The sequence below is a fragment of the Oryx dammah genome, unplaced genomic scaffold, assembly GCF_014754425.2.
Source record: "Oryx dammah isolate SB20612 unplaced genomic scaffold, SCBI_Odam_1.1 HiC_scaffold_24, whole genome shotgun sequence".
NCBI lineage: Eukaryota > Metazoa > Chordata > Mammalia > Artiodactyla > Bovidae > Oryx > Oryx dammah.
In genome coordinates this window covers 27190207-27262295 of record NW_024070208.1, presented here as the reverse complement: position 1 = coordinate 27262295, position 72089 = coordinate 27190207, and positions in this window count along the sequence as shown.

Sequence of the window (72089 nt, the reverse complement as noted above, 5' to 3'; positions counted from 1 at the left end):
TCATCAATATCCTTAAAATTACATCTCAAGTTGTCTTGAAGTTCTGGTTATTAGAGAGAAGAGACACAGAACAAGGCCCTGAAATTTTATCTTGACAAATTGGGCTGCATAGCAGCTTGTTCATAGAACCTGAAATTTCATCTGAATACTAATGCTGGTATTGTGTTGACTCTACCAAGTCAAGCTTGAACACTCAGGCTTGCAGTTCACCCACCATACAAATTTTCTTCATTACCACCATGTCCTCACATTCTTAAAGTCTGCCTTGCAAGAAATTACACGCATTTGAACACTGTCAACAAATGAGATCTGACAAGTAAACATTTTGCAGCAATGGGATTTGAAATCTGGACTTTGATTGCCTTCAGTTCCTGATGATATCATATCCAGATTCCTCATGTGATGTATTAAAAGTGTCCTTCCTCCTTGAAAAGCTATGGGGAATCAATATGGAGTGAGAATTTTTAACAAGCTGCAGCACCTCAAAGCTGAAGCACTTAGTTGATGAAGATTAGCACACCACCTGTCTTAAGGTGAACCTTGAAAACTGTGAGAAACAATCTGCTGTAAGAAGTCTGTTTCACCTGCCATTTTCCTACAGAGACTGTTAGTGACACCCAAAGAGTAGTCTAGATAAGCACTTTCACCAGCTGGCACTCAGGAAAATCCCAGAATTGTTTTTAACGTGCAGAGGACAAAGTCCCCTCCTAACGCCACAGTGACCATTTTCAGGGAGTTACAATAAAATCACAGTGCATCATTTGTTACAGACTTGAGCTCTCATAACTTCCATTTATAGAACTGGAGGCCTGAGAATGATGTTCTCAAGTGGTGCCGCACCATAGAGAGGTTCAAATTCGAAGTCAAAAGACATTTCTAAGCCCAAACTCTTTCTGTTACTTGCTAGGGACTCTGGTTATCACTGGTGGTGGTGGTAGGAGATCAGACTTCCCTGGGTCTTAGTTTTTTTCCCAGTAAAATAGGAAAAAAGGCTCTGTCCAACTTACTTCACAAAGGTATAGCAACAGTAGAAAATACATGTGTGCTCATTCTGTGAGTAGAAATGGTTGTCTTAGTTTGAATTCTCCTAGAACCAAATCCTGAGATAAGAATTTGGAGTGCAGTAAACTCCTTGGAAGGAAAGCTATGACAAAACTAGAAACCATATTAAAAAGCAGAGACATCATTTTGCTGAGCAAGTTTCGTACAGTCAAAGCTGTGGTTTCTCCTGTAGTCATGTACAGATGTGAGAGTTGCACCATAAAGAAGGCTGAGTGCTGAAGAATTGATGCTTTCAAGTGGTGGTGCTGGAAAAGTCTCTTGAGAGTCCCTTGGACAGCAAGGAAATCAAACCAGTCAAACCTAAAGGAAATCAGTCCCAAATATTCATTGAAAAGACTGATGCTGAAGCTGAAGCTCCAATACTTTGGCCACTTGATGCTAATAGCCGACTCATTGGAAAAGACTCTGAAGCTAGAAAAAATTGAGGGCAAAAGGAGAAGGGGGCGGCAGAGGAAGAAATGGTTAGATAGCATCACTGATTCAATGGACATGAGTCTGAGCAATCTCTGGGAGATAGTCGAGGATAGAGGAGCCTGGCGTGCTGTAGTTTGTGAGATCACAAAGAGTCAGACATGGCTTAGTGACTGAAAAACAATAATGACAATAATTTATTTGGAAGATAATTCCAAGAAATAACAGTAGAGGAAAGGGAAAAGAGACAGTAGTGGACTTGGCTTCCAATAAATTATCATTGTGCACAACTGACTTAATCTCACTCGGGAACTCTAGGAAGCCGTGTAAGACTCATCTCAGAGTTGTCTCACCTGGGAACTGGTGCTACTGTGTGCTTACATACCAGCTCTGTTCAGCCATTAAGGAAGGCTGTCCTAGGGGAGGGGAAATTAATTCTTGACACTTCAGCCTGTCAAATGCATGAGTTGAGTGGTTTCAGAGGAACCCAAGGAAAGCCCTTAGGCAAAGAGCTGTTGGTCCTAGTATTTGGAAGGAGCCTAAAGTGCACTTAAATGGAGAGGGCCAGGGAATATGACTGCATATTGATGTTATGCATGAAAAAGCCCTCATGTACAGCTGAATTCATCTTTATGATCTTAGACCTTTTCCCTCCTATTCCTCAGAATTTGAGCCACCATCATGATGTTTGTGAAACATTTCACCTTTGAATTTATGTAAAATTTTTCAAAAAATACCTATGACCAGCTTATAGTACTGTGATGCTTATTTTGCAATTTAATGGGAATGGTACAATTGTATACATCATTCTGAATTACTAATTTTTGTTCAACAATTACCTTTGAAATCTATTCATGTTGAAACATTTAGCATTTTCAGTTGTCTGTAGCAAGAATCAGCAACTGTTGTCTGTAAAGGGCCAGATAGTAAATATTTTAGGCCTAGAAAGTCATATAGTCTGTCTTACCAGAATTTTAAGTTTTAATGTGATTAACCATCAATTTGTTTCATGGATTATGTTTTTGAGGGTTTTATAATTTGCAACCCTCAAGGTGGTGTGAAGATTTTTTCAGTCTTTCGTTCTGGTAGGAGAGTCCCTCCCAGGGCCCCATGTTTATGGACAGAGTCCAGCTGCAGCTTCACATTTAGCTCAGAGCCCATAACCTTTACTTTCAGTCCTATGTGGGCACTGAAGTCTACTGTCTGAAATGCATACTCAGCCCTCAAATTTAAGACAAACATTTATCTTCAACTGTAGTTCTCCTCAATTTAACTGTTATATACAATCATTAGTTTTATGTTTTAGACTCCACACTAAGTGCTAACATACAGTATTTGCCTTTGACTTATTTCACTAAGCTTACTACTCTATAGATCTGTCTGTGTTGTTGCAAATGGCAGAATTTCATTCTTTTTTATGGCTGAGTAACATTGCATTGCATATACATACCACATCTTCTTCGTCCACTCATCTGTTAATGGATATATAGGTTACTTCCATGTCTTAGCTATTGTAAATAATGCTGCATGTATATCTTTGAATTAGTGGGTTTTTTTCCTTTGGATATACACCGAAAAGTGGAATTCCTCGATCATATGGTAATTCTATTTCTTTAGAATTAATTAGCCTAATCCTGTAAACTTCCTGTGACATCTGTGTTTCTGTTCTAGCTTCTACATTTCCCATTAAAGTCACCAGAGCTGTCATATAAGCTCTTACTATTCTTGCCTGAATTTTTTAAGTGGCTTCTTTGTTTTCAGTCTATTTTCCCTTCAGTCCATCTTTCTCTGATATGAGTGGAATTTTTTAAAAATTAAATCATTTCATGCTTAACCTCCTTCAGGAGGAGATTATAGAGTAGTCCTGCTTCTATCTTAGGACCTAAAATCATCACCTAATTTCTACTTGCTGCATCTGTCAAGATGCTACCACCTACGGGCATGTTTCCTCTGTTCTTCCCTTCTTCCTCACCTAGCCTTCTTAACCACCCACACTTTTTTCATTTATCTTTGCTCTATAATACCATAGCATTTCTGCATACCTCTATCATAGCTTTTACCAAAGTAACGTGTGATCAACCATGTGCTTATTTCAATCTTCATTAGACTGTAAGTACCTCGAGGTCAGAAAGATATCTTTTTTGACTTTATATTCCCATTAATTAGCTCAGTGCATGATATTCGGTCAGCACCTAAATTGGATGACACAAACAGGCACCTTATTCCTTTAAAAACATATCATGTGTGGTATATGTTATCACCTCCACTTACCTACTTCAAAAAGGCTTGATTTTCTTTCTTCTGTAGGAAATTGTTTGCAACTAAAGAGTTTTTATTCAGTCAGCAAGCCAATAATAGTGAAAGGAAAAAGAAATGAATTCACACTGCAGCCAGTAGAGAGATTGATATTATGGGTGGTCATTAATTCAATTTCTTAGCTAATTCCCAGAATTTTAATCAAATCGTGTAAGTAGAGACAAAGGAAAAGGGTGATTTCACTCTCAATATTAAAACTGTTGCTGCTGCTGCTAAGTCACTTCAGTCGTGTCTGACTCTGTGTGACCCTATAGATGGCAGCCCACCAGGCTCCCCATCCCTGGGATTCTCCAGGCAAGAACACTGGAGTGGGTTGCCATTTCCTTCTCCAATGCAGTATTAAAACTAAGCAAGGGCAAAGATTTCAGATTCAGAAGAGGCCAACAAGCAGCCGTCGTCTGGGAATAACAAAAGGTGGAAAGAGGTCAAAATCTAGGAGAAAAAGAAGATGATTTTTATTTTAGGCAGAAGCCTTTAATTTTAATGATCTTTATTTATTAAAAAGATCACCTGTGGTCTTTTTAGGTAGAGTATGTGCCACTATGATTGACAGGGAGAGAAGGAAACTATAAGAGGGAATGATTTGGCTGAAGAAAATTTCGAGAGTTAAAGGCGAACTTTGAACTGGTTATTTAAAGTGTTAGGGTTGAGTAAGGTTTTTATTCATAATTCTTAATAATTTATTGAAAAACAAATTATTTAGATGATGAAAAGAGCAGCTAGCATACTATCAAAAATCTGTCTGGTAGCACTTGAAACACTTTGTATGGTATCAGAAGTATTATATTCATTATAACTACTGATGTTATTGTCATTAAAAATGAAAGGCCAGGTACTAGGCAAATAAGCACTAGGGATGCAATGTACAGCCTGACGACTGCAGTTAACACTACTGTGTGACATGCAGGAAAGTTGTTAAGAGAATATATCCTAAGAATCCTCACCACAAGGAGAATTGTTTTTTTAATTGTATGTAAACTTAACAATAGAGATAATGGATGTTAACTAAACCTATTGTGGTCATTCCACAGTATATGTAAGTCAAACCATCATGTACATCTTCAAATTATGCAGTGATGTATGTTAACAATTATTTCACAATGAATGTGGAAAAATAACGTAAAAGCCTACCATGAACACTATAGTGTATCAAGCAGAACAAAAAAATCCATGAGAAGATACACATCAAATAAGTTATCAAGACCTAGAAAAGTTAATGGTACTAGATTGCAGCTGCAATATATATATGACATAGCAAATACTTTGTTTCTTTCTTCAGAGAATATTTTATGTCAGACATCTCATTTTCCGCCTCTAGCAAAGAGGCCAATCACATCAACAAAGAGAAAAGACCATGAATTATACAGTTTAGAGAAAAGCTTTCATGTTTGCCACATAGGACATTATTGTCTATGGATTCAGAAAATAAAGGTTAACCCTTTTAATTCTTTTAATGTATACTGAAAGATAATTTAAATGACCATGAAATAGACTGAGATGGCCCTCATCCTTCATTTGTTTAGTCAACAAATGTATATTGAGTGTGTTCCACATAAAATAGACCCTCAAGCCCAAGGTCTCTGCCCTTTTGGAGCACATTCTCTAGTTAGATTGGAGGGGGTTCATGAAATAAGGAAGCTGAAATAAGGGAAGCACATCCAGTTCACATCCAAGCAGCCCTTCTCCCCTCAGTGCAGATGTCCCCACACGCTGCTGTCAGCCCCTGAGGCTCTGGGTGTGGAGACTCACCCCAGAGCCTGCTCTATCTGGACAGGTGGGAGGCCAGGATGTGTTCTTCCAAGGTTTTCCAAGTATGTGGGGCCCCAGTTACTCCACAGAGTAGCTCACTTGAGAGGGCGCCCCTTCCTTCCTCCTTTCCTTTGCAGTCTCACCCATTCCCCACTGTTTGCCTGTGTTTCTTTGTAGTACCTCCCAAACAAACTGTTCACACTGAATTCTTTGTCTTAGAATTTCCTAAGGTAAGCCAAACAAATCAGAAGGTCATAAGTTAAGAAAAAAAAAAATCAAGCAGGGAAGGGAGACATGAAGAATTGCCCCTGTACATCCTGGTTTTATTGATGTTCTAAACTGCCTGGGCACTGTGTTCCCAAATATTCCCCACTTTAATTTTAGTTTCCCCCAAAGCAATTCTAAGACAAGGATTTGATGTGAGTTATTTACTTGAGAAGTAGTCAAAGGAAGCACAGGAAAGGAAAGGAAAAACAGAAGGGAAAGAGAAATTGAGAAGGAAGGAAAATCACTAAAAGTTATGTTACTTAGAGTGTTACCTCTCTGGGCACTTTACGCTCTATGCCTGAGGAATGGGGTAGAACATGTTTCAGATAATATTGAGAAAGTCACTCTGGCAGCAATGGGCCTGGAATTTGAATGAAGAAATGCAAATATGGATACTATTTATGTGACTATTGCACAAATACAGGTATGATAAGATCTTGAACCACAGTAGCGATCAGTAAGCATCACTGAGTTTGAGGATAAAAGACTCCAATAGATGAAACTCAGTGCCTATAAGTACTTAGAGCTGAAGGAGAGAGACCCTGCAGATTCCTCCCAGATTTCTGATAAAGTATGTGGGAGAGCAATTGCTGATATAGAGAAGTCAGTTTGCTGGGTTGTGGGTGGTGATGATGAGTTCATGTTGGGCTTACTGAGTTGGACATGTAGAAACACAACCCATCCAAGTGTGAAGGCCTTTCACCTCTTATCTATGACAGAAAAAAAAAATCGGGGGGGAGGGGCAGTTGATAAATTTGAAGAAAATTATCAATAGTTTTTAGTGCTTTAGAGGGAAGTCCTGTTACCATAAAACAAACAAAACATATTCCAGGTTAAACCCTATGAAACTGATAATATTTGAATGTTTTTGATCTACATAAAATATCAGTTTCATAAGGTCTATCAAATATTCATAGTTCACCAGCTTTGGGAATGAACCTTACAAGGCAGCTTCCTTAGATTTCACTAAGGAAATAAAGATTATTGTGTTGAAAATAACCTTCCAAGGGAAATAAAAATTGGTGACAGAAAATTTATCAAGCCAAAATATCTTTTTTTATTACTTCCTTTTCCTGTCTCATAGGACAGGCCTGCGTAAGGCAGTAGAGAACTCTGACCTGGGAGGTAAGTGGTAGTGATGGGGGGCTCTTATTGGAACTCTACTCTCAAGAACTCTGCTGGAGAAACTGGATTTTCTGTAGAAACCAGTATTCTATAGCATTTCTCCCATGGAGCAGCATCTCTTGGAACTTTAAAGATGTAAAGCTTTGTGAAAATATCATTTATCTTTCATGTAAGTTAAGCTGAAGAATTCTTCTTTGTTAGCGAAAGAGAAGAGTAAAACCTTTCTGGGTTTTTCAAATAGAAGGGGAAAAAAGAGGTGGAGAAATGATATTTTCCTTGGTGACTGATGCCAGGAACATTTTGTTTTGATAAGTTCAATTCTGCCATCATTATATTACAGTCAAAATAGAGTTTTTGACTGAATTATGCATTTCTCTTCTAAGCTGCTCTTGCTGTCTGGAACTGAGATACTTCCAGTTCAAGATTATTTCTGCCTTTCAGATTTACGCTGACATTAGTATAAACCAAATGAAGAAAAATGAAAATATATTCATGCAGCTGTTTCTGCATATCACCTTTAATCTTCCATGTACTTTAAAATATGTGCTTCTCAGAAGAAGAGAGAGATCTATTTTTGCTTTATGTGAGTATAAAAGTAATTTGTTACCATGGTGATATATATTTTTTCCATCCTGTATTTTCCAAACACAGTCTTTGCTTCAAGCTTTGGGTAAACAGTCGTTCTCTCTGTCCTCCACTTATAGTACCATGCTCCACTGACCACTTCAGGTCAAGCACAAGCTAGTCTACAAGATCAAGTACCACATTTGACAGAGATTTTCATTTTTCGGTGCTTGTGTCAATATGAGCCTGTTGACAGAGTCAGGAAGAGGGCATTTTATATTCTGAGACCCTTGCTTTGGCAGGTGCTCAAGTTTAGTGTTCCAATTTCTATGCCTTTTTTTCCTCCCAAAAAAGAATCACTGACTATTTTAACCCTATATAATCCCAAATCCAACCCAGTCAGCATTCAGGTATCATTACATTCACCAGGCTGGCAATCTTTAGTGGCTGTTTTTCTATTAATTCTGTAAACTGTTAGGAACTGGCAACCTTTTAGTTGTTTTGTAAGCAAAAAAAAAAAAAAAATCAGAGGCCTAATTATTTTCAACCTAAGGAACTTGCAGTAGAAGAAATAAAGTAAATAGAACCTGGTGAGTCAATTTATAGGCTCAAAGGAATTAAATAAATCAACAATGAAAGAAAATTGCCTTAAAGACAAGACAGATAAGGGAAGGCGGAGAAAGAGATGCGCAATCAGAGAACCATTTTTAGCCTAAGTTCTGAGTATATATTGCCTGTATGGTGGTGAGGGGAGGTGGGAGAGGCAGATTTGAGGGGGGAAATGGAGACGTATGTGAGGAGGAAAGGCAGCGGCAGACAAGGACACTGTGAGATAGGCCAAGTTTAGTTCTGATATTTGTTACAATAACAAACCAAACATCAGTGTGTCAAAGTGTGAAATCCCCAAGCAAAATCAAGCATCACCTGTAAATTTGTCCACATAGCCTGCTTTGGATGGGACAAAAGGCAAAACGCAAGAATAGATCATTTATGTATAAGTTAAATGTTTATTGAATGTCTGCCTGGGTGAGGCATCAGGTAAGCCTTGAAGGAAGTAAACAGGAGCGTTGTAAAGACTGAATAGACTGAAGTAGGCAGTTTACTGTAAACACATAGAAAGTAGTTAATAATTCAAAACCCATATGAGCTGTATACATGTGCTCAGTCGCTCAGTCGTGTCTGACTCTTTGCAGTTTCGTGGACGGTACCCCCACCAGGCTTCTCTGTCCATGGGATTTTCTAGGCAAGAATACTAGAGTGGGTTGCCGCTTCCTACTGCAGGGGTTCTAGATAGCTCCGGTTTATTGCACTTTGGAGGCAGTGGAATTTCCTTCCACTGTGGGGAATTACAGACCAAGATTGGAACCAGCTTTTGAAGAACAGGCTGACAGTAGAGAGATGCGAAGAAGAGGGAAAGGAACCCCCCTTCTCCTCTGGGTACTGATGATAGAGCACACATATGAAGGAGATTTGATGGAATAGGATGGGTTGGAATCAGAATCAAGGCTGAAACAGGCTTCATACCCTCTTCTCTGAATTTCAACACTAATACCCACAGAGATCCCACTGGGCTTGAAGTGCAGACTCAGAACCTTCACACCCAACCAGCTGGATAAATGAGGACCTCAAGATTGCCGTAAACACCCACTTGGAGATAGAAAATAAAGTAGAGTAGTTAGTGCAAGTGAAGAGATAGTGCATGTTTGACAGAGTGCAGAACGTGCAAAAGGAAATGTGAAATCTGTTCTGGCTTTTGTCACCACCAGCAGAACCACCAAAAAAAAAAAAAAGTGTTTCAACAGATGCTGACTTCTAACAAAATTCACCACTGCCCTCTCCTTTATGAGGAGTATGGGCATCAGAGATGCTGCATTTTACCTTCAGTATTCTCCTAGATAGACAGCAAAGATTTGGAGTTTTATCCTTAACAGATGGAAGTAGAAACAAAAGAAAAAGGGAGCATATATTCCCTCTCTCCCCTCAGGCCTGCCAAAAGCCAAACACTGGCAGGTTCTTTCTGTATACCACATAACTTCACAATAACCCAGTAATGTAGGTATAATTGACTCCATTATACAGATTCTGTATTCCTGACTATTCATTCATTGGAAGAACTGACTCTTGACTTTGTTGGAAGGACTGATGCTGAAGCTGAAACTCCAATACTTTGGCCACCTGATGCGAAGTACTGACTCATTGGAAAACACCCCTGATGCTGGGAAAGATTGAGGGCAGGAGGAGAAGGGGATGACAGAGGATGAGATGGTTGAATGGCATCACTGACATCAATGAACACGAGTTTGAGCAAGCTCCAGAATTTGGTGATGGACAGGGAAGCCTGGTGTGCTGTAACAGTCCATGGGGTCACAAAGAGTCGGACATGACTGAATGACTGAACTGAACTGAACTGAACTGATTATAAATAAATACAGATAAATAAATTGAGACTTCAGGATTAAGATACAGGCATTAGCCAAGGTTAAATAACAAATAAGTGGGCAGACCCAAGATCTGAATCCCTAGCCATAACTCCAAAGCCCACATTCTAGACATACATACAAATTACAGTCATCCAACTGAAGTTAGGCAACACATCAGAAACTATGGCTAATCTACAAAGGATCATGGCAAGGCTAAGAAATTAAATTTATTTTCAGGCAACCCAGAGCTTCTGGAATATTTCGTTTGATCAAGGAAGTTGCACAACATGGCATACTTTAATTTGGGGTAAAATTCAGCCTAGAATATATATAATAATATGAAAATAAGCCACTTGGCATTTAAAAGTTCTTTTGAATAAACAAAGGACATGTATTACTGCGGGTTGGCAGGAGGTGGTTGATTGAGATTGGGCTTGGCTGGATGGTTCTGCTTCAGACTGAGGCTCCTGACACCTGTTTCTTACTGTACATCTGTAGGCTGAGATGGGATGGCTCTGTTCAATGTGTTTCTCTTTCTTTTTGTACCAGTGGTTTAGACAAGAAATGTTATTCTCATTGTGATGGGCGTGGTTCAAGGCAGTAAGCAGAAACCCACTGGCCTCTTAAGGACCAGATCTGACTCACACACCATCACTGACACTTCACTCTATTGGATAAAGCCTGTCACTCAGCTTAACTCAAAGCCAGAGGGCAGGGAAATATATTCCACCCTTTTCCTGGGAGAAACTTAAAGGTCACATGTCCAAGGGTGTATATGTAAGGAGGATTGAAGAACTGAGCTGAAAATGAAATCATCCCCATCTGATAATCATGGATTCCCACTGTGTAAGTACTGGGTAGGTTTTCAGTTTATAGCTTCTATTAGAGAGATTGTTACTTCCAGTTAAACTGAATGTTAATAATAGAACAAGAATAGTAAAATCCAATTTTCTGCACCTGGGTCTTGATTTTATATCCTCAACTGTAAAACAAAAAGGTTTGGCTACCTCTGTGGTCCCTTCTAACTCTGTGATTCTAGGTTTTTATTATTCTCCCTCATCCTGTTGCTTTAAGTTATAACAAATACAAGCGTAGTCAAATGAAATTTCTACTCTAATGTATATTCTATAACAAATTAACAGAGAAATACTTAGGAAATTTTTCAATACTGTAAGTTTCAAAAACTCCAAAGATATGCTCAAATTTTATTTTGATTTGAATATTTGAGCTGTACTCATCACAGAATAATCACAGCTAAAACCTTTGAGTCACCTGTGTCTAATACATATTTAATATCTTCTTTATATGGAGGAAAAAACACGGATGCAATATCATTATTACAAAGCCCAACAGTCCAAAAGTTTTCTCTTAACAAATGTGGAGAGACGTCTTGAGCATTACTTGAAACAGCAGAATGCTGAGAAAACACATCTGGGCAACCTCAGTATGAGGCTTTTTACATCTCTGGACTCCTTCCTCCTCCCAAGCCCTCTCTCGTTTACAGCAAGGATTATCTTTCCTTGGGATGTTTCTGACATGTGGGGACACAGAAGCGATGGATAGAAGCCAGGGGCAGGGCTTGTGAAGGAAGTGATTGGCAACTGTTGCTTCATGAGGCTTCAGTGACAGGGAGGGCTGAAACAACTGTCTACCACCTGCCCTTCTTGTTCCAGCTCCTAAGTCCCTTCAAGGCCGCTCCCCTATTTTCTTCCATTTTCTCTTAATTTTTACTTACTTGGTCAGTAATATGGCATTTCACTTGAGCTTTCATGAATGGATATTTTGCTCATATATCACCTTCTTGTATATTACCCAAGTCCTTTAGCTTTCTGGGGTAACTATATCCTTTAAGGTTGAATTAAAACTGATTCATACCTGTAACATACATGGGGGAACCCAGCATAATTGCACCAACTCCAGGGGTTCGTGGGGCTCTGATTTCCTCCCAGCCACTCTGGCTTTGAATCTCCACTGCCACTGAATCTTCGAGCTCCTTGAGCCCCCACCTCTAGGATGTGCCTTCCTTTCCACACCGTGTCGACCTGCTGACCTTCCCTCTGTCCTTCTCTCCTCCCCGAATTTCCACAGACACAAGGATGGGGATTAAGAAAACTTTGCAAATTCTGGGAAGATGGAGGAAAAACTCTGTCATTATAAGTCCCTCAGCCAGGCTTGGCGACCAGGTCTTTATCATGGGGAATATTTCCACTTCATCTCCTGGTTCACTCGTGAAGCTCCTCTCTCCAGTGCACTTTGTCTGCCTCTCAGGAGAGAACAATAGGTTCCTGGCTACTACTCCGAACGACTGTCTGTAGTCCTTACCCTAAACCAAATTCCAAGGGACTTTATGTACACACAGACCATAAAGTACTTTACTAAACCAAAGTTTTTCTTCTAGAACGATTCACATCTATTTCAGCAGCACAAAGTCTTGATAAGGCAGTATTTCCCTAATCTTGGTTGGCTTGAATGCTTTGGTGGGACTGTCTTCTTTGAGTATGGGCACTGTCGATGCTACAAATAGCCAGTTGCCGGGGTCCAGCCCCGGTGGATCCAGGGTGATTAGAAGGTGGGGACGGAGTCAGCATCCTTGGAAAAATATATATTTAATTACAGATATATAGAGAGATCAGAAATGGATAGTGTAGTAGGAAAATTAATGGAGAAAAAGAGGCTGAATAACTTGGTTTACATGGAATAGCATCCATGCTCCAGATGGGAATTCAGCCAGAAAAACGGGGAGCAAGAAAGAAGCGACATGGGGAATCAGTCTTTCCGGAAACTGATCCGATTTCTTTATTTTTGGGTTTGCTTATATACCTTTTGTTACACATAGGGATGAATACAGAGTCACGCAGGGGTCAGCAGCCCTGACCTTTATCAAAATCAGGTGCTTCACATAAAAAGGTCTTAGGGATTTTACATCTTCTGGCCATGAGACCTGCTGACATTTTATGATCCTTTCTTTCTGATAACCTAAAAACTTATTTCTTCCAAGGGTGTTTTTTCTTAAACCAGGCACCACCCTCCAAATAAAGTTACATTCCTATAGGGTGAGGGTGTAGTGAGTTACAATCAAGAAAGGAATTTATTTAACCCAAGGTTAACATGATTAATCTTAAAGGTTAATACTTATTTCTCCTATATGCTAGTTATATTCATTATAAGGGCAGGGAACATGGAGATTTAGCAGCAAACATCAACCCAACAAATGAAAATCCTTTCACCAATGCTCCCCTTAAGATCTATTTAGTCTTAAGATAGTGATAAAGTTGCATTTTACATAGCAAGGACACAGTGATTTATAACAAAGTACAGTGATCTATTACAAAAGAGAAAATTCATTAACTCAAAAAGTCTAGTATTGCTAACATCAAAAACTACTATATTTCCTTTTCTATATTCCAAATACATTGATTAATATATTCCCAGGTGCCTAAGGATATGGAGGCCTGGCGGCAATCATTGACTCAACAAGAAGAAAAAGCCCTATGCTAATTGAGACTCTCAAAATACTCCAAAACTCTCTTGTGCTGTTTATGGTTGAGAGGTAGTAAATAATCATGTGCTAGTGGCAGGAGTATGGATAATCCTGTCACACAAGCTAGTCTGTCAGCAGAGAGGTTTGACCTGAAACACCCTTGTCACACCCAGGGTAGGGAATTAGCAGCAATTATTGGCACAACAAATGAAAAACCCTTCACCAATATAATTCCTAACCAACCCACTATACTAATAATTTCTAACTCCCCAAAAGAATTTTCCTTTAGTAAGTCTAAAACATCTCGTGCCTCTCAGATTGGGAGGCTGTAAACAATCACATGTGGCTGGACGAACCTATACAGGTGGGCCAGATAACCTTCAGAGGAGTCCGTAAGCTGAAACACTCTTGTCACGCCCAGGAATTTTTATTGCCTTGGAGCTGTACGTTTACTCCTTCTCCGAGAGAAAGGTTATCGGGGAGAGCATAAAACAGACTCTGGTTTGGGGGTAGATGCTCGGGAACAGAAGGTTTCCTGAGGCTTGATCACGCCTTTGCATATGCCAAGCCTCCTTCCTCATGACCTTTGCCATGGGCGGAGTTCCTCACGCTGGCCCCCAGCAGCCAGTCATCACCCCACACCAACATTCACAGCAGGAGTGGCCGCAGTCATTTTGTTTTCATTATTGTTTTGAAAAAATATTTTTATTTCTTATACAGTTTAATATGACACCTAAGATACAGAAAAAAAGGGTGAAAAGCATTCCAGGTGGGTAGAACAAGTTGCCATAGTCCAGTACAGAGGCAGGGATGCTGGGGTAATGCTATAGAAGCAATCCAGTTTGTGTTTAGGAGCCCATGGCCTATAAATGATGAGGGTGAGAAGTCTGGACGTGTACTCTGGATCTGGCTAAGGGGAGCCTGGATGAAAGGCATTTGGGCTTTTCTTTGTGAGGGATTTCTGTCACTCACAAAACCAGTGATCACTCAAGCCAGTGATAGTTTTTCAGTAGAAGCTTTGATCTTTACCATTTTGCCTTAGGGAAATATTTCATGAATAGGATGAAATCAACGGTGGTGGCCAAGTGGGAAAAGAGAGACAGAAAAATGCATAAAAAGACTATTGCAGACATTTCTTTGTATGCATTGTGTGTATAATAAATAGAGAACTGAAGCTGTTTCTTTTAATACGTCAGTTATGTATGTGCTGGGCATCTATAAAGGACATGGAGCCTGTTTGGTTTATTGTTTATTGTTTCAGTGAATATCCTGTGGGTTGAAAAAGTCAGTGCTATTATTTTGGGTGGTAATTCTCAAAGAAAACCTGATAAAAAATTTAGCAGTTAGAGCTTTTCTACTCATATATGGCAATCAAAATACTTTGGTATTTTCTATACAGTATCAAAGTTGACTTCAACAGAAGTAAGTTGCACGTTTGCAAGTGTTTGTATCGCAGTTACAGTGTGGGTATCTGAGCCCCTCAAGGTGGGCCCAGCCAATACAAAGATCAGAACTGACTTTCCTTTAGAACCATCTCCCGACAAACATTGTAACCTTGAGTTTTGTGAATAGTTTGATTGTCTTCCAGAGGAATGGAATTTGCTTAACTCAGTGTCATCAATTCCATCTAGAAGTCACCCTCCAAATCCATCATGCACGCACATGTGGTCTGGAGTTTGGGGAGAAGGGGAACAGCAGAGGATTATAGAGCGTATTCATTTTTACTTCACACTTTTCTGTAATTGTTTTCATTTCTTCACATGCATAAATTAATTTTATAGTAAACATAATATCAAAATAAATAAGCAAAGCAAGTCATCCCAGGGTACAATGTTATTCCTACTGCTTAATGGTGACTTGACTGGGGCATCTAAAATTAAGTTGAGAAACTAAAGTGTAACAGCTGTTTCAGACTTCTGGTTCAGTTCTGTTGAACTATCTGAAAGTAGAGTGGAGTTTAGTAAGAATTAAGGGGAATTACATCTAATACAGCACGTGGAGCTTCAGTCTATATTCTTAGGTCTATTTCATTTCTCTCAAGAGACGACCTGCTAAGATCAATCAACTTTAGTAGTTTAATACAATTAGGATGAAGTCAGAGTTGGAGCTGCCTTGTAACAAATTCTCCTTTAACATTAGAGTGTTGAATCTACACGTTGGGTTCTGGTCCACACAGAGAACCCTAGAAAAAAGGGAAAAGATAGCGGCATAGTTACTAGACATTAGTGAGGGATTTATTACATACTTGTTTTTATCCAAGCCCTGTGATGGGGCTTTACTTATGTGGACAAATTAATACCCACTGATATTTGTTGTATAGATAAAGGACTGAGTACAGAGAGGTTGGGTTATTTGTCAGAAATCATGGGCTAAGTGATGGCGTCACTTCTTAGAAATCTTTCTGTTTCTGAAGTCTTGCTTTCACCCCACATAATATGTTCCTCATGAATTAAGGTATAATCAATCCTTTGAGATTTATCTGAAGTAACTTAGTGTGTATAGCCCAGAAAAGGCAGAGCCAGGATGGTGGGCACTGCATCCCTTTCCTGCCAAAGCTCAACTTGGCAACATTATTCCTAGAGGTTGGACTTCAGGATGACAAAGCAGTCACCAAGTGAGGTTGATTTATTTACTTTTAATGAATTGGTGCAATTGCTCAGACTGATCAGTAAGTAAACATCCTGCCAGAGAGAGATGCAGACATGGAGAAGCAATGAAAACAAATTCCTACATCCTTTAAAATTGCTTGATGTGATTTTGGTTGGCAGCCCTGGGAGGAAGCCCTTTTCTGGTCAAGTTCTGATTATGATTGCTATGCAGTTGTTTGCCCACCTTTCTTGCGGTGCTCACTGCTGTTTGGGTTCAGAAGTAATCACTCTGCTGCATTTAAAGTGAGAATGACTACCAGAAAAATTCCATATGAATGAATATAAGTGAACACATTCTATCAGCAAAACAGGAGTGTTGAGTTGGTGACTTGCAAATGAAAGACAAGCAAATCAACGTAGTGGGCATAGTAGCCATCCAGACTTAATCCTCAACAAGAATGTGCTTTCTTCCTGAGTCCCTTCTGCTCACAGCTTTCATCCCATGTTGCCTGGATGATGACTGACTCAGCCTTGGTCCCACAATGGCCTGGTCTCTGTGGCCCGGGCAGAGATTTGCAGCAATCATTGTACCTCAAGAGAATGGAGATGGAAGTGTTTTTTTCCCCTAAATTACTTGGAAAATTGCCTCCATTTCCTTTTTCATTTTTGCTAGAGCAGGGCTGGCCCTTAGCTGAGAGGGTCTAATCCACCTAGGCCATTACTAGGTGACTTCTGCAGGGCTATTTCTAAAAGGCCATTTTGTAGTCACTGCTGCCTAGTTTAGCTGCTGGAATATTACAGCTTTGAACTTTCTTAGTTTTCTTCTCACTGAAAGCCCAACCTACTTGTCAGATTTCAAAAGGATTCAGCATATGCCAAATGGTAAATCGGGAGCATGATGAAAAAATTAGCTGCTCCATATTTACAAACTTGAATATGCTCAGTTCAGATGTGTTTTTCATGTTATGTTTTCTGGGAAGAGAGTCCTTGATCCCCTTAAATAAAGGGTCCTCCCTAAGGAGAGCAGGCTAAGCTTTCAGGTAAGATCTCCTTGAAGCTATTGATATTGATTCACTTGTTACATATGCAAATTTCTAAAGATCTAACACATTGACTGTAATATAAATTGAGTGCCTACTTTGTTCCACATGCTCTACTTATTTCACTAAATTTTGAAAGGAATCTTATGGTCAGGCATTTTCCTTATGGTTTTGTAGATGCCTAACTCTGGATCATATCTTTATTGATGCTGAGATGGTACCCAGTTTATTCACATCTTTATTTCCAGGAGAAAACACTTGTCCTAAGATCTTACTTAGGACAAGTAGTTAATGAATGTTCGATGAATTAACTCTGACCCTCAGTGGATGTTTGTTAACCATTGAACTGAACTACAGTACTTGAGGAAACTGAGGATTGGACAAGTCAAGTGACATGCCTAGACGACAAAGTCATTAAATAGTGGGTCAGAATTCAAACGGATCCTGAACCCTTGTTTAGGAACCATCTATTCAGGCCCGAACTGTCAAGAAGCCCTCCCACAGATCATTCATCTTGCTTCTCTCAGCACCTCTGTGAGGAGGACCATTACCGATGGATTACCAAGCCTGTATGATTCTCTGGGACACACTGCCACCCAGCTCACAAATCTGGTTCTCCTGGTGCCACAGCAGGGACCATTCCCAATCTTAGGACCCTCGCAGAAGTGACTGATTTATTTCTGACAGGACAGAAGTGGGGAAGAACATTTATCTTCTGTGACAGGGGGACAGTTGGCCGCTGTGTTCTCCCTTCCTTTGGCAGAGAAAATAATGTGACAGCGCTGAGTGTACAGAAAGCTAATCCGTGGTGGTGTGGAGGCCTGGACTGGGGTTACCCGAAACGTCCTCCTTGGGAGGAAACTGCATCCTTAAGTCCCAGTGAAACTGGAGCTGAGTGGGCATTGTTCAGGTATTTGATCAAGAAGTTGAGAACAGACTAGCCAGGGAGAAAGTCAGCAAGTGACAAAGGCTACAGAAATCCTGGCTCACAAGAAAGTTTGGTAGGAAATGCAAATGCCTGAAACAAGCAGATTCCAAGGCAAGAGAAAAATCAAAAATGAGGAGGAATGTGGAAGATTAGGAAGTGACTCAAAATGTCAGTGTTAGTCAATGGAGTTTTGTGATATAACCTAGATAAATCGTCGTATGATTTTTCAGACTTAGGTCCTGACTTATCCAAGTCAATATATATAACTCTTGGAATGTTTAATTCTTCTAATGAATTGATTTTGTTTAAAACATATATGAAAGCGAAAGTTGCATCCAACTCTTTGTGACCCCACGGACTATACAGTCCATGGAATTCTCCAGGCCAGAATACTGGAATGGATAGCTATTGCCTTTTCCAGGGGATCTTCCCAAACCAGGAATCAACCCGGGATCTCCTGCATTGCAGGCAGATTCTTACCAACTGAACTATCAGGGAAGCCATATATATATAATACTGAGGAGAAAATCGAGCTAATCGGTTAAGCTTCTTTACTCTAATATTTGGTTTCTAATCACTGGACCAAAAGTCCCGTGGTTTAGTACAAAATCTTCCCTTGCTTATAGGAGGTCTTTTGGTCTCTGAAGCTCAGCTTCTGAGACGGTGGTGCAGCACCCTGGAGCCTGTGTCTTTGGGTTCTCAACCTGCCTCTAAGCACCATCTATCTGTCTGACCTTGGGCATGATTCTTAGCTTTTTCCTGTGCCTTGGTCTCCCTGTTTCTAAAATGAAAAGGATAGTGGTAGCTACCTCATTATTTATCTGTAAGAATGTCATGTGTCACAACACATAAAGCGTGTTGATCAGAGCACGGCACAACAAACGTGTCACAACGGGGAGATGAGAGCTCACATTGCTCCATCCCCTAGTTGTGAGGATCAATCAACTGAAAGAATGCATCAGTGTGTATATAATGCACATATGTGCTTAAGTAAATGAGATGCATTCTTGTCATTATCAAGTAATTTTGCTTTTTTTTTTTTTGGTCTGCTTGCTGATTTTCCTCAAATTGCTTGATGAATGTGCAATTCTCCCTAAAGAAACAGGGCCCTCATATCAGGATTTCTCTGTTTAGAATTTCTTTTGTATTCTTTAACATCATTTGACAATGTTTGTAACATTGGGCTGTTTTCAACAGCCCTTTCAGAGACATCTCCATTGCTGCACTGGAAATGGTGCGTTCTACAATTCTCCCTTTGCAGACGAAGTGGGGCTGAAGAAAGTGAATTTTCCTGCAGCTCAAGGAGGGAAGGGGGCGTGTAAGAGGCAGATCTGTGTTATGAACCTAGTTTCCCATTCCACGGTCCATGTTGTCTCCACCTTAACTGGGCCTCTTGTAAGTGATGACCACCCCATCCCTCAGTACTTTAAGTCTGGACCACTCACCAGGCTCACGTGCTGGCTCCGCGGCACTTCTCAGCCAGGCAGGAGTCTAGACCCACCTTGTGACTAACTGGGGGAGTCTCCCCGAGCCCCCCCCATTCCTCACCCGCCTATTTCCCTCCAGTGGGGGCTGACCCTGGTGTTCACCTCCCCAGGCGCTGTGCATGGTCACTCGGCGCAGCCTAGGAAAGGCCGGGGACTCAGGGCAGCAGCTCCATCAACCTCTTTTTAAAGCTCCCCCTTTGCTGAATGATTGCAGTAATTGCACCGCCATCTCTGCTGTGTGAAGTTGCCCTCCCAGGGCAGCAGGGCAGCAGCTAATCAGCTGTCCTCTGCCCCTCGGAGACATTTGAGCAACCTGCCGGTGCAGCTTTCAGCTGCCTGCACGCCAGGCTCCGACTCATGTCCGCATCTGTATTCCCAGCCAGGCGCACGCAGTTCGGTGGAGGTAAGGGTCAGGACGCTCCCGCACTCTCAAATCACTCCACAGCAATACTCTTTATAGATCCTATTATTGTCAGTAGAAAACAATTTTGAGGCCTGTATGTGATTAGGGCATATGGCCAGCTGGAGGCATTTGAAGAAAATATCTTTTTACATTTCCTCTTATTGAATTCAGAGAATTTGTGGTTTAATGCCGTTTCATACTGCATTTCAATACAGCAAAACTTGGCCGAAAGATTTTTTGTAAAGCTACAGATGGATCGTGTAACGCTTTGATTAAATAGTTGTTAGTCACATTTCCCTGAACTCATCCAGGGCTTTTCTCTTATGATGGTAATTCTCACCTTTGATTTCACTATTTTATGAAGGAAGACAGAAGGGAAATGAAATACAATTTAACGAGTTTGTTTTTTTTTTTAACTCATCCAATATGCAAAAAGAGAAACCTAGAGGATGTACAAAAAATCAGCTGGCTTACTGCCAAGCTTTCTAGGCATGAGGTTTTTTATAAGATCTAAAATCACTGGTTATAAAATTAATAAATTGATTTTCTGATTAAAATATAACCAACCTTCAAAACCATTTCTCCTCTTTATCCCTAAGACACTCTTTCATTCTGTGTGCATAAGGCAATGTATCAGGAACTTGTCAGTGACAGCATGTTGCTTACCTTGTTCTTATAATGAAAGGATATTTAATACTGTATTGTTGTATCACTTTTCTTATGTTTATGTTTTTGCTTTCTCTTTTCTGGAAACTCAACTGCACAGCCCTGGAGAGCAGAGATCATGTGTTTGGCATCTTCCATATTCCCCCTACTTTGTAACAGGACTGAATCTCACAGGTAGGAGGTGAGATAGGCAGAGGTGTTCTAAGTCCAGAAAGGCTCTAACACACAAAATGCAAAACTATGTAACTTATCCTGAAACACAGCTATTTAGTACTTTAACATACCGGATGAGTACCGTGTAGGGTTTTTGAAATAGGAAATGAAAAAAAAAAAATCTAGAGAAAGAGGGTCTATTTTTCCCTATGGAATCCCCAGAAACAGTTGAGCTAGACGGTATTTCTTCCCATCTGTGGTGAGACTGCTAGCTATTTACCAAAATCTGTTTCCTCTCCTTCCCAGCACTCAGCCAGAACTCATTTTCCAGTTGCCCTTACAGTTTGGTGTGGCCAAATTATATTCATAGCGAATGGAATATGAGGAGAAGTGACATTTTCCTATTCTGTCCTGTCCCTGTCTAAGGCCTGGCATAAAAATCTCCCACACTTGTTCTTTCATATTCTCCCCATTTTTTGCTGACTTTGAAAGACATCTGTCAGAAATGACAGTCATTACCAGCCTGGTGCCCTGAATGTCTGAGTGGAACCAATTGCCCCCCACTGACCTGAACCACTCTGAGACGCCCTAATTGTCGTAAATGAGAAGTTTCTGTCATTTGGAGGCATTACATGCTGGGCCTATTTGTTACTGCGGTTTCACATACTCTAATACACTTGCAACTGTTGGGTCAGGATAAATGCTACATCTGGTTGAAAAATGAGAGCTCATTGGAATTAGATTCTCAGTAACATTGGTAGAACATATTATCCAGAGAGATAGATCAGATAATGCTGATGTGATACTACAGGTTCTGCCCTACGTAACTAGTAAGAACCTTCTGTATAGCACAAGAAACTCTACTCAATACTCTGTAATGACCTATATAGGAATAAAATCTAAAAAAGCGTAGATGTATGTATAACTGATTCACTTTGCTGTACAGCAGAAACTAGCACAACATTATAAATCAGCTGCTGCTGCTGCTGCTAAGTTGTTTCAGTCGTGTCTGACTCTGTGTGACCCCAGAGATGGCAGCCCACCAGGCTCCCCTTCCCTGGGATTCTCCAGGTAAGAATACTGGAGTGAGTTGCCATTTCCTTCTCCAATGCATGAAAGTGAAAAGTGAAAGTAAAGTCACTCAGTCGTGTCCGACTCCTAGCGACCTCATGGACTGCAGCCCACCAGGCTCCTCCATACATGGGATTTTCCAGGCAAGAGTACTGGAGTGGGTTGCCATTGCCTTCTCCATATAAATCAGCTACACTCTAATAAAAACTAATTACAAAAAATAAGATTCTACCTTTACTGTAGCATTTTGCAAAGTGCTATTCAACAAACATCCAGACTCAGTGGGCCATCAGTTCAGTTCAGTTCAGTCGCTCAGTCATGTCTGACTCTTTGCGACCCCATGGACTGCAGCACGCCAGGCCTACCTGTCCATAATAAACTCCCAGAGTTTACTCAAACACGTGTCCATTGAGTCGGTGATGCCATCCAACCATCAATTGCCACATACTCACTGCCAAATTAATGATGATGGTTGGAAAAAGCAACACTCTAGACTTCAACAAGAAGGGCAAAGTGGCTCCCAAATGAATACATGCACCATCTGGGATTCTGCATGGGAATAGGAAAGGATTTGGGGAGGCTCAGAACATCTTTGACACTTCTGTGTGTTTATGTGTCAGTGTTTGAGTGTATGTCTGTGTATGTTCAAAGCCTTAGACTTCTTTCCCTTACTTTTCTTACCATTGCTTTTGATATCAACCCTCTGTGATGGCCTTCTCCCAAGTAGGTATGCCTAAGTGAAGCAAGGGTTGCATATTAACTATTATAATACATCCAGTAAAGGCAGAAGGTAGGACTCAAGAAGTTATGTGCAGCCGTTTTGTGTTGTTGTTACGGAGGATGTGGAATTTGCATACCTAAAACGGGCTTCCTGGGTGGCTCAGAGCTAAAGAATCTGCCTGCCAGAGCAGCAGACGTAGGAGACTAGGAGACGTGGGTTCCATCCTTCGATCCTCAGGTCAGGACGATCCCCTGGAAGAGGAAATGGCAACCTACTCCAGTGTTTTTGCCTGAAAAATCCCATGGACAGAGGAGCCTGATGAGCTAGAGTCTACGGGGCTACAAAGAATCAAACACGAGTGAGCACTTAGCACCTAAGATTTATTTAGTGCATTTGCTTGTTTTTTCTAAAAACATCTGAAGTTTTCTGCTTTTTAACTTTGTACTTTTAACCTAGAGAATTATAGTTTCATCCAAGGCCCAAAATAATGATTCAATGTCATGTCTAGGTTTATTTGGCTAGTTATGAGATCTAGAGGCAATTCAAGATTTTCATTTTTATCGCTATACATAAAAATCTGATTAGCAAGTACTTTTCAGTGATCTTATTGTCTTTCAAAATCACCTCTGCTTTCCTACGTTTGAAATTACACACTAATTTTTAAAGGAGCCTGCTTTTTTGGGGTCTCTTTCAAGCTCTCTGTTGGTCTATTGATGGGAAATTCCCAGGATTTTTTTTTCTTTGCTTCTGATTGGCTAAAGAAATGAATGAGGATTTCTGATGTGCACACATGTGTTAATCTTAAGCTTTATTGTTTAATTTGAAAGGTAAAGTTAAAAACAATGCCCAGCAAGTGTTTCTTTTCTTCTTTTTAACTGGAGCTAGGCGTGCTGTGATTCATGGGGTCGCAAAGAGTCTGACATGACTGAGCAACTGAACTGAACTGAACTGAAGTCTTTAAAAGAGAGGGAGGCTCAAGAAGGAGGGGATATATGTACACATGTGGCTGATTCATATTATTTTACAGTAGAAAATAACACAACATTGCAAAGCAATTATTCAGTTCAGTTCAGTTCAGTCGCTCAGTTGTGTCTGACTCGTTGCGACCCCATGAATTGCAGCATGCCAAGCCTCCCTGTCTATCACCAACTCCTAGAGTTTACCCAAACTCATGTGCACTGAGTCAGTGATGCCATCCAGCCATCTCATCCTCTGTCGTCCCCTTCTTCTCCTGCCCCCCAATCCTTCCCAGCATCAGGGACTTTTCCAATGAGTCAGCTCTTCGCATCAGGTGGCCAAAGTATTGGAGTTTCAGCTTTAGCATCAGTCCTTCCAATGAACACCCAGGACTGGTCTCCTTTAGGATGGACTGGTTGGATCTCCTTGCAGTCCAAGGGACTCTCAAGAGTCTTCTCCAACACCACAGTTCAAAAGCATCCAATTCTTCGGCGCTCAGCTTTCTTCACAGTCCAGCTCTCACATCCATACATGACCACAGGAAAAATCATAGCCTTGACTAGACAAACCTTTTTGGCAAAGTAATGTCTCTGCTTTTTAATATGCTATCTAGGTTGGTCATAAAGCAATTATACTCCAATAAAAAATACTATATCCTTCAAAAAACATAATGAACTATCTGGCAGCACCACACTCACTTTTCTGCCTGCAGTATTTGGATTGGAGTAGTGGTTGATCCCTTGGAAGGCTGGTGAGCTTCTCTGACAGAGAACCTGCCACTTGTTCACTGTACACAGAGGCACTTACATAGGTTGTTTCATTTATGTATGATATTTTTTTGTCTGTGTACATATTTGAGTTTGAAACCTTGGATTTAATTGTTAAACTGTGACTCTGCCTTTGTATTTCAAAATGTATATAATTGAGAAACCAATTAGAATAAATCTGTATATCTGAAGAAGATTTTAGTCTGTTATTCATATATTCTGGGTGGTTCAGCACCAGAAACAAAGCTCTATGCCATTCATTTATGAAAGAGAGTATACAAACTCAAAATAAAATATTAACCATGTTTTAAAAGACCAAGAAGTGTTTAGTCAAGCCTTGCAAGAAACATTTACATGGGAAATATATCATTGTAATTCATTATATTGACAGATGAAAAGAGGAAAAATAAGCCTAATCACTTTAATAGATACTGAAAAGGAATTTGACAAAATTTAATACCTATTCATGACTTCAAAAAACAAAAAAAAGATTATTCTCATATTAATATAGAATAAAATTTCTTTAACTCCAGAAAAAATATGTACCAGAAATCCAGAACTGATAGCACCTTAAATGGTGAAATGATAGGTGTGTTCTTCTTAGTTTCAAAAGTAAGATAAGGAAGCCTGTTGTCACTGTCAGTAGTCAAAATTGTGTGAAAAGTCCTAGCTGTGCAATGAAATAAAGAAGAGAATGAGTGTGCATAAATATTGGCAAGAAGGAGAAAAATGCATTGAATGGATATACTGTCTACCTAGAAAAAGAATAAAATCAATTAGCAGCCTCTTAAAACTATATGTAGCAAGGTGGCACATCAGTGGATAATGAGTTCATCAGTTCTACTTATGTGCTTAGTTACTTAGTCACTCAGTCGCGTCTGACTCTGCAACCCTTTGGACTCTAGCACACTAGGCTTCTCAGTGCATAGGATTCTTCAGGCAAGAATACTGGAATGGGTTGCCATGCTCTCCTCCAGGGGATCTTCGCAACTCAAGGATCAAGCCCATGTCTCCTGCATGGAAGGTGGATTCTTTACCTGCTGAGACATTGGGAAAGCCCATCAGTTATGCATATGTAATGTGTAATAAAACTTTAGTAAAAACCCTTGAACAATTTGAACAATGAGATTAGAGAGTTTCTGGATTGGTGAATGCATGGATGTCCTAGGAGGGTGGTGTGTCCAGTGGGAACATGGAAGCTCTATGTCTCCTTCCCCCCACTTACCACACCCATACATCTCTTCCATTTGACTATTCCTGAATTACATATTTTATAACTAAAATGTAATCAAAAGTCCAACACTTTCCTAAATTCTGTGAGTCATTCTAGTGAATTCTCAAACATGGAGGGCTTAGTTGGAGATCGTTCAGTCACTTAGTCATGTCTGACTCTCTGCAACCTGATGGACTGCCGCATGCCAGGCTTCCCTGTCCTTCACTATCTCCTGCAGTTTGCTCAGACTCAGTCCACTGAGTCAATGATGCCATCCAAACGTAGTCAACTGGGCAGAAGTGTGAAGGCATAGAGGTTGCATTCTCAGTTGGTGTCATGGAACAAAGCCCTTGATCTATGGGATGCATGCTAACTCCAGGTAGTTAGTGTGAGAAGTGATACAGGTTATAGCACACCCAGCTAGGTTTCAGAGAATTAGAAAACTGGTTGGTTGTTGGAAAGACATAGTAATAGTTAGCAAAAAACAGTAAAAGTCTTGTAGAGGAAAAAAAAGGTTAAATTGGCATATGGAAAAAATTGAGCACACTTACAGGCCTGCAAAAATTAAAAAAAAAAAAGAGTTTGAAAGAGCTATCAAGAGTTCCTTCTGAATATCACAATCAAACTGTCATGTGTTCATTTTTGCAGTCATTATACTGTCCTTGGCAAGGTCATTTGTAAGTGTGGAAGGCAGCATGTTTTTTTTATTTTTGAGAGATGTGTTCCAAGAAACTTATGTATTATTTATTTCATGAAAGAAACCCTATCTCACACAAAAGATTACTGCTATATGCTTATGAAGAATTAAGTCAGAGCTTGTTAGCATATAACTACTGAGGAGACTACTATAAAGAAGAAAAGGGAACTTCCCTGGTGGTCCAGTGGTTAAGACTTCACCTTCCAATGCAAGAGGTGCAGGTTTGATCCCTGGTTGGGGACCTAGCATTGCACATGTGTTTTGGCCAAAAAGCCAAAACATAAAACAGAAGCAATGTTGTAACAAATTCAATAAAGACTTTAAAAGGGTCCACATTAAAAAAAAAAAAAAACTTTAAAAAGAAAGAAGAAAAGGAATCATTATAACTAGAAAAAAAGTATTATTAACTAAAATGCTATATATTATATAAATATTGTCTGGAATAAATAGAACGAATGAATGCACATGAGCATATCCATTCTTCACACATGTGCATGTACACATGAGCAAAGAATCACTCCGGAAAGGGACTCCCCCAGAGACGCGATGGCTACTGGAGTCAGGAAGGTGGCAGACAGTAAAGCAGGACAGTAGGAGAAACACGTCTTTTCTGGGTCCTTATGCACCATTTGATTTTTTCCCACTTTATCATGTGCAGGTGTTACCTTAAAATTAAATAAAATAGAGACAAATTAAAGCTATATTGTTACTCATATTTTGCAAATGAGGAAACTGGCGTTTTAAGTAGTTTGGGGCTTACTTATAAAACCAGGTTAGATAGATCCTCATCCAGAGCTCCTGCTATACTTTCCAGCATGAAAATCATAAATCATTCATATCAAAGCTCAGGACCATCATGGAAACATATGTATTTTAGATAACAAATAGCAACATGAAGTCCTGATACCCTTCTATGCCATTAGGAGCGCTTAGGATCATGAGACCATTCTCTCACTCTGATGAAGAGGAAATGAAACTGCATCATCACATATGTCCATAAAATAATAATTATTCTTAATAAATAGCCTGGCTTTGGTTCCAGTGCATGGAATCCTGAAAAAGAAGATCTGGTTGTTCTCATGCAGCATTTGGGGAGTCTGTATGTAGCCTTTGAGGGGGGAGATCTTTTCTGCTTTTGCTATGAATAAGTACTAGATGTACACACATTTGAACTTGTCTTTCCTATTTCCATAAAATGCAATAGAGTGCCAGGTGCCAGGCTAAAAGTGTTTGTGTTTGATAATACTCTTATTTTTTTTTTTTTGATGATAAAGATCAGGTAAAAGCAAAAGCAGCTGTATTAATTATGCCATGCGGCAGGTGAACCAAAAATTATGTAGGTGGCACATTTCCATCCCTGGGGTATTTTATGACAGCTATAAAGCTATAAAAGGACTGATTTGTGAAGGAAACACTGACAAGCTTTCAGAATAGTGGTGCAAATGCCACCACAAAGATTACAGCTATATGACATGTTTTCTTCTCATAAAATTTAAAAGTTTCAATTAAAAGAAAAATCCAAAACAACCACCACTTTCTTTTCTTTACTTGGGGTGCTGAGGAGATTCCCACCAGAGCTTGAAATGGAGAAAATAAGTAAACTGCCACTATCATAAGTGATTAACAAAGAACAACAACAGCAAAAACAAAAATCGCCACCATAGCGATCTATGTACACAGCTGGAAGTGAACAGAGTAACAATCACTGGACTCAAACCATTTGCCCATGCCAGCATCTCCAGATTTCCCTAGTTGCATAACTGTTCACTTTCCCTCAGCCTGTCTGCCGAACCCCCTCCCAAGTATGCCTCAGTGCCTTTCCAGATGGAAAACTTGTGACGAGTTATTTTCTGGGAAAGAAAAAAACAAAAACAAAAAACTGGGCCCTTAAAGGGCTTTCCAACAAGTGTTCTGCAAACAGAACAATATTACCTCTTAAACCCCAAAGCTTTCTCATCAGATGGCCTTCCTCACCTGTTCCTCACCATCAGTGCAGGTCATGCTGAGTACCCACTGCCTGCATTCATGCTGGGGATTTGCAGTGCAGACAAGCCTTGCGGTTCTAAAGAAGTAACCAGCAGCACTTGACCAAATAAAATCTACACATTGCTGTTTTCTATTTTATGATGTTCTTATTGTTGTTGTTCAGTCACTCAGTCGTGTCCGACTCTTTGCAATTTCAGGGATTGCAGCACACCAGGCTTGCCTGTCCTTCACCATCTCCCAGAGCTTGTTCAAACTCATGTCCATTGACTCAGTGAAGCCATCCAACCATCTCATCCTCTGTTGTCCCCTTTTCCTGCCTTCAATCTTTTCCAGCATCAGGGTATTTTCCAAGGAGTCAGTTCTTCGTATCAGGTAGCCAAAGTATTGGAGCTTCAGCTTCAGCATCAGTTATCCTAACGAATATTCAGGATTGATTTCCTTTAGGACTTCCTGGTTTGATCTTCTTGTAGTCCAAGGGACTCTCAATAGTCTTCTCCAAAACCACAGTTCAAAACATCAGTTCTTTAGCACTCAACCTTCTTTATGGTCCAACTCTCACATCCATACATGACTACTGAAAAAACCATAGCTTTGACTAGATGGACCCTTGTCAGAAAAGTAATGTCTCTGCTTTTTATTAGGCTGTCTATGTCTAGATGTCATAGCTTTTCTTCCAAGAAGCAAGCATCTTTTAATTTTGTGGCTGCAGTCACCATCTGCAGTGATTTTTGAGCCCAAGAAAATAAAGTCTATCACTGTTTCCAATGTTTTCCCATCTATTTGCCATGAAGAGATGGGACCGGATGCCATAATCTTCATTTTTTTGAATGTTGAGTTTTAAGCCAGCTTTTTCACTCTCCTCTTTCACCTTCATCAAGAGGCTGTTTAGTTTTTCTTCACTTTCTTCCATAAAGGTGGTGTCATCTGCATATCTGAGGTGATTGATATTTCTCCCAGCAATCTTGATTCCAGCTTGTGCTTCATCCAGCCCAGCATTTTGCATAATGTACTGTACATAGAAGTTAAATAAGCAGGGTGACAATATACAGCCTTGGCATACTCCTTTCCCAATTTTGAACCAGTCTGTTGTTCCATGTTTAGTTCTGTTTCTTCTTGACCTGCATGCAGGTTTCTCAGGGGGCAGGTAAGGTGGTCTGGTATTCCCATCTCTTAAAGAATTCCCACAGTTTGTTATGACCCACACAGTCAAAGACTTTAGCATAATCAATGAAGGAGAGATTTTTCTGGAATTCTCTTGCTATTTCTATGGTCCATCAGATATTGGCAATTTGATCTGTGGTTCCTCTGCCTTCTGTAAATCCAACTTGAATATCTGGAAGTTCTTCATTCACGTACTGTTGAAGCCTAACTTAGAGAATTTTAAGCATTACTTTGCTAGTGTGTGAGATGAATGCAACTGTGTGGTAGTTTGAACATTCTTTGGCATTGCCTTCTTAGGGATTGCAATGAAAACTGACCTTTTCCAGTCCTGTGGCCAGTGTTGAGTTTTCCATATTTCCATAGGATGTTCTTACTTTCTCATTAATATTTGGGGGTGGATGATTGCTAAAAGGAAAAAAAAGTCAGAGAGGAGAAAAACTACTTTGAAAAATGTGAAAAGGGAAAAGCAAGCTTTATTTCTAAAATGAAGAGGGACAGAAACTGGGGTAAAAATGTGTGAGAAGGATGCTGAAGAACAGTTTTTTATGACTTAATTTTCTATTAAATTTCTATTTCCTTTTGACAAAAGAATAAACACAAATTGTTCAGGCTTTTATATCTGTTCTTGTAATCCCACTCTCCCCAGAGAGCCCATGCTGGAAGTGGGGAGACCTGATAAGGAGCTTCCACTGACATCCCGAGGAGCACGACTTGAATTAGGAGAGTGATGCTAGAGCAAGGAGATGGACCGATAGATATTTGTGAGGTAGAATGGCCAGGTGTTTCTAATGATCATCACAGGGAAGGAATCCAGCAAGCAGACAAAAGGCAAATATAAGGTCTCAATTTCTGGTTTGGACAGACATGTTGGACTGGCAGTTCAATGCCCTGTGATACTGGGTAAGGAACTCAGAGAAAAGAGTAGGCTGACGCTGAAGGAAAAGAGACGATTTCAGCTTAGAAAAGAACACATATGTGGTGGGTAATGGTAGACTGGTCAAGTTTCAAGTGTCAGGGTGAAATGATCAAGCTCACTTTGTTTACTGAAAAGGAGGGAAGTGGCTTCCTCCTTAACTCTCCCCTCCTCAGGGTGTCTCCTCAAAAATAGCAGGAGTCCTCACTAAACTTCTGACCTTGAATTTCACAAGACAAGGTCAGGAGCCTTCTGACCTTGGAACCCTTAAGCACGACCTCTAAGACAAACTTGGAAGTCTCTCAGAAGGAACTGTGTCCTCTTATCTCCAATGAAGATGAGAAAAGTTGTTACTGTTTTTCTTTTTTATAAATGAAATTATGTGAAATTCTGTTCAGACTTAGAGACACATTCCAGCTACCTGTTTTATGAATGTAAAACCGATAGCACTCAATTTTAAATTATTTTCTCTCCTACTTCTGTATTGTTATGGAGGGGTCTGGTGTTGGTAGGATCGTTTTATTTCTCCAGCAAGTAGTCACGAAATACATGAGTGCAGATGCCCAGAAACATTTGGTTATATGAGCATGATATTATTAACTTGTAAAATGTCAGAAATTATCCCCAGAATATAAAGAAAAGGAGGGTGGGGTTGGATCCCTGGGGATGGGATGAGGCCATGATACGGTGCTCACAGGAAACATGCAGGAGTTATTGAGGAGGAGGAAGTGAGAAAGTCTTGCACCTCTTGTTCACTGTGCTTAGACACACAATAGTGTTTGATGAATGAATAATGAGTATTGTCACCATCTCCCTGGCTTGAAGGTGGGAGAAGACACTGATGTGTAGTAGAGAAACATTTTACTAAGGCTTGGTTTGGTTGTTTTTCATAGCTCAGGCTACCACCTGTCCCTATTAGCCAAGATCTTTTGTCATTTCTATGTCAGAGAGACAGAGGAAAGATGACACCAGTGCAATAGGAACTCTACTGTCTGAGAGCAGTTTTTTCACCTTTACAGGATCCAGTCCAGAATGGAAAGTTAACTTTAGCTGATTCTATCTTTTTGTTTTGCTTTATCCAGCAATGATTCCTCAGACTTTGTTCATCTTTGGTGAGGTAGATGCTTTTGAAATATTAAGCCAGATATCTTGATTTGGGTTTGTTGTCACTTGATTTGGGTTTGATGATAGTTCATGATTTTCATTGGAATGTAACCCAGGTAAGATTTTGTCCATCCTGGGATATTATATTCAGAGACGCAGAATATCTGGTTGCTCCTTATTGGTGATGTTAATTTTGATCATTTATTTAAGGTATTGTACAGTTGCTCCACTGTACACTTATTAATTTCCCTTTTGTGATTATTAAGTACTTCATGGGGCTACTTTTGACAACTGTGTTTTTCCCTTAGATTTAGAGGCTATTGAGGATTCTTACCTCTGTCAGTTTTAATTATGATGTTTGCAATGTAGTGATTTGTTTATAATTCTATCATTTCTCCAGTATTTGAATTTTCCATTCTCTCATTAGTTAATTCATTCATTATCAGTACCATCTCATGGGTTCTTATTTTATCCATTGGCTTATAATTTGTCACCATTTCCCATATTTGGTCAGAGGAGCCTCTTAAACCTTTCTTTTGTTTCTCTTTTTATTAAGGAATTTATGTGCATATGATAAAATTCTTCCATTTAATTTATACAGGGTATTTGTCACCACAATTAAGATTAGAACAGTTTACTTATCCTAAAACATTTTTGTGCCTGTCATGGCTGATTCCTTCCTCCCAGCTCCAACTCCTGGCAACCACTGATATGTTGCCTTTTTCTGGACGTACAAGTAAATGAAATCAACTTGAATCCAATTTGGTAAAGATTATTTTATTTTATTTTTGGTAAAGATTATTTTAAAATACCCATTGCTGAATTTGCTAGCATTTTGTGTAGGATTTATATATGTATATTCATAAGTGAGATAGATTGTATTTAAATTTTCTTTCTGATTCTGTCCTTGCCGAGTTTGAGAATCAAGTTATTGTGGCCTCATAAAATTATTTGGAAAATATCACTTTTTATAATTTTCCAAAGAATGTATAAGATATAGGAATGATCCATTCCTTGAAATGTACATAGAACATACCTGTCCAAGCTTGGTGTCTTGCCTTGTGAGAAGATTTTCAACTACTCTTTCAGTTTGTTCAATTATTATAAGACTCTTCAGGCTTTTTATTTCTTTCTGAGTTAGAATTGGTCAATTATTTCTAGGTCTCTGACCTAGTATGAAAGCTTCAAGATTAATGACATGAAGTTATTCATATCATTCTCTTTGAATTTTGTAATCTGTGCTTTATCTGTAATTATGTTCTCTTTTTAAAATTCCCAGTGTAGCTTATTCATACCAATTTCTCGGATGAAAGTTTGTCAGAGGCTTATAATTTTTACAGAGTGTGTGTTTTAAGAACCAAATACTGAATGTATTATCGTCTCTCTTGTATGCCTGTTTTCCTTTTGAAACCATAGTGGAGAGAATAAAGATTCTTTAAAGGGTCTCTTCTCTGGCAGGTGGATTTTTTTCTGGCCCATTTTTTACAATAATATAGTCATCTTCATGTTCCTGACCTAATGTCACAGCCCACTTTCAGCTTTGCCACTTTGAGTGGTTCTAAGGTTTTATTCGATTCTAAGTCATCTCCACAACTCTCTTTTTGCCCCCAGGACAGACAGATTCTGGGTTAAGAGGTTATTTCTCTCATTTGCTTTCGACTCATTTTTTTTCCTTGGTAGGTGTTTTACATACTGTCCTGCAAGCTCATCAATGAATTTTAAAATATGCTTGTTATAAGTTATCCAGAGGATATTATAAGCAGAGGGCTTTCAAAAATAACTACCCTGCATGCACTTAGGAGCTGAGAAGTCCCTTTAGTTAAAGACAAATTTAAGCTGAAAGTAAAAGTAGAAAAGAAAACAGTGATTCTGTGTAGCAGTGCTGTCCAATAGAACTACAATGTGAGCCACATACATGATTTTCAGTTTTCTGGTAGCTACCTTAAAAAATGGGAAATAGGAGGAGTTAATTTTTAAAATAGATCTTATTTGACTTGGTAATATCAAAATATTATTAATTCAACACAATCGGTATAAAATTATTAATTAAATAGTTTACATGTTTTTGCACTAAGCCTTCAAAACATGTATATTTTTACACTTATAGCACAGTTCAGTTTGGACTAGTCACATTTCAAGTACTCAGTGTCGTCGTGGCCACAATACTTGATCGTGTCATATGTCTTCACCATGTTTTTATTATACCTATCTAGCTTTTCTTTATATATACTTAGTCTCTCAAGTCTTCTAAATCTTTGCCTTTGCCGCTAGAAAATAATGCTCATATTCTCTATATGGAAAGAGAAAAACTTTTCAGAGCTTTTTGGGCTTAACAAATTTAATTCATATAAGACCTTCATGTTTTCAAAATATTTTTCATTGATCTCAACAACTATGCCTTGTTAAAAGCTACTGCATACCAAGAATGGAGGTGACATTTCAGTTTTGGAGTTTAAGGCTTTGGAATTAAAAAAACAAAAAAAACAAAAAAAACCCAGCCATTTGGTATGTTTAGAATTTGTATCCATTATGGCAAAATGGGGAAGCAAAATACTTCAGAATATTTGTGAGTGCTCTATTTTAGGAGCTGAAAGATCATGCTAATGAATTTAAGAGATAACTTCATACTTATTATCACATTGAGTATTTCACTGAATGTTTAAAAAGCAAATGACCTATCACATATAATACCTGCCATGTCCTGGGCTGTGTTTCAGGCAACTGGAAGTAGGAATAATTCATTCCTGATGTTGTGGAACATCTCACAGGGGTGAGAGGTATTGTGGTTCCAAGTATTGCAATGAACATCATCAGTACTATTATTTATATGTTTATTATTAATATGTGATACTCTTAGGTAGACATGAAATAGAAGATGTACAATCTTGCCTATGTATATCAAGAATTTGGGAGAAATTTTCCTAGAGAGGCTGTACTTGATCCAGGTTTTGAATAATGTTCTAAGTCATAAATGTACATTGACAGTTTTGTCAATGACCACTGAGTAAGTTTAACATATGGAGGCTGAGTGGTATTCCTAATGCAACCATTTAATTATAGCTTAATTTTTAAAATATTTACTTATTTGCTTCAGTTTCTTATTCAGATACAGTCATGATCATCAAGAAAGCAAAGTAAAACATTTTAGAATGATTAAAAATGTTTGCCTTTCTTGACAGAAATTTATAATAGTTTAAACAAGCATTTTTTTTCTCCTGAGAAAAGACAGTCATTTTAATAGTATGATGACTGAAAATAATTGACTCAAGGTTTTTGGAATAACAGCACTGTGAATTATCTGTCTTTGTGTATGAGGGTTGTTTCCTAGAACAAGAAACTTAATTTTTTCTTCTTAATTTTTTTATTTCTTCTGAAATAAAGTTGGTATAGAATTCCAATCTTTCTTTAGAATTTATGGACAGTCTTTTTTCTCTCTGCCTTTCTTCCTTCTTTTCTTTCTTCCAACTAAAAACCAAATGTTGTCCCTTAGTGTGAGGATTGCAGCTCCTTAATTGGAACAGGTATGTCTCAGTGATAGTACTGTTGAGTAAAGGCAAGTTACAAACATATTCACCAGAATGGAAAAATGCATGAGAGTAAAGCAAGTTGCTTGTCATTGACCTTCAGTCATTTTTAAGAGTCAAGGAAAGTGGTTAGTATTTCAATTAACACCTTCAGAAACTGCCACTGATGAATGAGTAGCACAGTCATGAATGAAGGTGAATCTTCCTTGGCATGTCTTGTGCAAAGCAATCTTTTTGTCAGGGAAAATTGAAAGCTACCAAAAATCTCAGAGCAGAGAGGACAAGGAGACTATCACATCAAGGCATTTCAAATGCTTGCGTAAAGGCACAGTGGAGTCATTTCAAAGGCATTGAAATCCTTTGATCTAACTGTGGTGAGGACCAAAGTGTCATTCGGCCAGTGGCTAAGGAGATCACTGCCATGGATCTGTGCAAAATAGCAGCTCTTTGGAGTGCGAAGAATAGAAAAGCAAACTATTCCCTCTCTGCTGCTGCTGCTGCTAAGTTGCTTCAGTCATGTCTGACTCTGTGCGACCCCATAGACGGCAGCCCACCAGGCTCCCCCGTCCCTGGGATTCTCCAGGCAAGAACACTGGAGTGAGTTGCCATTTCCTTCTCCACTAATGTTGCTTAAAAGGAAAGACTGTATGTCACTTCAGGTGGAGTCATAGAGCCCTATAGTGGTTTGATATTGGATTTTAAATGCTCTCTAACAATGGCACCCTACTCCAGTACTCTTGCCTGGAAAATCCCATGGATGGAGGAGCCTGGTGGGCTGCAGTCCATGGAGTCGCTAAGGGTCTGACATGACTGAGCGAATTCACTTTCTCTTTTCACCTTCATGCATTGGAGAAGGAAATGGCAACCCACTCCAGTGTTCTTGACTGGAGAATCCCAGGGACGGGGGAGCCTGGTGGGCTGCTGTCTATGGGGTCACACAGAGCCGAACACAGCTGAAGTGACTTAGCAGCAACTATATATTTACAATGTAAAGTCTAATGATAAATAATCATTTAGCATACAACTTTCTTAAATGATTATTGAAGAGATAAATGCATACTATGATGCAACTATACTAAAGCAAAAATACATGATTACCTTTTGACCCCCTTCACTAAAGAAGCCATGTGTCTCACAGAGCGAATTTAGAAAGAGCCCTATGTCCAGTGGGGTGTGCCTGGAAGGTGCTGACCTTTCTCTCCAGCACAGTGCTGGGTGTGGGCAGAAATTCAGCAGGGGGCAGGATAAAAATGCTGAGCAGTTTTCCAGCACCTTTGAAGTCAAGTCTTGGCAGTATGACTTCATTAGTTTTATTAGAGAGTCATCTATTCCCTAAATGGCACATGGATCTCAATTCAAATATAAGCAAAGAAATATAATACAAAGACAAACATAACTTGTTTGGTGATTATCCAGTGTTTATAAATATTCACACCCTGGCTCTCCTCCAGGGGAAATAAGAGCATGGAAAGCTAATTGTATGATTCATGTTTCTCAGTTCTGAGAAAATCATTAATCTGCTGTGGACTAAATTTCCTTATGCTAAAAAAGTGGGGAGGAGCATTACGCTTTGTATTAGATTGACCTCTTCTGAAAAGTTCTGTTGAGTTAAACTCTATGACTCTAATGCATTAATATCTCAGGGATATCTCAGATGTCAAAATGATTCACCAGACCAGGTCTTGGCCATTTTGGCTATTCCAGTAGCTAAACATGGTTTGGTTCCGTTTTCTTTATGCCCCAGCTGCTGGTATAATTGATCTTCTAATAGAACTACTATCAGTTCAGTTCAGTTCAGTCATTCAGTCATGTCCCGACCCTTTGCGACCTTGTGGACTGCAGCACGCCAGGCTCCCCTGTCCATCAACAACTCCCAGAGCTTACTCAAACTCATGTCCATGGAGTTGGTGATGCTATCCAACCATCTCATCCTCTGTCACCCCCTTCTCTTCCCTTCTTCAATCTTTCCCAGCATCAGGGTATTTTCAAATGAGTCAGTCCTTCGCATCAGGTGGCCAAAGTATTGGAGTTTCAGCTTGAGCATCAGTCCTTCCAATGAACATTCAGGACCGATTTCCTTTAGGATGGACTGGTTGGATCTCCTTGCAGTCCAAGGGATTCTCAAGAGTTTTCTCCAACACCACAGTTCAAAAGCATCAATTCTTTGGCGCTCAGCAGCTCGTCTCATTTACTTCATTGTGCTCAGTCGTGTCCAACTCTACAACCCTATGGACTGCAGCCTACCAGGGTCCTCTATTCATGGATTCTCCAGGCAAGTTTACTGGAGTGGTTTACCATTTCCTACTCCAAGGGATCTTCCCAACCCAGGGATTGAACCCACATCTCTTGAGTCTCTTGCATTGGCAGATAGATTTTTTTTTTTTTTTAACCACTGAGCCAGCTGGGAAGCCCAAGCTAAAACTCTGCACTTGTTAAACACTAGTGCAGAGTACCTGCACGCTCAGTCATGTCTGAATGTCCTAATCTGTTCTTAACACTTGCAACACTTGGAAAGTCCTTAATATTTTCCAAAGCATATTCTTTAGAACCCTAATCCTATTAGTTATTTGATGAAGAGAAAAATAAAAGATTTCTATAGTGAAATAAGTGGGAAAAGTTACATATCCCCTTTCTTAGAGAAACAAAACAAAGAGGAACAAAGTAAAGATTTTGAGAAGTTTCGGTTCGGTTCAGTTCAGTTCATTCACTCAGTCATGTCCGACTCTTTGCGACCCCATGAATCGCAGCACGCCATGACTCCCTGTCCATCACCATCTCCCGGAGTTCACTCAGACTCATGTCCATTGAGTCAGTGATGCCATCCAGCCATCTCATCCTCTGTCGTCCCCTTCTCCTCCTGCCCCCAATCCCTCCCAGCATCAGGGTCTTTTCCAGTGAGTCAACTCTTTGCATCAGGTGGCCAAAATATTGGAGTTTCAGCTTTAGCATCAGTCCTTCCAAAGAACACCCAGGACTGGTCTCCTTCAGAATGGACTGGTTGGATCTCCTTGCAGTCCAAGGGACTCTCAAGAGTCTTCTCCAACACCACAGTTCAAAAGCATCAATTCTTCGGCACTCAGCTTTCTTCACAGTCCAACTCTCACATCAATACATGACCACTGGGAAAACCATAGCCTTGACTAGACAGACATTTGATGGCAAAGTAATATCTCTGCTTTTTAATATGCTGTCTAGGTTGGTCATAACGTTCCTTCCAAGGAGTAAGTATCTTTTAATTTCATGGCTGCAGTCACCATCTGCAATGATTTTGGAGCCCCCAAAAATAAAGTCTGCCACTTTTCCCACTGTTTCCCCATCTATTTCCCATGAAGTGATGGGACCAGATGCCATGATCTTAGTTTTGTTGAGCTTAGTGAATGTTGAGCTTTAAGCCAACTTTTTCACTCTCTTCTTTCACTTTCATCAAGAGGCTCTTTAATTCTTCACTTTCTGCCCTAAGGGTGGTGTCATCTGGATATCTGAGGCTGTTGATATTTCTCCCGGCAATCTTGATTCCAGCTTGTGCTTCTTCCAGCCCAGCGTTTCTCATGATGTACTCTGCATAGAAGTTAAATAAGCAGGGTGATAATATACAGCCTTGATGTACTCCTTTTCCTATTTGGAACCAGTATGTTGTTCCATGTGCAGTTCTAACTGTTGCTTCCTGAACTGCATATAGGTTTCTCAAGAGGTAAGTCCGCTTAAGCAGTTTAAGTATGCTTAACCCATCATTTTCCCAAATTTACTTGACCAGAAATCATTTTAAGTCATTAATTCTTAATATGCCAATGTTCCTAGGAAGATTCTTTGCAAACATTGTGCTACGTTTTTGTTTGTGATCACTCTAAGGTATTATAATTGCACTTAAATTGTGGTTTTTCATTTCCCATAGGGTCAAGTTCAAAACTTGGACCAGCAGGGTACAAGGCTCTTTCCTGGTTATCTCTTGAGCTCATTTCTAAATATTCCCTGATATACTTCCCCCATTTTCAGAGTATGCTCTGCCCTCTAATACCTCCTGTGCTGTACTCTTTGTTTAGATTCCCCTTCCTTTCATATCCTGATAGAAAATTCCTATACAGCCTTTATGTCTAGCTCAAGCATGGCCTCCTTGGGGATATTTCCTTGGCCATCACCCCCACCCACCCCATAATCAGCAGGCTTTCTATGCTTGTTCTCCCTGCTTCCAGGACGCTCTGTGTATAATTTCTACTTGTATAGGTGTTTCGTGTTGCAGTTGTTTTTTTGCACCTGTCTTTTCCACTGTGGTTCAAACTTCTTGACAGCAGGTGTATTTGTAGTCATATTTTTTAAAAGTGGGTTAAAGTTAGACTTCAGTGAAGTTTTTTAAAAGAACAAATTAATATATGAGGAAATTGTCAAATACATAATTGTAATGGTAAATGGAATTTCCAAAAGAGATAAAATTCTCTTGAATTCTCCTTGGTAAGGAGAATTTAGAAACTATTTTTATTTTTTTGTGTGTGTGCTATTTGTTTTGTTTCCTGCTTTAAAGCAGTAATTCATATTCTTATAAGCAGACCCTATCTGGTGAATTTGTGAAAATTTTACATAAGTTGGAAAATATCTCCCAGATCTCCCAGTCCACTTATTCAGACATGTGAACAATTGCAGCAGACTCTGGTAAGGTCTATTATAGTCTTTGTATGGGTATTTAGGGAGCCCAGAAGATCACTATATAGCTATTTTTCTGTGGTGTGTAGGTGGTATAGTGTTCAAGACAGCATGCAATAGACTGTGATATTAAGCATAACCACAGGGAGGATTCAATTCACCATGCTTAGAAACAAATGCAAGAGCTGAAGGGAAATTTGAATTTTAGGAGAATGCTGAAATGCAATATTGGAAGTAAGATCAATGTTTCCTTTAGTACAGAATCATCAAGTAGAGACAAAGCAAAAACCAAAATGTAACTTTGCTACAGCATAATGGGGTATCTTTGCTCAATACCCTGTTTATCTTCCTGCGTTAAATTCATAAATGAATTTCTAACTGCCTTTGAGATTTCATAGCTCTCAGAAGCAGTGCTTTTCTCTTTTGAGATAATTTCAAAGGAAAAATCAAATATTCCAAAAACCATGCAGGCAATGCTTAGAATGTGTGGGCAAACAAATGAATCGCTTTACAATCAGTTATAAAATAAAAAATAATTTCACCTTCTATCTGTTCTTCCTCCAATATATTCTTTTCTTCAGAAAACTGAGCATGGTTCAATAAGGATATCGCCTTAAAGAAACATTTGCCAGTGATGACAGTGTTTGATAGTACGTGATTCAAGGCCTCCTGATTGGTGAAATATGCTGCTTTTCGACTCAGAGATGATGTTACTGTATCATGTCACTAGTCGGTCATGTACTTTGAGTCCCTTTCTAGCCATCTGCCCAGATACTTTCAGGAAAAACAACACTCATTAATTTTTCTCTTCAATAAGAATGCACTGAGCTCCACTTTGTGTTAAGCATTGCATCAAGGATACAAGATGAATGAAGATTGTTATCAAGATCATAGTGGGGAAAGAAAAAAATAAGTAGCTTTTGCAATGCAATGGTATAGTTTTGTTTCAGGCATAAGAGTAAGATGCTATGGGAGTGAAAGTGAAAATATTGGAATGGGAAATATTCATCCAGACAACACACATCAGAATAGCTTGTTGACTAGCTGGGATACATGTCCAGTTGTGGCTGGGTCACATAGTCCTCTATCAACCTGTTCAGCAACTCAATCTTGTTAGAATGATGCTAAACAGGCCCCACTGTAGGACGTTGCTTCTTACTTTGATGGAAAGTATCCAGTTAGAATTGCATCTATTTATGAAACCAGCCTTTTTTCTTTCATGGCCAAAGAAATCTATATTTTACCACTTTTTATGAGAAACAAAGAAGAATAGGAAACTTGAGAATGATGAATATGTGCATTATCTTAACTATGTGATAGTTTCACAGGTATATACATATGTCAGAACTTATCAAACTGTGCCCTTTAAATGTTTTCAGTTTATTGTGTGTTGATTATACCTCAAAAATCTGTGAAAAGTAATACGCTAGGTACACCACCGCTATAAAGAAAGCTGAGTGCAGAAGAATTGATGCTTTTGAACTGTGGTGTTGGAGAAGACTCTTGAGAGTCCCTTGGACTGCAAGGAGATCCAACCAGTCCATCCTAAAGGAGATCAGTCCTGGCTGTTCATTGGAAGGACTGATGTTGAAGCTGAAACTCCAATACTTTGGCCACCTGATGCAAAGAGCTGACTCATTTGAAAAGACCCTGATGCTGGGAAAGATTGAAAACAGGAGGACAAGGGGATGACAAAGGATGAGATGGTTGGATGGCATCAATGACTCAATGGACATGGGTTTGGGTGGACTCCAGGAGTTGGTGATGGACAGGAAGGCCTGGCATGCTGCGGTTCATGGGGTCGCAAAGAGTTGGACATGACTGAGCAACTGAACTGAACTGAACACCACCACTAGACAAATCTAATAGATCACTGATATTTTTATAAACAATTTCCACTAATCAGAGACTTAAACTTACTGGGTACCCTATCTCTCAATCTTGTCTTCTATTTCCAAATATATTAAGGGCTGCACTAGATTCAATTTCAGAACTCCTCTAGACAGAGAGAAAGACACTGTTCACTGGGGTTCCTGTGATGGAGGGGGCATTAGTTTGAGTTGGGGGGTGGCAGATGGTGAATTGCAACTAATTCCTTGGAAGACTTTTAGAACTGGGAGACCAGTACACAATAATCTAAAGCCTGTTTCGAGCTGAGATTAATTCTCAGTAAGATATCAGGGCTCAAGGCCAGGGATGGAGAGACAGCTAGTTTGGAATAATGGAGCTGGAGACCCTAGGAAGGCGCTAGTTCAGCAGGGACTAGTTCTGCCTTCTTAATCATGTAAACACATCATTGCAGCACAAAGAAATAAATCAGTGTGAGATGAAGGGTTGCAGATGAGTACAGGTTGAGACCTCCTCATATCCTTTCTAATCCTCAGAGACCTAATGACTCAAAGATTAGGGGGAAAAAGAAAGCAAATAAACCACCACGCAAAAGAAGCAAAAATTCCTGTAGCTTTCCATTTTTGTCACCAGAATTGTTCCTTAGTGCCTCAGTGACTCTAACCTAATAAAGCAGGATGTTCTCATGACATCAGGGAACTTTTGTGCACACACTGATGGAGTACTTCATATCTGTGAGGCACCAAGGGGGGAAGGGCTTTTCTGACACCTGTCACAGATGTTTCTCCTTCCTTTCCTACATACTTCCCTGCACCCTGCTGTGTCCTTAGCACAGTGTTAGGTATGCAGTAGGTACTCAGTTAACATTTCTAAATGAATGGATGGATGGCTAAACAGATGGATGGGTGGATAAATCTTTCTTATATATCCTTTGTTGTATATCCAGACATGTGGATTGACTTCCCAATGTTTAACCAACATTACATTGGCATTCCATAACAGCAAAAAGCAATGAACAGAGCAAAACAACTCAGTCGGCAGAAATGTTGTCTTCAGCCCTTTGGGATTTGTATAACATCTCTAGACCGAATCTCAGCAGCTAAAGGAACTCCAAAGCAGGGACACCAGTAGTCACTCCAAAAATTCCACTCAGGAGGATGTACCTCATATTTCCCTTGACAATGGAAACTTTCCTAAACCACTCTTAGTAATTTAGTTCAAGAAAATTTAATAACATCTGAACCCAATAAGATTTTAAATTATAGACTAGTTTTAAATTATTAACGGAAACACTTCAAAGTTTAAGGGTAACTGTAGTTCTTTCAGAGATGTGTCTGTCTTTAAAGATGAGGTCCAGGTACATTTGTTTCTTTCCTAAAGTTAATAAAGGATAAAGGATCAGCTTAATAGTTATACATCAAACACTGGAAAGTATCTTTGGAGAAATCAGGATACTTTGGTGGAGGACATTGCTATAACAGATATTCTGCATTCATTTCCCTGACTCTAGGCTTCAAGAATGTCCTCCAGCCCCTTCCAAAACCCTAAACTCATCTCTTACAACTCAGCTTAAGGATCACTTTCTCTAAGAATCCTTTCCAGACACTGACTCTTCTTTTACCCAACATGACCTTGTAACTGAAATCTCTTCTTTGTGCTTCTGCTTTTTCTTATCCAAATGTCAACCATAGCAGCAGTAACATATAGTGTACATCTCCCAACAAGACCATAAGTCAAGCCCTTAAGTGTGGTAATAAAGTTTTATTTGATATTGTGTTTTTAGCATTTTCAACATTCAGCATACTAGAGGTGCTTAATAATGCATTTGAAATGATTCTCTTTAGTCCTCCCTACCCACCAGTCAGTAATGTACTTTTTTTTTCTTTGAAATATTTTTAAATTTTTAAATACTTTTATTTTGAAATAATTTTAAATTTAAAGAAAGTTGCAAAACTAGTATGGGGCTTCCCAGGTGGCTTGGCGGTAAAGAAACTGCCATTGTAGGAGGCATGGATTCAATCCCAAGATCTGGAAGGTCCCCTGGAGAAGGAAATGGCAACCTACTCTAGTGTTCTTGCCTGGAAAATTCCAAGTACAGTGGAGCCCAGAGGGCTGCAGTCCATGGGGTTGCAGAGAGTCAGATGCATGCACACAAAACTAGTATAGACAGTATCTGTGTTCCATTCATTCAGCGTCTCCTGATGTTCACATCTTCCGTGTCCATGATACCATTACTAACATTAGGAAATTAACAATACCTTTGGCACAATACCCTTAACTAGAGTATAGATTGTATTTGTATTATCTATGCAAATTATATTTTATGCATCTGTGTCCGATGTTTCTGTCACTTAGAGAACTATGGAGGAGCCTGGTAGGCTGCAGTCCATGGGGTCGCTAGGAGTCAGACACGACTGCGTGACTTCACTTTCACTTTTCACTTTCATGCATTGGAGAAGGAAATGGCAACCCACTCCAGTGTTCTTGCCTGGAGAATCCCAGGGACAGGGGAGCCTGGTGGGCTGTGGTCTATGGGGTCGCACAGAGTTAGCAGCAGCAGCAGTAGCAGCAGAGAACTACAGAGGTTTTAGGAGCTTCATGTCAGGAACCAGAGGCAGAGATCAACTTATGTTTTTTCTATTATTCCTTGTCTAATGTGTGCATGCTCAGTTGTGTCCGACTCTTTGCAACCCCATGGGCTATAGCTGACCAAGTTCCTCTGCCCATTGGATTCGCCAGGCAAGAATACTGGAGTGGGTTGCCATTTCCTTCTCCAGGGGATCTTCCCAATCCAGGGATCAAACCTGGATCTCCTGCATTGCTGGCAGACTCTTTACCACCTGAACCACCAGGGAAGCCTACTTCATGTCTACTTATGACAAAAACATAGAGCTATTTCCTTAACACAACACAGCCTCCATCCCCTTGCATAAAAAGATCCCTGCCCATGGGCTTTCAGTCAAAAGCTTTCAATGAAGTTATCAGTGACATCACTTGCCTTGGGACAAGCAGAATCATGATTTATAAAGAATGAAGAAAAAGTGTGCTTATTTTATAAAAATGTGCCCGTCAAACTCCTAAAAAAATAGAGAAGACTGAATGGTTGTGTGTTTTTGCTTTGAGTGGTTTGGGCCACAGGTCTGCCCCCAGCAGGATTTTCTTACTTCTATTAGTTTAGTCCATTAGATTGAAATTGCACAATGAGATCTTATAATTCTAGTGCATCTCAGATGACCAAGGGTTGGTTCTAAATGATGATTCTGGATCAGGGCTATTCTGGGGTTCCCTGCTTCCCTGCTCATTCTTATTAAGAGGCATTGCTGGTGCTAACTCCTGACTTATTTTTACCTTCAAACTATTACTTCAGTCTCCCTGAGTGTGTGCTCAGTAGCTCAGTCATGTTGGACTCTTTGCGCTCCCTTGGACTGCAGCCCACCAGGCTCCTCTGTCCATAGAATTTTCACAGCAAGAATACTGGAAATTGATGGAGAAATTGCCATTACTCCATCAATCTCCCTGCTGCTAAGTCGCGTCAGTTGTGTCTGACTCTGTGTGACCCCATTGATAGCCCACCAGGCTCCCCTGTCCCTGGGATTCTCCAGGCAAGAACACTGGAGTGGGCTGCCATTGCCTTCTCCAATGCATAAAAGTGAAAAGTGAAAGTGAAGTCGCTCAGTCGCGTCCGACTCTTAGCTACCCCATGGACTGCAGCCCACCAGGCTCCTCCGTCCATGGGATTTTCCAGGCAATAGTACTGGAGTGGCGTGCCATCGCCTTCTCCATCAATCTCCCTAGATGTGCCCAAAACAGGTGCTAACTCCTGTTAGCACTTCATGAAAGTGAAAAGTGAAAGTGAAATCGCTCAGTTGTGTCCGACTCTTCATGGACTGCAGCACACCAGACTCCTCCGTCCACGGGATTTTCCAGGCATGAGTACTGGAGTGGGGTGCCATCGCCTTCTCCATCAATCTCCCTAGATGTGCCAAAAACAGGGATGTCAAGTTATGCCAAGAGGGAAAAAATTTACCCCTCAACTTCATCAAGAGAGAGGGAGAGGACAAAAAACAAACAAACAAACAAACAACAACCTGGTGAAATAAAAATTTACGGCTGCAGATCCAGAAAGGTTTACTATAAAGCATATAGTGAATTCAAAGCATTTCAGCCAAAAGCAGAATGTATATGCCTCCAGGTGGAACTCATACTGCACCTCAGCTTGATCCCTGGCAGTGGCAAGTCCACACCTGTTGGAAGCAGCAGGGAACCCAAGTTCAGGGGCACAACCTTCTCTTACTCAGAGCTAAAGGAAGAGCTTGGGAAGAATATACAATAACTCTCAACCACGAATTTACATCAGAATTTTAAAAAATCAACTAGAAAAGCAAACAGAAATGTTTCCACATCTGGATGAACAAAGGGTATAGTCTTGTAGGGAAATAAGTTATTTGTATGAATATACAAGCCCCGTAGTAAATTCTTTGTTCAAACCTCTATGGAGAACTACTGAACAAATAGACAGAAGCAAAATAGGAAATGAAATGCTTCAGTTGCAGCTGTTCTTTAAAGAATATATTAATTCCTTAGATAGTGGGCAAAATTTCAGAAGGATTCTGGAAGAAACAACATAGTGCCCTGGAGGTCATTTTCGTGGCATCAGAAGCTGGGTAAAGTCATCGGTCTTGGCCCACGGGGGCTGGCAGCACTGTCTCTGGTGATTGGGAGGGACATCTGGCCACCCACTGGAGCCAGTGCTTTCATGGTCTCTTTGAGATTCAAGCATTCCTCACTCTTAAATTTTTTTTTTTGTTTTTAAACTATAGGCAGAGTGTTTCTCAAGGATAATGGCCTGGTCCTATTTGTTTTCTAGAAGTGCCACTTAATAGGGGTATGATTTTACACAAGTCATAATCTCTCTCACTGCCTCAGTTTTTTCAAATATAAAATAGTGATAAATATACATGTTGTATGAGAAAGAATGAGAATATATGTGATCTAGCATGTGAAAGGAGAAGGCAATGGCACCCTACTCCAGTATTCTTGCCTGGAAAATCCCATGGACGGAGGAGCCTGGTAGGCTGCAGTCCATGGGGTCGAGAAGAGTCAGACACGATTGAGCGACTTCACTTTCACTTTTCACTTTCATGCATTGGAGAAGGAAATGGCAACCCATTCCAGTGTTCTTGCCTGGAGAATCCCAGGGACAGGGGAGCCTGGTGGGCTGCTGCCTGTGGGGTCGCACAGAGTTGGACACCACTGACGCGACTTAGCAGCAGTAGCATCAGCAGCAGCATGTGAAAGAGCCCAGTAGAGTGCCTGGAATAAACTGGTACTTTTTCAATTTCCATTGTGTAAAGAAGAAAGAATGCCTAAGTATTTAAAAGGGACTGATTGTTTCCCAAGTGAGAAATAATTGCGATCTACTAATACAAATATCAGATGGGAGAACTATTTTTAAATTAGATCAATGATATCTTGAAAACAAAATCTAGAACAAAATGCTTCATACATACTTAATACATTTTAAAGTTTATGGAAAGCATACACTGCATTTTGCTACTTCTTTTCCAGGATTTAACAGAAATGCACATTATATAATTAATCTTTCAAGTTATAAAGCTAGTTTAGCCATTCTTGCCTCCCATTGTTTCACTTCCGGGATGCCAAAGTTGCTAGGTCTTAGACAACCAGGACTGATTGTTTTTTAGGCAAGATATTCAATGCCAAGTATGCATTTCATTTTTAGTTTTTATTGTTATTTTAAAACTTAATTTAGAGAACAGCCAAAAAAATTGAAGGGAGTGCATTTTCAATAAACTTTCGGACTCTTGAGAAACTTTCATAACAAAATTAACAAGGCCAATTGGACAGAGAGTTGGCACCAAATGAACTCATAACAGAAAATGTATTTGTGTGTTATTGTGTTTATTTTTAGGAAAATGGAGCCACTAATGTTGACTTCTGCTCAAGAAAATGAGTGTCCATTTACTGTGATTCATATATTGAAACTAAGAGTTTCCATTTGTAGAATCGTCATTGTCAGGCTTTATGTAATTCATCTCATTTGATCCTCATCACAAACTTTTTATTATCTCCATTTGACAGATGAAATCATATATCTCATAGCTTGTGGCTCCTGAGATGAGTTCAAGTAGAAAAGTAGAGACCTAAGATAGTAATAAGGAATTGAGAAGGATAAGCATAAATTTGTTAATATTGGGGTGCTATTTTAGCTTTTTCTTAAGTAAAGTAAAAATTATAGGTTGTTCCTCTGAGAGAGAAATTACAAAAAGAGTAAATTTAAAACATTAGAGTTTGGGACATCTGTCTTCATCCACAAAGGATTAAGTGCTCTGAGCTTTGCTCTTCCACCATAACAACTAGAAAAACAAGTAAAATATAGAAAATCACTACTTTCACACCTTGAACAACAGACAATGTGATCCTAACACAAGGGAAGTAAATGAGATGAGCCCTATAATTGCTCCAGTCAGGAGGCAGTTTCAAGGTGTAACACAAAGAGGAGGACCCAAACAAAGTTCAGCGTTCTTACTGAATTGAAGAGACAGACATCAGAAATCAGGCAGCAAAAACTGGAAGGGAAAAATAGCAGAGCAAATAGATACAGAGATAGAGAGAGACAGGGACAGAGAAACCAGAAGAGAAGGAGAGAGAGTGCTGGAAATTTTCAGCTCATCTTCTGGAATCTTTGACTAAATATCAACAAGTACATGCAAACGTGCAAGTTCTATGAGGCTAGGAGGGAAAACAGTAGACAGAATAATGCCTGGAGTTCACATAGAATCCGTAATATCAGACCACCTTCCTAAATAGGTAGAACATTCAGGAAAATGTTGCCTCAGTAATTGGACTATATTAGCCCTAGTCTAAAGGTTGCTTTGAAAGTGAAAAGTGAAAGTGAAAGTTGCACAGTCGTGTCCAACTCTTTGCAACCCCATGGACTATACAGTCCATGGAATTCTCCAGGCCAGATTACTGCAGTGGGTAGCCTTTCCCTTCTCCAGGGGATCTTCCTAACCCAGGGATCGAATCCAGGTCTCCCACATTGCAGACAGATTCTTTACCAACTGAGCCCACAAGGGAAGCGCAAGAATACTGATGTGGGTAGCCTATCCCTTCTCCAGTAGATCTTTCCAACCCAGGAATCGAACTGGGGTCTCCTGCATTGCAGGTGGATTCTTTACCAACTGAGCTATCAGGGAAGCCCAAAGGTTGCTCTAGGCCTTAATCAAGCTTGAAGCAACTGTTGAAAGAAACTGATCTCAAGGAAATTAACTACATGCCAAACAAGTTCAATAATATAAAATCTGCAATATTTAACATTCAGTAAAAATTAGCAGAAAAATATAAAAGCAGGAAAATATGACCCATAATCAATCAAAAGTAACAGAGCTAGAAATGGCAGAGATGATGTTATTAGCAGACAAGTGCCTTAAATTTTAAGGCTTGAAACAGCTATCATAAGTGTGTTCCATACAATCAAGGTGTAGTGGTTTATTTGCTATGTCGTGTCTGACTCTTGCAATGCCATGGAAAGTAGCCTGCTAGGCTCCTCTGTCCATGAGATTCTCCAGGCAAGAATACTGGAGTGGGTTGCCATTTCCTTCTCCAGGGTATCTTCCCAACCCAGGAATAGAACCTGGGTCTCCTGCATTGCAGGCAGATTCTTTACCAACTGTGTAGAGGGAAACATGAACACGCTGAGAGGAGAAATGGAATACATTTTTTAAAAAAAAGAAGAACCAAATAGACCCTCTGGATGTGAAAAACACAATATCTAAAATGAAAAAAAATCACTGGATGGGATTAAGTAGATTAGATACTGCAGAAGAAAAGATCAATGAATTTGAACACACAACAATAGAAACTATCCAAAATTAAACACAGAAAGATAAAAAGATTGGAAAAAATAAATGAACAGAGTATCAGTGATCCTTTGGGACCATATTAAGAAGACTAATGTGAAATTTGAGTCCAGGAATGGTGAGGAGCGTATTTGACAAATAAGATACAGATGGGATTTATTGACACATAAAGTCAGGAGGTGGACCTTCAGGCTTACTATACTTAAGTGCTCAAACAATGTCAGGAATATGTCTCTTTCTTCTCTTATTACTACTTTCTCCTGAATTTTGGCTTCAACTGTAAGAAGGTTCTCTTCTTGAGACAGGAAATGGCCTTTCACAACCCTATGTTTATTCTCATCCCATTTTCCCATCCCAGGAGAGAAGGGCTACTCCTTCCCAGGACTTTCCCAGTCCTTCCCAGAAATCCAAGGAATGATTCTGATTGGCCCAAGGTGATCTAGGTGTCCACTTGGACCAATTCTTATTGTCAGAGGGTGAAGAACCCTGACTGACACATCCTGGGTCAGGCGCCTTACTGTGCAGAACTCCTATTGGATGGCCTGCAAGACCATAAGAATGGGGACAGGAAATTTCTCCAAAAATTATAAGGGTACTAAGTGAACAAAAGCAACAGATGTTCATAATGCCATTCTTTAGCTTCAGCTCACCCAGAAAGGACTTATTATTCACACTGTTTGCCTCTGAAATACTGCAGCACTGAATTTGGCAATTCGTTTCCTAAGGCTTTGTGCCATTACGTGTGTCATTGTGTTGAATCTGTAAGTGAACTCGTATAAACATTTCCCTCCAGCTGGATATTAAGTGCCTTGAGAGCAGTGACCATGTCTCATATATTTTTAATCTTTCCCAGTGGCTGGCAGAGTGTCTCTCAAATGACAGCAGAATGAATGTTCACTTTGATGAATTTATTGCAGGGACTAGTCAAATGCTCCCATTAAGCTGAGGAGAAATTAGATTGGGTAAATACCCTCAGCCTTGTATTATCATGAAAGAGGAATAAATTGTTCATTAAAAACTAATTGGTAAGCAATTTGCTCGTGAAAAACTGGTTTCCTTCTTTTCGCTCTTTCTCGTGGGGATCACCAGATCTGTAATGAAAATGCCAGGGGTCAAGAGGTAGATTCTTACATTTCCATTTGACATTTCTTGCTACCCAGAATCTTTGGGCTTAGACAGAGCATGTGGACACCTATGTGATGGGATTTGGTGGATACTAATATGCTCTTGCTCTATTATGTCCTTCCAGATGTCCTGAAGATCCCTCAATTCAAAGGCAAATGTTTTGAATTAAGATATTGTGCGTCTTCCAGAGCTCTTTAAAAATGCAAACACTCAAGGAGAAAGAATATTATTACCTATTAACATCTCTGCCTAAATTTGTTTCTCCAGAGTAGCTTTGGTCACCTAACAGAGCACTGAGAATATGGGGGAAGGTCAGGGAAGTACTCTGGGAATAATGGGGGAGGGCTGGGCTGTAGTGCTGGGGTAGTTTGGGGAGGTGGTGGAACCCGAGTGGTCTGAAGAGCAGATTAGACATCTGAGAAGACATATTTAAAAGCAACATAAAAGGTAACCAGGAAAGTGCCCCTAATGTCCTCTCTTGTGTCGACAAAGACCTTTTTCATCTCACTACAGCTCTTACGGGGGAAACAAAACCAAGATGAAGCAAACACAAAGCGAAAGGACAGATGTGTGTTTAGTTCCCTGATTCTAAGACAATTACCATCCGGTCACAGGAGGCTGCAGGCCCCACCTTGTTGGCCTTCACTTGTCTTGGATATGGAGCCCTGGACACTCTTCCTAATCATTTCCTCCCTTGCAGCCTTAGGCGCTGGAGGCAGAGTCTCAATTCTATCAGCCAAGATAACCTATTTACTTATTCCCTCCTCTTCAGAGAAAAGAATTGGGAATTACTCCACCAATTCTAAGACCCATCTCAGTTTCATGGGGTTCGCTGACTCAATGGACATGAGTTTGAGTCAACTCCGGGAGATACTGAAGGACAGGGAAGCCTGCCATGCTGTAGTCCATGGGGTTGCAAACAATTGGACACAACTTAGCAGCTGAACCACAGCAACTCAATTTCAGAGATTTTAAGCTGGAAAAAGTATATCTCAGAGTTAAGAAAGCACGGTAGTAAGTAACAGGAGGAGGAAATGGGCTGGTGGTCCTTACTGAGTAGATAACACAATCTTTTGGAATGAAGAACTCTCCTATAAGTCAGGCACACAGCAGCTCGCCTCTGCCCAAGTTACCCAGTTCACTCAGAGGTTGCTGGAAACAAAGTGCTCACCACACTCTGTGTTTGGGTCACACCAGATTTCTGGGACTCAGAGGCTCAGGCTTTCTGGGTTCAGTATAGAGCCTAGAATTCAGAGCTTTCATTAGCACATCTTCAAAGCTGGGACACAGGAACATTTAAAGAAAGACAACACCTGCCCAATGTGGTGATTAGTTTAACCTACAAAGAGGAGAGGCATCAAGGCCCCTCTGTCTCTTTCCTCTGGGCTGGCTCCCTGCCAGATGAGGAATATAAGAATATTTAATTTATTATATATTTAATATTTATTTATATATTTTAATTTTATACTATGTATTTATTTTAATTATATAAAATATATCATATTTATATAACTAATTAGTTATAATTATATTAATATACTTGTATTAATAATTATATTAATATAATTATAACTAATTAGTTATATAAATATGATATTTTCTATATAATTAAAATAAATATATAGTATAGATCCCATTCCATCTTAATTATCTATTTGGGGACATTGCCTACCTCAATCCTCATCATTTCTGGAATGTCTTTTACCCTCATTTGTAAATAGCTTTCAGAAACCTGAAATGAAATTGCATCTACTTTTCCTCTCCTTCCATCAATCTGAGTCAGCTTCACTTGGAGTCAACTGTGGGCTTCTGGCCTCTTTAAAGAATTATTACTTTCGTGGAGGGAGAAAACTGATCACTTTGTGGTATATCATGGACTGTCAGGGAACCGAGCAGGGAGGCAAGAGAGAAGCCACTGTCCCCACCTTCCTCAGTGAGCTCATGTCCCCCATTCCATTTAGTTATAAAAACATGCACCAGCTCTTCAGCCTTAGGTTAAAATGCTCGCGTAAGATTTCCTCACACACACTTTAACCTGGTTAGTACGGGCCTAGCAGAGGGCCCTTTTCTTTCCCCGCTATTAATGTGTAATGGTTGCACTCCCTAAATCGTTTCCTCCCTACATTGACCTTGCACAATTTCAGCTCAGAACAAAGGGAAGGAAATCACCGAGGTAACCTGGGCTGCCCACTCTGCCGTTTTGTTTGGTTTTTAATAGAAATAACAAGCAGATAGGCTGATTTCTCTTAATGTCTCTAACAGGTTCAAAGTGGCCGAGCTTCTTCTTTTTCTTAAGATGAAAGAAAATTAAATTTGAGCTACATGGGAGGAGGTGCTGTTTGGGTGTGAATGACCAAGGAGAAACCCACCCCTCGGCTGCACGACCTCCCAGGAGCTGTGTGAAGCCAGCAGAAGGCTGCTGTCTAATGTGGATCTCAGTTCTCCACAGGTCGCACGTCCTCTCACATGGAGTTATTTAGCCAATGTTTTTACATAGACGGCATGTTGGGAATATTTTGAAATCTCTGTTTTAGGTGTCTGGCCACAAGGCCTTTGTGTATTGAGTTTATTGAGATGGAGCTGACCTGGGATATGGAAGGCAACAGTTGCTTCTGCTCTGGTTCCTGGTGGGAACAACACTGCCATCTTGCTCTTGTGCCTCTCCAGGTTCTCAGAATCTTTCTGTCTCTACTTGTCCCGGACCTGGTTTTCCTCAGAGTCCACGTTTTCTCCTTGCCTCTGCCCTCCACACTTCTATCCAGATAGACTCACCGGATGGATGGCCCATTCTTTCAATGCCTTGATTTCCCCTTTTTTTGAGTAACCAAAGTAACAACCATACTCCTCGGTAGCTAAATACAATTAGCTCAGAAAGGGAAGTATTGCCATTACAAAACTTGGAACTTAGGGAATTCCTAAGAATTTATAGGCTGGTGTGTGAAAAGAATGTATAACTAAGGTTCAGAAGAACGAGAATAAAATTCTGATATTGCTAACTGGGTGTATAAGTCTGAAGAAGTAAATTAACTAATTTGAGCCTCAGTTTATTCATCTTCATAAGGTGTTTATTAATCTGAATCTCATAGGGATGCTGTAAAAATTAGGTTATTTTTGCAAATTTCCTATTTTCAGGACTTGGTACAAAGTTATTACTTTACATTAATATTGGAGACAAGCTAGTCACCTGGCTTCCTAACCTTGTACTAGTCACAGTTTCCTAAAAAGTTATTTCAAATGCCATTACAGGTTTCAAATGCTTTTAAAATGATAAAATATAAAACTATAAAATAACACAGAATGCTTAGGTTAAAATAAGATTGAGTTATTATTTCATTAATTATCAAAACAAATAACTATGAGTCATTTTTTAAAAATTCTTTCCTTATTTCACCCCCAACATCTAATCTATTAGTGAGACCCATTGGCTTTAATTCAGGATACATCCCTTAGGTATTGGCATCTTTTATTTCCACTGCTGTCACCCCAGGCTAAGCCACTCTAACAGCTCTTATGGGTCTCTCTGGGTACTCAAGACCAGCGCTGCTTTTCAGACATTATTTGGGGAAGATATTTGTATTCACAGACAAATGCAATTCTCATGGATGCACCTTCCTGAAAATATAGAAGCCATCTGATCTGTCTTGCTCTCCATAGCTGAGAGCAGTACCAACCACATGGAGGGCATCCACAAGGATTTTGTGAATGAATTACACTTATTAATGTTTTCTAATAACAACTCCATGGGGCAGGTATTATTAATCCATTTTACAAATAAGAAATCCAAGTATCTTTATGTAAAGGATTAGTCTTTCCACAAGAGAGTGGAGATTGGTTGGATCAGTGGATTTTGGAGGAATTTCATGAAGCAGAGCTACACTTAAAAAGAACAATAAATCAAACAAACAGGGCTCCACTCTGCCCTCAAGGGCAACACTGCCATTCCCAGATTCTCTTCCTTGTATATTTCACCAAAAATGTTTACTAGATTTTCTCTTAAATATTTTTTATCTTACTTTTCCTCTACTAAATTTCAGTGGTGATGGATGGAATTTTTATTTTGTATAGATATAAAAAATAAGTAATTATTTCTTTTCAAAAGTCTAAAAGACCAGTGTATTTCCCACTCTGCTAATATTCTGAAGATAAACCCAAACAGGTTATGTTATGTGATTTTAGATGAAGAGATTTGTTTTATAAGCCTTTAACCATGAGTGACATTATATTAGCAATTTTTATTTCCATTGTCAGTGTTCTCAATAGCAGCAACAATTTTCATTTGCACCTACTTTACATTAACATTGTGTTACATTAACATGGTTTTTATCCTATCAGAGTATGTGTTTAGAAGCTGAACAGACATTCAAGTAGGATACTTCAAATAGATGGCAGATTTTGTAACCATTAAAACATCTTCAGTTCAGTTCAGTCGCTCCGTCGTGTCTGACTCTTTGCGACACCATGAATCGCAGCACGCCAGGCCTCCCTTGTCCATCACCAATTCCTGGAGTTCACTCAGACTCACGTCCATCGAGTCAGTGATGCCATCCAGCCATCTCATCCTCTGCCGTCCCCTTCTCCTCCTGCCCCCAGTCCCTCCTTAAAACATCTTAGAAAATCAAATATTTGTGTCTGAACTCTCCAATTATTATTTTCTCTGTCATCCAAATGATCAGCATAAATGACCATTAGGACACATGAATCAAAATCAATGTAACATTAACTCGCTAGAGCAGAGTACTACTCAAACCGAGTAGCTGATGTGGTAGGTAAACGGGAAATGGGTGAGAAGTCACCCAGCTACAATGAGGTTATTCTCCACCTTCACCCTCATTCCCCAGATACTCAAGATGACAACTCGAGGTTTTTTTCTTATGTGGAAGAAGAACTGGTAACTCTAAGACCTATCAAACCTGGATTGTTGGGCAAATTTGAAATTCAGCTAAGGCTCATTGGATCAGATTGCAAACAATAAAATGATCATGAATGCCCTTGATGAGAAGGTCACAGTGGGGTGGCTTAAATTCAGTTTCCTAGTAGACCATTTGCAGGAATGTGGAGAGGTACTGGTGTGTGAAAGGAATTCTCATGTTTGAATACACACTATGACTACCCACTACCCATGCCCGCAAGACAGTGGTGATATGGCTTTGATAATATTCTCATCAGTAATTTTCTGCTTTAATAGAACATAGATGTTTGTTTATACCAAAGACCGTGACTGTGAGATCATTAGCTGTTTTATGTTTTTAAGTTTACACAGTGAGTATGAATTACACTGATAATTGAAAAGCAAAACAACGTATTATTTAACATTTTAAAACTAGTTTTTGTATGTCTTACCCATAAATTATTTCAATAAACTTGTTTCCATCAAGAATCCAAGATTTAGCACAATGATAACAGAAGTAAATTTGTAAACTGATTTTTTATAAGCTAATCATATATTTTTTGAATGTCAGGCTATTCTCTTTTCTAATATTTAAAATTAAAGTATAATTTAGCAACAGTAAAATATGCCAATTTAATAATGCAGTTTTATCATTTGAACAATGTACATGGTCATGTATCTACAAGCCTATCAAGACAGAATATTTCCAACTTCTCAGCACCAGATAATCACATCAACCTCATCAAGCAACCACTAATCTGATTTTTATCTCTGATTTCTAGATTAGTGCTGCCTATCTATAACTTCATATAGATGGAATCAACATGCAGTATGTACCCTTTTTGAGGGTGGCTTCTTTCCCTAAGCATGATGTTTTTGAAATTTACTGATATACTTGTGTGTACTTTTTTATTGCTGAGAGTAGCATTCCACTGTGTGCATATACCACAATTTATTCTGTTACCTGGTCTCTTAAAGACAAAGTAACTAGTATTTTCAGCAAAATCTTTAGATTTCTAGCTCTACCCTCAAGTAAAGTGAAATTCTAAACAATTAAAAGTGGTTTTGAGCTTAATAAACCTGATAATTACTTATAATTTCACCTCATTTTGCAAATATGATTGAAGTCAATCATCTTTGCATTTCAAAGTTGAGAGTCACTTTGGAGATCATAAAGTTGAGCCCTTTGTTTTATAGATGAAAATACTGATGCTTAGAAAATTTCATTTAGTGGCAGAAGAAAAATACAAATCAGATTTCTCCCTTAGTCTCTTTCCTCTATCACCAATTATAAATTTATATTATTTTAAGCTTCCTCAGAGGATAAAACTAATTTATTCTAAAAGTAAACGTAAAATGTGATTGTTTTATACATACCAAAATAGAATTTTGTTGTATAGAAAACTCATTGAACCAATTTAAAATCTGATACCATTTTCAAGTGTATGTTTACACACAATATCTAAAAAATAAAATTGAAGTATCACAGAATTCAGAAAAGATACTGCTTGTTTTTCCCTTGATCAAAGTGGCTGAGTGTGATAATTAGCATAAGCATTTTCAAATTTAGGCCGCTCAAATAGCTTCTTCTTTTTCAATAGTTGCTATTAGTATTTTTTCTGAAAAATGAACTTTTTCTAAAAATTTGTGGTACAGTAAGATTGGGAGGAGTATGAATCAAAGCTGACTTACTCTTCTTGTGCTGGTTTCAGGGGAATTAGTTATTTTTGTGGAAGTCATCTTTGAGGGAATTCAGTGATGTTTTCAGCATTTGCTCTTTTCCACGGACTATACAGTCCATGGAATTCTCCAGGAGTGGGTAGCCTTTCCCTTCTCCAAGGGATCTTCCCAACCCAAGAATTAAACCCAGGTCTCCCACATTGCAGGCGGATTATTTACCAGCTGAGCCACAAGGGAAGCCCAAGAATACTGGAATGGGTAGCCTATCCCTTCTTCAGCAGATCTTCCTGACCCAGGAAACAAACCCAGGGTCTCCTGCATTATAGGCAGATTCTTTACCAACTGAGCTATCAGGGGAGCCCATAAATACTCCCACCATGGCCAATCTCACAATATCAACATGATGTCAAATGGTTCATAAAATCTCTGAAAATTTAACCATCAGCTTTCACAAGGCTCTCAGAAGAGAACTTGCAAGAGGAAGCAAAGTGGTTAGCTATGTTCAGCTCTCAACCTCTAGGAGTTGAAAAAGGAAGGAAAGACAGAGGGAGGGAAAACCAAAGGAAAAAGAAAAGAAAGAAAAGCTATCATAGAAGCAAGTTGCATTTCCATAAAGTATGGCAAAGGAAGTCCTTTTTAGAAACTCATTAAGAATTGAAGAAGGAAGTGTACCACCCCCTGCCCACCATGACCTCATCTGGGAAGACGCAAATGACTGGAGGCTGGTGACTGGGGTTGGAAGATCTCCTTCCAAGGTGTCTTTTAACTTGCCTATCTGGTTCCTGGGCTAGGACGGCTAAAGACAGGCTTACTTAGCAGGGACTCTGAGACTGTCAACCAGCTATGTGTTACTTCTTCATATGATATGAGCTTCTCATGGCATGGCAACTGACATCCCAGAAGAAATATTTTGAAGGAGACTCTCATGAGAGTGAATGATCAGAGATGACCAGGCAGAAGTGGCATAGGATAAATAAGGTGGGTCGCTTCCACTTTACTCTTGATCAAAACAATTCCAGGCTCCCTCCGATGCAGAGGGAAGGGACATAGTCTTCAAGGGGAGGAGTTTCAAATCATTTGCATTTTTAACTTCTATGAATAATGGACTTATGAATAGTGTGGCAGAATTAGATATTACTTGTTTAGAGAAAACTTATGGAAGAAAGCAGTTGAAATGCGTGGTGTTTCCATGATTGAGTGGAATAGCCTAAGTGGCAACAATAAGACATCCTGTGCACAGAGAAGGCCTGCCATCAAGAGTGGAGGTGGTAAGGGAGTTGTATACCGCAGTGAGAGAAGTGAGGCTGGGTGGTCTCAGGAAGACCTCCACACAGTCATGGACCGGCAGTCAGTTTTCTACATTGAATAGCAACATGACTTGTCCACCCTGGAAAGTGATTTCCCCACGGTGCCGAACCATCACTATACCTCTTTTTACAGAAACAGGCAACAGAGGTTAGTGGGATGACAGCTGAATTTAGGAGGTTGGGCAAAATGCATAGTTTTCTCAGAGGTACGGTTAGGGCTGTGGCGTTCATCAGGTTTGAGGCAGGCAGACTACTGCTTCTTCCCTCCCCATGGATGTCCACATCCTAATACATAGAATCTGTGAATATGTTAGGTTCCATGACAGGGGAAATAGAGTTGCAGATGGAGTTAAGTTTGTTGTCCTGGGCTGAATAATGTCTCTTGGGCCCCCGAATCCACATCTGCTTGGAATTTGGTCATGTTTATAGGATCATATAGGTTATAGGATCTTTGTAGATGTAATCTACAAATTAGGGGGGCCCTTAATCCAGGATGACTGGTATTTTTATGAGAAGAGGGAAATGTGGGTATGGAGACCCACGCAGATTGAGAAGGCTATGTGTAGATGGAGGCAGAGATTGAAGTGATGCTTCTGCAAGCAAAGAATCCCAGAGTCTGCCCTCTACCACCAGGAGCTAGAAAGAGGCCAGGGCAGATGTTCCTCTAGGGCCTTCAGAGAGAGCTTCGCCCTGCTAACCCTCTGAGTATGGACTTCCAGTCTCCACAAAAATGATAGAATGCAGTTTTGTTGTTTAAAACCATCCAGTTTGTGGTCATTTGTTATGGCAGTCCTAGAAAACAAATACAGTTTCTAGTCAGTCCAATGTAGTGACAAGGGTCCTTATAAATGGAAGGGGGAGGCAGAAGAAAGAGTTAGAAAGATAGAAGTGAGAGAAGGACTTGACCTGATGTGGGTGGCTTTGGAAATGAGGAAGGGGCTATGGGCCAGCAAATACATGCATCTCTTCTAGAAACTGGAAAAGGTAAGGAAATGGATTCTCCCCTAGAATCTCCAGAGGAACACTGCCTTGCTGACTTCTTGATTTTAGCCCAGTGAGATCCATTTTTTACTTCTGACCTCCAGAACTATAAGATAATAGATGTGGTAGTTTAAGTCACTAAGTTTACAGTGATTTGTTATAGCCAAAATAGATAACTAATACAAAGTTAGTTGATACTTTGGCTCTAAGGAGATGATCAGGCTAATTTTGGTGGGAAGAGGCTTGACAACATCAGTCACTGGGGGTGGGGCCAGAGTAGGATAGAAGTAGGCAAGTGGGACAGTACTTCTTGGTCAGAATCTAAAATTTATGATCCTCAGAAGGTGATGATATTTAGAACAGGGCCTTTAAAGAGGTAATTAAGATAAAATTAAGTCACATAAATGAGCCTTAATGCAATATGGTAGATGTCATTACAAGACAGCACACCGGGGAAAGGCCACATGAAGACAAAGAGGAAAAAGCAGTCATCTATGAACTGAGGAAAGAGGTCTCAGAACAAACTAACCCTGCTGACACCTTAATCTTGAACACTTAGGCTCCCGATCTGTGAGAAAATTAGTTTCTATTATTTAAGCCTCCCAGTCTGTGGTGCTTCCTTATGACAGCCCTAGTGAGCCAACATATACCCCTGACCGCTCACTCCCCTCATTTTCTAGATCAGGATACAAAGACTCCGTGTAAGAAAAATGAATGACTCACAGAATCGGTGGCTCTGTTGGGGCTGGCATCTGTGGTACTTGGTGGTTTCACAGGGACTAATGAGCACTCTGGGGCACCCACACCGTTTTAGGTGAGATTTTGCAGTGCAGCAAACTGTTTTTAAATCCCTTCACCTCTGAACATTCAGAATTCAATGTGTTTATGTTTTCAGTCATTTCCTCCTAGATGAATAAAGTTCAACTGATTAAAAAAAAAAAACTAACTGAAAGTGAAAATGTTCAGGTGGTCACAAAATTTGAACCTGAGAAAGAAAATGTTCATTGGATATGTCAGATATGATTTTCTTCACAACATCCTTTATGGAAAAAATGTACTTTCTCACCTATATTGCTGATCTGTTTTTTTTAAATGCCTTTACCTAAGGATGACAGGTTGCAAAAGAATGGAGCAATTAATGGTAAACATGTGTGTACAATATGACAGTTCAATGTAACTCAAAGTAATTGCTTTGTATAGTTAACTTTATAACAAGGCCATCATTCACACAAAATCTATACAGTGGACTTCACTGGCAACCACTTCTTTGCTTTGTCTTGTCGTCCTAATACACTTCAAGGCATGGATATATTTACATATTTAATCCAATTGCAAATAGAAATTAATGGTAGATATTGCTAAATAAATTACTGCATTGCAAATTAATGGGAATTGGGTTTTTTCATGTCAGTTTATTCAAATAAATACCCTAAGCCTCATGTCTTCCACAAAGAATAAGGGTTGCCTTCCATCCTGGATATAAGAGAGTAATTCTAAGCAGACTGTAAATTATTTAAGTTGGTCACTTTGCTCTAATACATTTTAAGTAGCTCTTTAAATCATTAATGAGGGCATCAGATCCTGCAATCTGGGTGGCAAATTAAAAAAGAAATCTATGCTGCCTTTAATTACTTTTAAAAGAGTATAATCAGACTCTTATTAAAATCAGATCACCATAACCTAGAGCAAGAAAAAAGATTAGGTTTTATACTACCCAAAGTTCCAAAACTTTAACCCATAATATACTGGCTCGTGTAATGCCTGTGGTACCTCCTTTGTTCCTGTAACTTTCTACATTACTTCCGTTAGTCCTGGTAAGAGTGTTGCAGGTATTTGTTGTTATACCTCCATTACAGATGAGAACACTCATTTAAAGATTTAAATAACTTGCTCAGCTTTTAAGTCTCTGAACTGAGATTCATTCTTTGGTTTATTTGATGAGAAAGCCCATGCACTTTCCACTATATCATGCTGAATTTTATTTCATGGTTTACCAAGTGCTTTCAAAAATACTATTCTATTTGAGGCTCCAAAAGCCCAGTGAGGTAATTCCCTATTTTATGGTTAAGAAAGCTGAGCATTCTAGCAACTGACTCCACATAACATAATGGCCTTTGAGTACTTTCTTCTCTACCCCAAGCCATGCATACTTGTGTACCCACACATTTCCACACATGTGTAGAGGAGGGAAAAAAATTCCTTCTGTTCTTCTAGGTTCTTGACTGAGACTCCAGATATAAAAGACAGAATAACAGGAAAAAAATAAACAGGATGTATTAACTTGTATGTTTCCTACATGCATGGAAGAAACTCAGGCATGAGTAAACTCAAAAGAGGTGGCTAGAACTTGAGCTTAAATACCATCTTCAGCTAAAATAAAGGAAGATGGGTGTGGGGGAAGCAAGTTATGGGAAGGTGACCAGGAAAAGTAGGCTAAACAACTGTTTGTTGTGCAGATTTAATCCACAGCCTTCTCCATTGATAAGATTCTCTTGTGACTTAGAGTCATCCTTCTCTTCCTGGTACAGGGAGGTAGACATTTTTACAAATGGTGATTTCTTTTATGAAAATGTAATATATGCTCTACTTCCAGTGCTTCTCCTGTATCTGCTATTTCCCAAAATAGTCCACTCCAGAAATCCTTATGCCAAAGAGGTATATTTAGGTTGTCATTCTCTGGTCTCCTACATCTACATGTACATATAAGTAGCCCACACCCAGCCCTGCCTCTTCTTCAGTACATGGAATGAAGTAACTTGGAAACCCGTGGTGAGGAAAGAGATGGAAACAGTCTAGTACTTCACCTCCAAAGCCACTTATTTGTAAATCGTTTCATTAGTAATGAAGGATATGGTAGAAATACTCACTAGTTTCTATTACTTCATAGGAAAAGTATATGTGTTTGTACTGAATTGATTTAAATTTCAGAGCTTTCTCCTGGTCAGGCTCTCCACTGTCCCTGGGTGGAGGGCTGCCACATAAAATACTCTGTTAAATTTGGATTTTAAATAAACAGTGAATATTTTTTCAAGTATAAGTATATCCTAAACACTGCCTGGGACACACTTGAACTTAAAAAAGAAATAAGTTGTTTATCTGAAATTCAAATTTAATATTTCTATTGGCTAAATCTGGCAGACGGTGAAAGAGGAAAGAGGAATATTGTTGGAAGAGAGAGGATGTGACCAGCTGGTATAAGAAGTCTCTAATCCACAGATCAAAATGTTGAGAACCTTAACAAGAAGAACCCCACTTAGCACTTGCCACTGTTATCTGGCAAATCATATGACTTGCATAGTGTTTGAATTATGCTGTAATTCTCATGGAAAGTAGTAGCCATAGTTCTATCTATATAGCTAAAGAAGAAAAGGAAGATAGAAAATTTTGGTTAAGAAACAAAAGAAACAGAAAATCAGACAATCACAGAAATAATTCATATTATTGGAGAGATGATAGAATTTCCAATACTATAAAAATTAGTCAGCTTTTATTTCTAAATCGGTGACTCTGAAACCTTGACAAGCATCAGAATTACCTGGACAGCTTGATAAAACATAGATTGATAGGGCCCATTCATAGCATTTCTGATTCAGTAGTGTGTGAGGAGAAGGGTGAGAATTTTTATTTGAAACGAGTTCCTACAAGACCCTAATGCTGCTGGTATGGAAATTAAACTTCCTTCAATAGTACTCAAATTAGTGATGAAGTCACCCATAGCTAATTGAATCTGATATCTGGCTGGATGCTAAGGCAGGGGTTCCTAATACCAGACCCAGTCTTCTTTGGGGCATGTTTATTGTTAGTAAGCTGCAATGTAATAAATCCAGAAGAAAAACTAGCTTTATACCACTCTTCTTGCCTGTTCTTAAATTCTGAGCCGAGGGAAAGATATACCTGCTGGTGAGCACATATTCATTCATTGTCTTTTATTATCACTTGAGGCTGTGCTTATTATGCTGCAGAATCACAACCTGAATAAAAGCCAGGAAACACTATCCAGAATGTCCTCTTCCTGTAAATCTAGGCTCTTTAAGCAATTGTGTAGGAAATGCAAAAGTATATCCTAGAATTAAGTTTTCCACAAACATTTCTTCCTGTTTTCTCAGTAAATCTGCTGAAGTGGTCTACTCCCACTTAACATTTTGAAGGTGGCATGTTTTGATGGCAAAGTTGGTACTCTTGATAATGCTCTTGGCATTTTCCTGTACTTCTGTACTTTTACTGTCTGCCTTCTTCCCCCTTCTTCTGACATTTTAATACCTTACAAGAAAACATGTACCAAGAGAATATGGTAAGAGAGCATCTCATAGAAGTGTGTTTGCATTGTACTTCTGAGACACAATCTTAGAGCTAGCAAGTTAAAACACTAAGATGAATGGAGCATCTTTAAGTAATTCACATATGTGAATTTTCCAGATAAAAAGAGTTTGCTTTTTTAAGCATGAGCACCTCCCCCCTACTTTTGAAAATATAAACATTAAAGAAATGGTGCTGTGAAAGTGCTGCACTCAATATGCCAGCAAATTTGGAAAACTCAGCAGTGGCCACAGGACTGGAAAAGGTCAGTTTTCATTCCAATCCCAAAGAAAGGCAATGCCAAAGAATGCTCAAACTACTGCACAATTGCACTCATCTCACATGCTAGTACAGTAATGCTCAAAAGTCTCCAAGCCAGGCTTCAGCAATACGTGAACTGTGAACTCCCTGATGTTCAAGCTGTTTTTAGAAAAGGCAGAGGAACCACAGATCAAATTGCCAACATCCGCTGGATCATGGAAAAAGCAAGAGAGTTCCAAGAAAACATCTATTTCTGCTTTATTGACTATGCCAAAGTCTTTGACTGTGTGGATCACAATAAACTGTGGAAAATTCTGAAAGAGATGGGAATACCAGACCACCTGACCTGCCTCTTGAGAAATCTGTACGCAGGTCAGGAAGCAACAGTTGGAACTGGACATGGAACAACAGACTGGTTCCAAATAGGAAAAGGAGTACGTCAAGGCTGTATATTGTCCCCCTGCTTATTTAACTTCTATGCAGAGGACATCATGAGAAATGCTGGGCTGGAAGAAACATAAGCTGGAATCAAGATTGCCGGGAGAAATATCAATAACCTCAGATATGCAGATGACACCATCCTTATGGCAGAAAGTGAAGAGGAGCTAAAAAGCCTCTTGATGAAAGTGAAAGAGGAGAGCGAAAAAGTTGGCTTCAAGCTCAACATTCAGAAAACGAAGATCATGGCATCCGGTCCCATCACTTCATGGGAAATAGATGGGGAAACAGTGGAAACAGTGTCAGACTTTATTTTTTTTTGGCTCCAAAATCACTGCAGATGGTGATTGCAGCCATGAAATTAAAAGACGCTTACTCCTTTGGAAAAAAAGTTATGAGCAACCTAGATAGCATATTCAAAAGCAGAGACATTACTTTGCCCACTAAGGTCCGTCTAGTCAAGGCTAAGGTCATGTATGGATGTGAGAGTTGGACTGAGAAGAAGGCTGAGTGCTGAAGAATTGATGCTTTTGAACTGTGGTGTTGGAGAGGACTCTTTCGAGTCCCTTGGACTGCAAGGAGATCCAACCAGTCCATTCTGAAGGAGATCAACCCTGGGATTTCTTTGGAAAGAATGATGCTAAAGCTGAAACTCCAGTACTCTGGCCACCTCATGAGAAGAATTGACTCACTGGAAAAGACTCTGATGCTGGGAGGGATTGGGGGCAGGAGGAGAAGGGGACGGCAGAGGATGAGATGGCTGGATGGCATCACTGACTTGATGGACATGAATCTGAGTGAACTCAGGGAGATGGTGATAGACAGGGAGGCCTGGCATGCTGCGATTCATGGGGTCGCAAAGAGTCGGACACGACTGAGTGACTGAACTGAACTGAACTGAAAGAAGTGGTTGTGTACTATTCCCTCTTCACCTGAATAGACTAAATTATGTAATATCTCATTGATTTAAGGTCATCATAATATATCTAGTGTTTGTACTTGACTTTGATAGTTTTGCCTGCAAGGACAACTACAGTATGATGGTTGATTGTGGATAGTGGGGCTTGGGGACTGTGGGGGACTGCTATCCAGCGGTTTTTGGAGTTCCTGGTATGTATGACTTTCTTGTTCTGCTGTCACCTTATTTTCTGGTCAATTGTTCCTTCTACTATTGTTAGTTTCTAATTTTTCAAATTTCTCATGTTAATTTACATCAGTTCAGTTCAGTTCAGTTGCTCAGTCGTGTCCGACTCTTTGCGACCCCATGAATCGCAGCACGCCAGGCCTCCCTGTCCATCACTAACTCCCGGAGTTCACTCAGATTCACGTCCATCAAGTCAGTGATGCCATCCAGCCATCTCATCCTCTGTCGTCCCCTTCTCCTCCTGCCCCCAATCCCTCCCAGCATCAGGGTCTTTTCCAATGAGTCAACTCTTGGCATGAGGTGGCCAGAGTACTGGAGTTTCAGCTTTAGCATCATTCTTTCCAAAGAAATCCCAGGGTTGATCTCCTTCAGAATGGACTGGTTGGATCTCCTTGCAGTCCAAGGGACTCGCAAGAGTCCTCTCCAACACCACAGTTCAAAAGCATCATTTCTTCAGCGCTCAGCCTTCTTCACAGTCCAACTCTCACATCCATACATGACCACAGGAAAAACCTTAGCCTTGACTAGATGGACCTTAGTGGGCAAAGTAATGTCTCTGCTTTTGAATATGCTATCTAGGTTGGTCATAACTTTTCTTCCAAGGAGTAAGCGTCTTTTAATTTCATGGCTGCAATCACCATCTGCAGTGATTTTGGAGCCCCCCAAACTAAAGTCTGACACTGTTTCCACTGTTTCCCCATCTATTTCCCATGAAGTGATGGGACCAGAGGCCATGATCTTCGTTTTCTGAATGTTGAGCTTTAAGCCAATTTTTCATTCTCTTCTTTCACTTTCATCAAGAGGCTTTTTAGTTCCTCTTCACTTATTTACATAGTGGTATTTAAATCAGCTTGAAAATTGGTCAGGTCTCTAAGAGGAATGATGTATTTGGGCTTTGTGACATTTTTTTGTTAATTTCTGAATTTCAAGCTCTTTTTCAAGGACTAAACATGTGACCTCTCATAAATCGTGTTCAGTGGCATAAGTTCTTTACATGTGGAACAGATGCTGCCAACCCACTTCTAAGAAAGCAGAGAATTCAAGTGCTTTGCCAGCCTCAGGAATGTTTTAGCACTGAAGCAGTCATCTCCTTCTATGTAAGGGTAAGGGTATGGAATACTGAAAAAATAATGGGCTGAAAAGATAATACTGTTGAGTAAATAAATGTTTTTCTCTACAGCCCCAGGCTCCTTTTTAATAAATTTTCCCAACTAGGAGTTACCAGATTAAATATTTATAAGAATCTCAGTTCAATTTGAAATTCAGATAAATGCCTGATATTTAAAAAAATACAGATCCCAAATACTGACTGGTACCCAGTTATACTAGAAAACATTTGTTGTTTATCTGCCGTTCAAATTTAACAGAGAATCCTGTATTTTCATTAGCTAAATCTGCCCCAACCCCAAATCACATTAGCTATTTTCTTTCTCCTCTACCAAGCCTACTTCTAAGGGAAGATCGGAAAAGTTATTCAAACGAAGGCATAAAATGATAGATAAGATTATGGTGATCATGATTATGTTCAGTGAATAAAAGTAGGATGTCATAGAGGAGAACTATCAATGGAGTGGTACCCAGGAGTCCTGGGAATGTTCCTGGTGAATTTTAAGGTTCTTTCTTTGTCACAAAAGCTAAGCAGGAAGGTTAAGAAAGTAAAATGAGAGTTTATTTAAGCAAAAATACAGTCTTAGAGAAAGAGTGGGCAGCCAGGTGAGGTGCTGCTGCCCTGGGTCCCTTTGGAAGCTGGTTATGGGGGAACACACAAACAAAGGGGCAGAATATTCACTGGGGAAAGAGGAGTTTGGGGGAGGTACTCTGATGTCATTTCTATTTCCTGAGGGGAGCTGGGATCTTTGTCCTTATTTAGCTTAGATTAGAAGTGTTGTGGTATTGGTATGTGATGGGTACATCTCGTCTGTAAGGCTAACTTTGTTGTAATGAGAGCATAGTGAGCAACAGGTTACATTCCCACACAGAGATTCCTGCCTTTCCCCACCTTTCTTTGTCTGCTTCCAGGACATTTATCACCCAAAATGTGTGGCTTCCTGTTAGTCTGGAGCTTCCTGTCTTTCTGTGTCTATGTGATTTCCGGCCATGGGGTCCTTTACCCCTTTTCTCTGCTCATACCTAGCTACCTGTATGCTGCAGTTCAGTTCAGTCGCTCAGTTGTATTTGATTCTTTGCGACCCCATGAACTGCAAAACACCAGGCTTCCTTGTCCATCACCAGCTCCCGGAGCTTGCTCAAACTCATGTCCATTGAGTCAGTGATGCCATCCAACCAGCTCATCCTCTGTCATCCCCTTCTCCTCCTACCTTCAGTCTTTCCCAGCATCAGGGTATTTTCAAATGAGTCAGTACTTCCCATCAGGTGGCCAAAGTATTGAAGTTTCAGCTTGAATATCAGTCCTTCCAATGAATATTCAGGACTGATTTCCTTTAGGATCAACTTGTTGGATCTCCTTGCAGTCCAAGAGACTCTCAAGAGTCTTCAACACCACAGTTCAAAATTATCAGTTCTTCAACACTCAACTTTCTTTATACTCCAACTCTCACATCCATAAATGACTACTGGAACAACCATAGCTTTGACTAGATGGACCTTTGTCAGCAAAGTAATGTTTCTGCTTTTTAATATGCTGTCTAGGTTGGTCATAGCTTTTCTCCAAGGAGCAAGCATCTTTTAATTTCTTGGCTGCAGTCACCATCTGCAGTGATTTTGGAGCCCAAGAAAATAAAGTCTCTCACTGTTTCCATTGTTTCCCCATCTATTTGCCATGAAGTGATGGAACCGGATGCCATGATCTTCATTTTCTGAATGTTGAGCTTTAAGCCAACTTTTTCACCCTCCTCTTCCACTTTCATCAAGAGGGTCTTTAGTTCTTCTTCGCTTTCTGCCATAAAGGTGGTGTCATCTGCATATCTGAAGTGATTGATATTTCTCCTGGCAATCTTGATTCCAGCTTGTGCTTCATCCAGCCTGGTGTTTCACATGATGTACTCTGCATATAAGTTAAATAAGCAGGGTGACAATATACAGCCTTGACATACTCCTTTTCCTATTTGGAACCAGTCTGTTGTTCCATGTCCAGTTTTAACTTTTGCCTCTTGACCTGCATATAGATTTCTCAGGAGGAAGGTAAGGTGGTCTGGTATTCCCATCTCTTGAAGAATTTTCCACAGTTTGTTGTGATCCACACAGTCAAAGTCTTTGATGTAGTCAAGAAAGCAGAGGTAGGTGTTTTTTTGGAACTCTCTTGCTTTTTTGATGATTCAATGAATGTTGGCAATCTGATCCCTGGTTCCTCTGCCTTTTCTAAATCCAGCTTGAACATCCAGAAATTCACATTACATGTACTGTTGAAGCCTAGTGTGAAGAATTTTGAGCATTACTTTGCTAGCATGTGTGATGAGTGCAATTGTGCAGTAATTTGAGCATTCTTTGGTATTGTCTTTCTTTGGGACTGGAATGAAAACTGACATTTTCCAGTCCTGTGGCGACTGCTGGGTTTTCCAAATTTGCTGGCCTATTGAGTGAAGCACTTTCATAGTATCATCTTTCAGGATTTGAAATAGCTCCACTGAAATTCCATCACCTCCACTAGCTTTGTTCTTAGTGATGCTTCCTAAGGCTCACTTGACTTTGCATTCCAGGATGTCTGGCTCTAGGTGAGTGATCACACCATCGTGGTTATCTGGGTCATGAAGATCTCTTTTGTATAGTTCTGTGTATTCTTGTCACCTCTTCTTAATATCTTCTGCCTCTGTTAGGTCCATGCCATTTCTGTCCTTTATTGTGCTATCTTTGCATGAAATGTCCCCTTGGTTTCTCTAATTTTCTTGAAGAGATCTCTAGTCTCAATATGCTATGGGAGATCAGTGGAGAAATAACTCCAGAAAGAATGAAGAGACAGAGCCAAAGCAAAAACACCCAGTTGTAGATGTGACTGGTGATGGAAGTAAAATCCAAAAAAAAAAGAGCAACATTGCATAGGACCTGGAATGTTAGGTCCATGAATCAAGGCAAATTGAAACGGGTTGAATAGGAGATGGCAAGAGTGAACATTGACATTTTAGGAATCAGTGAACTAAGATGGACTGGAATGGGCGAATTTAACTCAGATGACCATTATATCTACTACCGTGGGAATGTATCCCTTAGAAGAAATGGAGTAGCCATCATAGTCAACAAAAGAGTCTGAAAGGCAGTACTTGGATGCAATCTCAAAAATGACAGAATGATATCTATTCATTTCCAAGGCAAACCATTCAATATCACAGTAATCCAAGTCTATGCCCCGACCAGTAATGTTGAACAAGCTGAAGTTGAATGGTTCTGTGAAGACCTACAAGACCTTCTAGAACTAACACCCAGAAAAGATGTCCTTTTCATTATAGGGGATTGGAATGCAAAAGTAGGAAGTTAAGAGATACCTGGAGTGAGAGGCAAATTTGGCCTGGGAGTACAAAATGAAGCAGGTCAAAGGTTAACAGGGTTTTGCCAAGAGAATGCACTGGTCATAGCAAACACCCTCTTCCAACAACACAAGAGAAGACTCTACACATGGACATCACCAGATGGTCAATACCGAAATCAGATTGATTCTATTCTTTGCAGCCAAAGATGGAGAAGATATACACAGTCAGCAAAAACAAGACCGGGAGCTGACTGGCTCAGATCATGGACTCCTTATTGCCAAATTCAGACTGAAATTGAAGAAAGTAGAGAAAACCACTAGACCATTCTTGCATGACCTAAATCAAATCCCTTACAGTTATACAGTGGAAGTGACAAGTAGAGTCAAGAGATTAGATCTGATCGACAGAGTGCCTGAAGAACTATGGGCAGAGGTTTGTGACACTGTACAGGAGGCAGGATCAAGACCATCTCCAAGAAAAAGAAATGCCAAAAGGCAAAATGGCTGTCTGAGGAGGCCTTACAAATAGCTGAGAAAAGAAGAGAAGCTAAAGGCAAAGGAGAAAAGGAAAGATATACCCATTAATGCAGAGTTCCAAAGAATAGCAAGGAGAGACAAGAAAACCTTTCTCAGTGATCAATGTGTGCTGTAACAAGGACACAAATGAATTCTTGCTTTTGAAGCACTATGGTGAGTAATGTCAGTATTTCCGTTTAAACCTGGCTCAGGAACTGCAGGTTAGAAATCTTGTCTTTCTTCTGGCTTGGCTGTGAAGAGGCTCTAGTTCTAGAAAATACCACATAACCTCCTTGTCACAGTTGTCTATTGCTATCTACCAAACTACCCAAAGCATAATGGCTTAAACAACAACTATTTTATTGTGTCTGTCAATTTTATGGGTAACTACAGAGAAATTCAGGAATGATGTAGTTATCTGCTGCTTAGATATAAGCATTTTGTCTAAAATTGTCCAGATAGTTTCAATGATTCATGACAGTCCTTTAGCTGTGGAAATTTGGTCTACAGGTGGACATCCAGACAAATCTAATGCAGATCATCAAAATAAGACTGAAAATCAGTTGTAGATAGTACAAAGAAGATAAGATTACTCTATGACCAAATAACCAGAATTCTGAAGGGCTTCGTTTGCATTTCACTACGCCAGAAGAAACAAATACCATTGTTTTTGCAAGAAATGGTGGCAAGTGGAACTGAAGCAATTAAGAATCACCAGGTATTTGGATCAAGTTAATATATTTTCCCCATATTTTAGGTATATGGGGGAGGGATAAGAGGCCACAGTTAACTAATCAAGTTGGAGGAAGCATTACCTTGAGGAAAAATGAAAGATCTGTTGTGCACGTCTCAGTGTCTTCTGAGACTTTCTACTCAGGAGGAAGGTCAGAGCTTTGTTGGTCAAGAAAAATGCAGTTGTTTTAGGTAAAGTTGATTGTTCTCCTGACACTGAAGCTTGTCAACTTGTGGTCTGTGTTATTTGGGGCTTCCCTTGGAGATCTAGTGAGACCCTGGCAGCTGGTGTTAGAAATACAGAATCTGTTTCATCAAGAGACTTTATTGACTTTTAGAAGCTTCCTGGGGACAATCCCAGATGGCCCACTTAGCAGGAAACTCATTTATTTGTAGCTCCAAACACTTGCTAGAATCCCTAATGGCCTCATGAATAGGACCTGAAGCTTGTAGTTGCTCCCTTGTGGTCAATCTACAAGCCACATTAACTATTTCAGGCTAAAAGAGTACCTTTAGGAATCATGTGGCTCATACTGCTTATTATAAATTCACTGGGTTGGATTTTAAATTAATGAAATTAATTCAGTGGGGAAGCTGGCTTAACAAGATGAGAAGCTGTGAGTCAAGGGCTTCTTAGGCTCGGTTGTGTTCTGCCTGGTGTGGGATCCAGCCCCAGCCAGACCTGCTCTTCCAGACATTCTGATGTCTAAATAGAAGAGGTTGTAATTCTAGGAGGTTAGAACATAAAACTGGATGGAAACTGCTAGAAAACGTGAATTATTCTGAGAGAGGCTGGGGGTCATGGGAGGAGTCGGAGGTTTTGTGGAGAATGAGGAGTGGCTTGAACACTAGAATGAAAGGGAGAATAAAGCACATATGATACAGTGGAAAGAATGCAGTATCTGTGACTTGAAGCATACTTAACCACTTTTATTTTTATTCTATTTGTTAGTTAGTGAGATGCTCAGTTTCACTCAATCATAGAGTTCCTGGGCATCCTGTGGGAATGGTATTGGACAGAAGCCTCAACAGGTAGGCAGGCTCCAGATCACAGAAGTCCTTGTAAGCTTACCTGAAGAGTTTTTCTCTGTTTTCTTTCTCTCTTCCTTCCTTCCTTTTTATTTTTATTTTGGCAGGCAATGGGAAGAAGGTAGAAGTCGT